The sequence below is a fragment of the Theropithecus gelada genome, chromosome 6 (assembly GCF_003255815.1).
Source record: "Theropithecus gelada isolate Dixy chromosome 6, Tgel_1.0, whole genome shotgun sequence".
Classification (NCBI taxonomy): Eukaryota; Metazoa; Chordata; class Mammalia; order Primates; family Cercopithecidae; genus Theropithecus; species Theropithecus gelada.
Window position 1 is genome coordinate 74578501 of NC_037673.1, and position 72089 is coordinate 74650589.

The following is a 72089-nucleotide window of genomic DNA, read 5'->3' on the forward strand; positions in this document are numbered from 1 at the left end:
TGTGGCATCATGGCATTCATTTGACAAATATTTATTGGGGGCCTACTTTGTGCCAAACACTATACTAGGCAGCAGCCTGCAATGATGAGCATTGGTGCTATAGGATTAATTTGAGGCATGGAAGCTTGACGTCCTCACTGAAGGGCCTGTAACCATCTAGGAAAAGAGAGTCTCTTCTTTAAAATGTGGTAGAAAAACCTATCAGCTGTCATTGTAAAGCAGTGAAAAGTTATTAAAGTAAACAAACAGCCTTTGGCTCTACAAAAAATATAAAAGTTAGCTGGGCATGGTGGTGTACACCTATAATCCCAGCTACTTAGAGAGCAGGGGCTGAGGTGGGAGAATTGCTTGAGCCCAGGAGTTTGAGGTTGTAGGAAGCCATGATTGCACCACTGCACTCCAGCCTGGGTGGCATAGCAAGACCCTATCTCAAAAATAAATAAATAAATATCCTTTGGAAACCATGGTCTGATTCTTAAAATATTTTATTTTATTTTAATTTTTTTAATTTTTTTTCCGAGATGGAGTTTTGCTCTTGTTGCTCAGGCTGGAGTGCAATGGCGTCATCTCAGCTCACAGCAACCTCCGCCTCCCGGGTTCAAGAGATTCTCCTGCCTCAGCCTCCCAAGTAGTAGAGATGAGGTTTCATCATGTTGGCCAAGCTGGTCTCAAACTCTTGACCTCAGGTGATCCACCCACCTCGGACTCCCAAAGTGCTCGGATTACAGGCGTGAGCCACCATGCCCAGCCTGATTCTTAAAACATTTTAAAGAGCAGAACAGAACATTTTAAGGAGGATATAATGGATAAAATAAATTCAATTAATTAACTAATTAATTAAGGTAACTAAAGCACCCAGTTGAGTCCCATCTCTGCATTTGCAGCACCACACTGGATGGTGGGCAAGGAGATGAAGAGGCAATAGCAGCAAGGGCCTGGGTCATCCAAAGGACAAGCTAAAATGTTAGTTGATACTTTACCTATATAATAGCAATTGCCATAGGTCAAACTACTTTTTATGTCGGTTGATATGACCAAATGTTAAGGAGGTAGGTCACATAGTAAAAAAGATTAGGTAAGGAGTAGGGAGACCCTTGTTCAAATTCAAGTGACCCCAATAAAGATATTTATGATCTTGACAAGTCACGCTCTAAGCTCCAACATCTAAAGAACAAACAAAAGAGTCAAAAGAACAGGGGAAAATATTTACAAATCATATATATGATTGGGGATTAATATTCAGAATATATGAAGAGCACCTACAACTCAACAACTAAACACCAACAACCAGATTCAAAAATGGGCAAAGGACTTGAATAAATATTTCTCCAAAGAAGATAAATGGCCAAAAAGTATATGAAAAGATGCTCAACATCACTAATCATTAGGGTAATGCAAATCAAAAGCACAATGAGCTATCCACTCACACCTGTTAGGATATACACTATTTTTTAAAAATCAGAAAATAACAAGTATTGGAAGGGATATGGAAAAATTGGAAACTTTGTGCACCATTGGTGGGAATATAAAATGGTGCAACTGCTTTGAAAAACAGTAAGAAGATTCCTTATAAAATTAAAAATAGCATTATCTTATGATCCTGCAATTCCACTTCTGGGTGTATACACAAAGGAATTGAAAGCAGGGAATCAGACAGATATCTGTACACCCATGTTCATAGCAGCATTATTCACAATAGATAAAAAATGAAAACAACCCAAGTGTCCATCAATAGGTGGACAAACAAAATGTGGTATATACATACAATGAAATATTATTCAGTCTTAAGAAGGAAGGAAATTCTGACATATGCTGTAACATGGATGAACTATGAAGACATTATGCTAAGTTAAATAAGTCAATCATAAAAAGAATAAATACTGATTTCACTTGTATGAAGTATCCAGATATCTTAGTCCATTTTTGTGCTGCTGTAACAAAATACCTGAGACTGGTAATATATAAAGAACAGAGATCTATTTCTCATGGTTCTGGAGGCTGGACTCATGCTTAATGACAGGAATATGTTTTGATAAAACATCATTTGACAATTTTGTTGTTGTGCAAATTTCATAGCATGTACCTACAGAAACCTAGATAGTGCAGCCTGTCACATACCCAGGCTATGTGGTCTAGCCTATTGCTCCTAGGCTACAAACCTGTACAGTGTATTACTGTACAGAATACTGGAGGCAATTGTAACACAATGGTAAGTATCTGTGTATCTAAACATAGAAAAGATACAATAAAAATATTGTTAAAAAGATAAAAAATGGGCCTAGTGCAGTGGTTCATGCCCGTAATCCCAACACTTTGGGAGGCCAAGGTGGGCGAATCATCTGAGGTCGGGAGTTTGAGACCAGCCTTCCCAACATGGAGAAACCCCGTCTCTACTAAAAAATATAAAAAATTAGCCGGGCATGGTGGCGCATGCCTGTAATCCCAGCTACTCCGGAGGCTGAGGCAGGAGAATCACTTGAACCTGGGAGGTGGAGATCATGCCATTGCACTCCAGCCTGGGCAAAAAGAGCGAAACTCTGTCTAAAAAAAAAAAAAAAAAAAAAAATTAAAAAATGGTACACCTGTGTAGGACACTTACCATGACTGGAGCTTGCAGGACTGGAAGCTGCTCTGGGTGACTCAGTGAGTGAATGATGAGTGAATGATGAGTGAATGTGAAGGCCTAGGACATTACTGTACACTCCCATAGACTTTATAAACACTGTACACTTAGGCTAAATTTATTTCAAAATTTTTTTCTTTGTAGTTTTTTAACTATAAACTTTAAAAAACTTTTTCTCATTTGTAATGACACAGCTTAACACACACATTGTGCAGCTGTACAAAATTATTTTCCTTATATCCTTATTCTATGAGCTTTTTTCTATTTTTAAATTTATTTTTTTATTTTAAACTTTTTAATAAAAGTTAAGAATCAAACACACAGTAGCCTAGGCCTACACATGGTCAGAATCATCAATATTACTATCTTCAACCTCCACATCTTGTCCCACGGGTAGGTCTTTAGGGGCAATAACACACATGGAGCTGTCTCCTCCCATGATAACAATGTAGTAGGAGAAGTACACATAAAATAGTGATTAAAAGTATAGTATCTTAAATACTCAAATCAGTAATGAAGTCCCTTATGATCATTATCAAGTATTATGTTTGGGAGGCTGAAGCGGGTGGATCACCTGAGGTCAGGAGTTCGAGACCAGCCTGGCCAACATGACAAAACCCCGTCTCTACTAAAAATACAAAAAAATTAGCCAGTCTTGGTGGTACACATCTATAATCCCAGCTACTAGGGAGGCTGAGGCACAAGAATCACTTGAACCCGGGCAGGAGAGGTTGCAGTGAGCCAAGACCACGCCACTGCACTTCGGCCTAGGTGACAGGGCTAGACTCCATCTCGATTAAAAAAAAAAAAAAAAAAAAAAAAGGCCGGGCGCAGTGGCTCACACCTGTAATCCCAACACTTTGGGAGGCTGAGGTGGGCGACTCACGAGGTCAGGAGATCGAGACCATCCTGGCTAACATGGTGAAACCCCGTCTCTACTAAAAACGCAAAAAATTATCTGGGCATGGTGGCGGACGCCTATAGTCCCAGCTACTCGGGAGGCTGAGGCAGGAGAATGGCGTGAGCCCGGGAGGCAGAGCTTGCAGTGAGCTGAGATCCGGCCACTGCACTCCAGCCTGGGTGACAGAGCAAGACTCCGTCTCAAAAAAAAAAAAAAAAAAAAAAAGAAAAAGAAAGTATGATGTACTGTACTTAATTGTTTGTGCTATACTTTTGTAAAACTGACATTGCAATAGGTTTATTTACACCAGCATCATCACAAACACTCGAGTAAGATGCTGCACTTTGGTGTTACAGACTCTAAGACATCACTAGGTAATAGGAATTTTTCAACTCCATTATAATCTTATGGGACTACTAAAACATCCTTAAGCAGCACATGACTGTCATTGACTTATTTATTTTGTATTGTCTGCTCTGCTCTCCTCTCCCTTCCTCCCCACACACACCAGAATGTAAACACCAGATAGCAGAAAATCTTATTGTTTCTGTTCACTACAGAGAACAGTATCCTACATAAAGTAGGGCTCAATAAATATTTGTTTTCTTTTTTTTAATTTTTGGTTCAGGGGTACATATGCAATTTTGTTATATTGGTAAATTTTGTGTCTCGGGGTTTTGGTGTACAGATTGTTTCATCACCCAGGTAATAAGAATGGTACCCGATAGGTAGTTTTTCTGATCCTCTTCCTCCTCCTACCCTCTACCCTCAAGTATGCCCCGGGTGTCTATTGTTCTCTTCTTTGTGTCCATTTGTACTCAAGGTTTAGCTCCCTTTTGTAAGTGAGAACATGAGGTGTTTGATTTTCTGTTCCTGTGTTATTTCACTTAGGGTAATGGCTTTCAGCTCCGTCCATGTTGCTGCAAAGGACATGATCTCATATGTACCACATTTTCTTTATCCACTCTACCATTGACGGGCATTTAGGTTGATTCTATGTCTTTGTATTGAGAATAGTGCTGCGATGAACATATGAATGCATCTTTATGGTAGAATGATGTATATTCCTTTGGATATACACCCAATAATGGGATTACTGGGTCAAATGGTAGTTGTGCTTTGAGTTGAGAAATCGCCAAGTGCTTTCCACAGTGGCTGAACTAATTTACATTCTCACCAGCAGTGTGTAAGCGTTCCCTTTTCTCTGTAATTCTATATTTGTTGAAGGAGTAAATGAATGAATGAATCAATCTCTTCCACCTGAAAAACTTATAACTTGTAACTCTAAAGCTCACATTTTCTTTCTTTTTCTTTTTCTTTTTTTTTTTTTTGAGATGGAATCTTGCTCTGTCCCCTAGGCTGGAGTGTAGTGGCACAATCTTGGCTCACTGCCACCTCCACCTCCCAGGTTCAAGTGATTCGCTTGCCTCAGCTTCCCAAGTAGCTGGGACTACAGGCTTGCACCACTATGCCCAGCTAATTTTTATATTTTTAGTAGAGATGAGGTTTCACTATACATTGGCCAGGCTGGTCTTAAACTCCTGACCTCAGGTGATCCACCTGCCTTGGCCTCCCAAAGTGCTGGGATTACAGGCGTGAGCCACTGCGCCCGGCCTAAAACTCAATTTTGATTGTCCTAAGTTCTAAACAAAAATAATGAAGTAGAGGAAGCAAATGAATGTCTGATAATAAAATGTTGTCTTCCAGATTTACTAGACAGACATTTATGCAAATATATGAAATAATGTATGTGAAAAGTTATTCATTCTGGCTTTTTTTGAAGTAGCAAAACATGAAAATAAAGTTACTGTCCATCAGTAAGAACAGGTCAAATAAATCCTGGTATATCTATACAATATATCAGTATAGATCTGTAATCCCAGCACTTTGGGAGGCCAAGGTAGGCAGATCGCTTGAGCCCAAAAGTTCAAGACCAGCCTGGGCAGGACATTGGGAGACCCCGTCTCTAAGAAAATACAAAAATTAGCTGGGCATGGTGGTGTGCACCTGTAGTCTTAGCTACTCATGAGGTTGAGGTGGGAGGATCACTTGAACCCAGGATGTCAAGGCTGCTGTGAGCTGAGATCACGTCACTGCACTCCAGCCTGGGTAACAGAGCCAAACTCTGACTCCAAAAAACAAAAAAAATATGGGACAAGGTGCAGTGGCTCACACTTGTAATCCCAGTACTTTGAGAGGCCAAGGCAGGAGGATTATATAAGGCCAGGAATTCCAGTCCACCCTGGGCAATGTAGGGAGACGCCGTCTCTACAGGAAAAAAAAAAAAAAAAAAAAAAAGCCAGATGCAGTGGTACACACCTATAATCATAGCTACTTGGAAGGCTGAGGCAGGAGGATTGTTTGAGCCCAGGAGTTTGAGGCTGCAGTGAGCTATGATTGCACCACTGCATTGCAACCTGAGTGAGAAATCTGAACACTGCCTCTTAAAAAAAAAAAAAAAAAAGGAGACAGTGTTTTTAATGTACTACCACTTGGTTCAATGGGGGCAGAGTGTTTATACATATTTCTTGTACATACATTTCTGACTGAACATGAAAGAACTGAAACTTGGTTGACTGGGAGAGCTGGATGCTTGAGGGACAGGACACCCTTTTTTAACTTTTAAATTTTGAGCCACATGACTGTCTTACTGATTTTACTTAGTTAATTAAAATTAATTAAAATGAGATCAACTTTTTAAACATGAATCTTGTATACATTATGCAATGCTCCTCTAACAGCCACTTAAAAATAAAATGAAACTGGCAATACAAAATAGTGTTTTAATTTTTCCTTTTTATTGTTTATTCTAGATCATGATTGTATAGTTCATCTCATTAACAATTAATGACCTTTTAAACATTGGGTTATATAGATATATCTGAATTAATTCATACATATCTGAATTTATTTTCCAAAATGGATTACCTTTATAATAAAGAAACTATTGGAATTAACACTGCCTACCTAAATAGTTGCTTACCACAAGTGAAATGACTGTATTCAAAATCTAGACTGGTTTGTGTTAGTTTTTTTGTTTTATTTAATTTAATTGGGCCTTTCCTGGAATTCAAAAAATGCCAAGAAGCTGTTTCATATCATTTTTATTTTTACTTTTAAATTTGTATTGGGGTATAACATACATACAAAAAAGTATACAAGTCGCAAATGTACAGCTTGATGAATGTTCATAAACTGAACACTGTCACATACACAGCAGTAAGATCAAGAAATAGAACATTACCAGTACCTCATTTCCTTCTTTTCACTCTCCACTTCCCTGGGATAATCAATATTAAGACTTCAGAGAGCATAGCTTTGTACTGCCTGCTTTTTACCTCATACAAATGTAACTTTACAGTATTGCCCTTTTGTGTCTGGCTTCTTTTAGTGAATACTACGTTTGTGAGATTCATCCATATTGTAGTTTTAAGTCATTCATTCTCATTGCATATAGCATTCCATTGTGTGAATATGCCACAACTTAGTTATCTATTCTATTACTGATGGCTATTTGCATAGGTCCCAGTCTTGGCCATCTATGAATGAGCCGCTTTGAACATTCTTATGCGTGTCTTTCAGGGGGAACATTTGCATACATTATCCCCCCAGGAGTGGAATCATTTGATACAGATATGTGAAACTCTCATAGATGCTGCCAAACATTTTTTTTCTAAACGATTGTACCAATTTACACTGCTATCAGCAGTAATGAGAGTTCAGTTTCTCCCCATTCTCCCCCCAAGTTTCATATATTTTTAGTTATTCTGGTAGGTGTGTAGGATATCACTGGAAGCTGGTTTTGGAAATTCTAACTTCTTTCAAAAATTCTTTAAGCTGGATAGGTTACAAATATCAAATAAGTTGAAACTGGGAAAATGCAAGTTAAAGAGAACCCTACTTTTATGTATATCCTTTTTTAATATTTGGGGATTCTTATTATATGCATGTATTAACTTGAAAAAATAAATATATGTTCCTCTATTCTTAAAGTTCAGAAGCTGTTGAGTGATGACCATTTTGCTAGTCAGAAATGTGTCACTACTTTTCTAAGTCAACAGGGGGCCATGAACTGATAATAATCTTAAAGTAGACTAAAGTCATGTACTAGTTTACCCCAAAAAAACGCTTTACATGGGCAAAGATTTCCAGCATCAGCACCAGCTAAAGCCCTCACTAAATCCTCTTCAGATGCAGCTGACTAGTACAGTTATGTGCAAACCATCAGGAAGTGGAAATGAGAAAACAGCATGTTTTGTGTGAGAAAAAAAGCGGTGGCGGGGGTTAGGGGGAGTCTTGGATTCCAGCCTGGCAGTGAATTTCCCATCATATTTAAGCTCCTCAGTGTGGTGCTGGTGTCTAAGTTCCCCTGGGTTAGAATCCACATCTCATCCCACTATAACCAGCTATCCCCTGAGTTGCTATTGATCTTTCTGTTGCCATCTCTCCCTTCGCACACCACACACCCACCAGGCTGCTGTGTATTTCTTTCTTCTGCAGGGTTGAGACCAAGTCACAGGGCTGTCCCTGGGGTATGACCCCCCAGATCAGGAGCTACCTACCTACTGGAGCTGATGGACCACTTAAACATCATGTACCAGACCCCCGGGAAAAAGGGGATCTATAGCATCCACTCCAACCCTTTCCTATTAAAACAGAGAAAGATGAACTAAGACTTCTATTAGCAGCTCACAAAGGTGACAGAAATGAAGATTTGAATGGCTATTCCAAGAACTTAGTGCTTCTGTTTTCCAATGCCTATCTAAAACAACAACGTTTCAGAATGACTAGGCAACCCAAGGGTTACACACAGTGCAAAAGTCATGGGGTATTCGGTGGGGCAGCCTGGACAGGACAGACTGTTTTCTGTCAGTCACTAACTGTATGTCCAGTGAATCGGAACTATTCTGACCAGGAGAAGGGACCTCTGGGTTGGGCCAGGTGACTGGGAATGGCCATGAGTCGGATGAGATTATAAAGAGTTTGGGGAGATTTTGAGAAAAACAATCTACTGAAAAGAAAGCATAGAGTAACTCTAACGAGTGTGATCTCTGGCTTCATTCGGCCCAGCTAATGTCCTCTCTCAGCTCTGTGCTTACTATTGACATGATCTTGGGAAAGTTCTCATTTGGCCTCTGTGGGCCTCAGCACTGTCATCAGTAAAATCGGGCTGGTGAAATCCCTACCTCACAGGGCTATTGTGAGGATTACATAATGCTTACAAAGCACTTAGCACAGCTAACTCCACAGAGGAAGTGCTCATAAAGTTATAGTTATCTGCTTTAAAAAAAAAAAAAAAAAAAAAAGCCACAAAAGGGCATGTGACAGGCTAATCATCCTGTTAGAAAGCATTCGAGAAAAAGCAGAAGAGAGGAAATTTCAGAGCTAGAAAGGGAACTCAGGATGCAATTACCATGCTGGGAGGCTAGTTCTGGGAAACTGGGGGTGTCCAGAATGAACGGGAATGTCGGCTGGAGGACTCCTCTGTGGAAAGCTAGGAGATGCTGGAGATGCTGGACACGCTGGCTAATCCGCAAGCCCTGAGGGAAGCATTTTCACCTGTGGTGGAAGGAAGCCCTGAGCCATCAAGCAAAAACAAAAAGCTCAGCTGTCTCTCTAAGAACTGGGAAATTAAAGGCAAAAACTCAAGCATGGGCAGAAGTTGGAGGCACCAGCAGGAGCCACAGGCACCATCAGAGCCGGGCTCAGGAAGGGCTTGCTGACTGCAAGGGAAAGGCAATGAAAGCACCCTGGGAAGAGGCTGTTTTGTGCTCTAAGTTTATGCCAAGCCAAATGCAAAGACAAATCTGAAAAGTCACCCAGCTTCAACTTCTAATTTTCCATATGAAGACACTAAGACCCTTTAAAGGGGTGTAATTGTGCAGTGTGGTTGACCATGCATGAGTGTGTTGGGACAAATGCATGTGTGTGGCCACTGCAATAGATAAGGTACTGGACAGGACAGGTAAACTGAGGAAAGCCTGTGCACCTGGAGAAGAGAGTTTTAGAAGGCAAATCCACCCCATCAACCTTTTAGTATCATCATTCTGACAACAAAAAATAACAGGGGTTAGTGGCAGTAGGAAAATGTAAGGCAAATGAAATCTTCGGTTTGGGGGCTACTTGGGGGAACATGTTTTTTATAACCCCAAATACACCTTCTATTTACAGCAGAAGTTGAAAGCCCAAATGCCTTTAAGGTAAGGTAAATATGTGAACCAGAAGAGTGCAGGGCAGCTGGGTGCGGTACAGCCAGCAAATGGGAAGGGTGGAAGCACCACATAAAGGAATTTACATTCAATTTTTTAAAAACACTGGCCTTGCCAAAGGAAACACAGAAGTTGGCTCCATTTCCACATCAGCAGTTTGCAAACACTGTTCTGTACAGTGTTAAAATGTAAAACCACCATTAAACACAGTGTTAAAACATCATTAAACATCATGTTAAAATATAAAACATCATTAAACACAGTGTTAAAATATCTGCAACGGTTTAAGGCTAAATGAAACATATTTAGTCTAAAAAGGCCTGTGAAAAGTCAGTTTCATTTAAAGGAGATCCCAATTTAGTGGGAAATGAAAAGTCCTGACATTTTTCCATTTACATATTGGTAAAAGAAACATTTTAGCACTTATTTGAGATGGTTTCTATCTCCTCCTTGGGAGAAAAAAAAAAAAGGGAGACGATATCCTTTACCTCCAGCACCAAGCATAGGGTTTAAAACATTGTATTAATGGTACCTAAATGTTTATTGAGTGAATAAATAGAATTTTAAATAGAACAAAGCACTGGTCGGAAACAGAACAATAACCAAGTCTCTTTTGAGGTTGTAAAATGAAGGGGGTGGATCTCCAACTCTAAGTCTCCTCTTCTTCTTTGAGATTTATTTTTAACCCCCAACATCTTTGTACACAGCCATGGACTTCAGTCTTATGACCTCCCTCATCTGGTTGACTCCAGTAGAGATCAGAGAACATAGGCAGCCTCCCAAGGACAGTTTATTACAGAACTCACTTCCTGCCGGGTGCGGTGGCTCACGCCTATAATCCCAGCACTTTGGGAGGCTGAGGTGGACGGATCACCTGAGGTCAGGAGTTCAAGACCAGCCTCTTCAACATGGTGAAATCCCGTCTCTACCAAAAAATACAAAAGTTAGCCAGGCGTGGTGGTGCCGGCCTGTAATCCCAGCTGCTCAGGATGCTGAGGCGGGAGAATCACTAGAACCCAGGAGGCAGAGGTTGCAGTGAGCCGAGATCGCACCACTACACTCCGGCCTGGGTGACAGAGCGAGACTCTGTCTCAAAAAACAAACAAACAAGCAAAAAACCTCACTTCCTAAGTGGTATCCAAACAGACTTAGTTATCTGGGAATGGGGCAAAGGAACTTCAGGGAGTGTGCTAATGTTCCTTCTAACTCCCTAACTTCGTGGTTCTTGAGAACAAAGAGTGGACACCCACCTCACAGAGCTGTGGGGGGTAAATAATGTGTGAGTAAAAGGCTCAGTGCCTTTTACATACATGGTGGATATTATCATCTAGTATGGAAAGAGGAGGTGAATAATTTTTTAAATGGATCTAATTGGGGGTGGGGGCATGGGATAGTTAGGACAACAAATTTGAGAGGCCCAGGAAAAACAAAAATATTTTGACAGCGCCTATAAATCATTCTGGAAAAGCTGGGAGTGGATAATTTTTTAAAAAAACGAAAATTCCCTATGTTCGAGTACAAATCCTTTTATATACATCTATACACTTAGGTACGCAAAAAATTCCTCTGCAAGAATGGTTAACAGGCAATAGTGGTTACCTCCAGGGAGGGGACTTGATCTGCAACAGCAGCTGGGGAAAGGCTTCTAAAACTTTTTTTTCCATGTTTTTTTCTTGGAGAAATAAAGAAAAAAAAAAGTAAAAATTTTGCCATGTGTCTACATTACCTATTAAAAATTCATAATTCATTTGTAAATTTAATGCTACTAGGTTAAAATTTCTCCCAAGTTGTGCCACATTTTGAGGAAACTGAAAATGGGAAACTCGGCTTTCAGCCTCAATAATATTGTTAGAGAGCTGATACCGCCCCCTGGTGCCGGGTACCCACCACTGTGGCTGCTCCCTGCAGCTACCGCCGGGCTCGCTCTAGACCTGTTTATCTCACCAGTGCTCACCAGGTGAATACCTTAACCAGTTAACGCATTAACTAACTAAACCGTTACCTATTCAGATACTCCAGCGCCTTCATAGTTTTTTTAAAAAAAATCTAGGTACTGTGAAGAATGACATTACCTCATGCCTCATTCTTGCTGACCCCAGATCACAGTTGGGGGTGGAGGAGCCGATGAAATAATAGATCATTTGAATGAAAGTATATCCTTTCACCTTTTCATTTCTTTTTTCCATTTTAAACTTGACATACTTAGAAGCAAAAGGGCATTTTTACTTCCTCAGTTGTATTTCAAACACATGTCATTTTAGCAGTTAAATTTGTATTAATTCATCAGGTGTTGCAGTAACTTTCTTCTCTGCATGTGTTGAGATGGAGGTTCTTTGTCCACATACAGAATTTTTCACATGCTTTTATTTGGGTAAAATTTTCTGAACTGTGTTTCAGGTATTTCGTTGTTCTGTAGGCTATTTACTATCATGCTGTGCATGTTTTCTTCTTTTGAGATAGAGTTTCACTCTTTTTGCCCAGGCTGGAGTGCAATGGTGCAGTCTCCGCTCACTGCAACTTCTGCCCCCAGGGTTAAAGCGATTCTCCTGCCTCAGCGTCCCGAGTAGCTGGGATTACAGGCGGCCACCACCACGCCCGGCTAATTTTTGTATTTTTAGCAGAGACGAGGTTTCACCATGTTGGCCAGACTGGTCTCGAGCTCCTGACCTCAGGTGATCCATCCTCCTCAGCCTCCCAAAGTGCTAGGATTACAGGCATGAGCCACCGTGCCGGCCGTGCTGTACATTTTTTAAAGTAATGTTTTTATTATTTTAAAATCAATGTATTCTCATTATAAAAATATTTTAGAAAATACAATGAAACATGAAGAATAAAATAAAACTAGACTTAATTCCGCCATCAATAGGTAACTACTGTTAACATCTCTATTCCCTCCAGTTTTTCTAATGTCTATGTTTTTATATCGTTTTCCTGCTGAATTTTGAAGTCTTCAAAGTACATTTCTGCTTCCATTTATAAATGTTAAAAGTCTGTCCTTGTTAAATATTACAAACATATTCTTATTAGAAACTGCAAGGCATGTTTGGGTATAGGTGTATAAGGTCATTTTGAACATACCCGCCAATTCAGGGTTAGTACTGGACTCCTCTATTAAAGCCGCATTTGTGTCCCGTTATACTGGATGTATATCACACAGGAGATCACACTCCAGGCTGAAGATCTTCCAGGACCATCCCCAAATTCCATAATCTTGACGCCTTGGCCTTTGACAAATATTTGAGCATCTAATGGACTTCTCAGAGGCCTCTCTGGCAGCCTAAGTGGGCCATAGTGCAGAAGAGCAAGAGGACGGTTAGGGTCGGGGCAAAAGTGCAAGAGGCAAAAGGGACGCTAGGCAGGTTTGAAATCTAAGCGAGTGGCAACATCGCTTTTTCTTATCTTACTTTTCGGTGGTTCCACCCATTCGGGTGAACAATCTGGATCACCTCCTTGGCAAGCTAGGTTCCCAACAGGAGGCGGGCCTGATAAAGGGCTGGTGGGCGTGTTCCCGCCCAAGGCCCGCGCTGGCCCGCGCTGTGGCTGGGAGGCCCTCCCCGCGCCCAACTGCGGGTATAAAGAGGCAGGCTGCGGACTCGAAGCAGGTTGGGGCTGCGCAGCGCGAAGGCTCGCCTAGTCGGTCCGCATCCGTGTCGACCACCTGTCTGGACACCACGAAGATGCCACCCGTTGGGGGCAAAAAGGCCAAGAAGGTGAGTCTCCAGGAGACCCGAGGACCCTCTCCTCCCCCTCCCACCTGCTCTGTACCCCGGCCTCTGGGAGCGCAGAGGGGCCCTCGGACCCTGCCTGCGACCCATCATCCTCCTGCTCGCTCCCCTCCCTTAGCCTCAGACCAGAATGAGCTTCCAGAACTTCTCCAGCGGGACCCCAAGGCGCCTCTGAGCCTCCCCACGCCTGCCCCACGTTCAGAGGGCGGCCTCAGAGCGCCTCTCTCTCCCCTCCAGCCCCAGCCCCGTTTGGACCAGAGTGCGCCCCAGATTTCTGTGATCCTTGCCCCTCAGACCCAAAGGCACCCTCTGAGCCATCCCCGACGGCTGGGTGTCCCCAGAACTCCAAGCCTCCCAATACCTTCTGAACCTGGCACCCCAAGACCAAAAAACTCCCCAGAGACACTGCTTTTAGCCCCACAGGCGCGATATCCTGTCAGCACTGAGCTGCGTAGCGCCCCTGGCGCGCTCCGCATCTGTGTCTGCGGGGGCGGCCGCGAGCGCCCTCTGCACCCGGCGCGCACATAACTGGGAGGAGTGGGTGGCGCTGGTTCCGACATTTTCCTGGACCCGCACCGCGGGTGTCGCCGCCTCCCCGCCGGGTTCTAGCTGTACCCAAGGTCTAGGCGCTGGTTGGGTGATTGCAGATTTTCACAGGCAATTTGATGTCCGAGATGACAGAAAAATGTCATCCGAAATGTCAGCCTCGAAAACATGGTTCAAGAAAAAATGGGCCGGGCGCGGTGGCTCAAGCCTGTAATCCCAGCACTTTGGGAGGCCGAGACGGGCGGATCACGAGGTCAGGAGATCGAGACCATCCTGGCTAACACGGTGAAACCCCGTCTCTACTAAAAAATACAAAAAACTAGCCGGGCGAGGTGGCGGGCGCCTGTAGTCCCAGCTACTCGGGAGGCTGAGGCAGGAGAATGGCATAAACCCGGGAGGCGGAGCTTGCAGTGAGCTGAGATCCGGCCACTGTACTCCAGCCTGGGCGACAGAGCGAGACTCCGTCTCAAAAAAAAAAAAAAAAGAAAAAATGGGTAGAGTGGCTGTAAGATACTGAGGAAGGGCTGTCGATGAAATTGTAAAACCCAATTCCAGCTCCAGATTAACAAATCCATCTGTTGGCTTTCCCAGTGGCTTGTTGGGAGAAGTGTTTTCAGTCCAGATGGTAGGCCTTCCTCTAATTTGGGGAACGAACGGATGGATAGATGGACTGACTGCCATGGAATGAGACTGGACGGGTGGGAAGAGAGAGAAGGATGGAGGGAGGAGGGAATAAACTAGACCTTTTTGGTATCAAAATGCCCAGTCCCAGGCCTGGCACGACAGAGGCCCCCGGAAAATGGTAGGGAGGCAGCAGAGGGGGCCAGGCCAACTGCATCCTCTGGGCTGTAAGAACAGTGAGAAAGGTCCAGCTGTCATCCCAGTGCCTGCCCTGCTGGAGAACCAGCTGAGGTGTGCCCAGTTTCTAAAGGGATGGCCTCCCAAATCAAAAGACCTCTACACAAGGAAGAAGGTCAATTCGGTTACAGATACTAAATGCATCATCATGTTGATGGCATGAGTGGGTGCTGAGATGGCAAAGGACTATGGACTGTCACCAGTCCAAGGAGGGTGAGAATCTCGCCAGTCCCTAAGTGTACTAAATTAATAGTCCGTAGAGACTGGGAAGGATGATTCCTATAGATATAGATATAGACATAGATATTTTTTGTTTGTCCCCATTCTCATAGCCATGTAATTCTAACTTATTCCCCAAACTCAAACTCAGAAAATCTAGCATTTTAAAGAATTATCTTTATAGAATTATCTAAGCAACAGATGAATGTAAGATGGAAAAAAACAGTTTCCTCAGTAACTTGTTTCCATGCATATGTCAGTGTTAAAACAATATATGAACAATAACATGTCTACACATTTGAGTTTAAAATTAAAATAAATGTTACAAAGCTTGCACATGTTCATTATAAACAACTAGGTAAAGCACAAAGAACAGTGCCTGTTAAATTCTGGTGTATATTCTGCTAGTTTGTTGTTGAGGCAAATATGTACTTTTTAAACAAAAATGGGCTGATATTACACATACTGTTTTGTAATACTTTTTCACAAAACAGTATATTTTTTTCATAGCACATTCCGTTTTTTAAAAAGTCTGTTTAGCTTGGGAACAGAAAATCCTGAAGTCTAGATAATTTTAAAATGCAATAGAATGTAAGAGATAGCATTTCCAGAGAATCACTCAACAAGTGCATGAACCACATAGTAGTTGAATCGCCACTACCCACCCTGCCACCCAACATCAGATCCTTAGCTATGCTGCACATTAAAATGTTGAGGTACTAAATATATATATATATTTTTTATTATTGTTGTTCTTGTTAATTAGGTCATAATCAAAGTTGTAGTTTTCAGATGTGACATTTAGACACGTTGCAATCATGACGAATGTTTGGATTTCAAAATGACATGTGAGCCATTTATATTTTTGTAGTGCTTTGTTATTTTATGGGCTCCCGGAAGATAACATGGCTTCAACATTATGGCTTGAAAATGTTTTGATCTGAAAGGTATATTAGGGAACACACAGCATAATCCTACCACTTTGCTTCTGTCTGGTGAAATGTCAATTATTTCCTCTCTCTGAGCACCAGCTGTCCAAATGGCATGGGAAGGGGCAGTGAAGGGGAAGAGAATGAAAATGAGGGAGGTTCTAAGAAGGCGGCAAAGAATTGGGATACAAAATCCTGTGACTGCCTCTCTCAGATTTCTGGAATGCTTGTTATTATGTCAGCTTTTGTTTTATCCACTGTTATTGGTAGTAAATGGAACACACTAGGTAAATACATCCCAAGTTATTCCTTTACACTATATAGTTTTTTTTCAGGGCTGTCCCGCCACCCCTAATCCCATTTAAAATCAAATATAGATATTATTTAAGCATAAAGGAATCAGGAAGCCCTATGCTCCCCATCTGGAAGACCATGTATAAATTACTCAGGGACTCTGGGTCTTGATTTTTCATTTGTGAAATGAGAGAGAGATCTCAGTTGAATTGAATACTATTTATTTTTAAAGTCTATGATTCTTTGAAATTACAAAAAAAAACTATTAAACTAGAGAATTACTTTGTAATTCACAAAACCCTTTCAAAATACTTAATTCCAAATTTATCTATAGAACAACAGGGTGATTACTGCACAGTATTGTAAATGGAATAAGTATGGTGATTGGGCTGAAAATCATTCAACAAATACTTTATTTAGTTGTTTCTTCCTTGTTCTCATCATAGAGTACAGAATGCGCACACTCATAACCTGGTCTGTATAGCACAGCTACTGTTGCGGAAACTCAATGTTAACACCAAAGATAGAAGTCTTTGAGTGATTTGGCCACCTTTTCAGTCTTAAAATAAAATGGCTTAATAGCATTGCTGGGCACTGTGGCACGAGCCTGTAGTTTCAGCTGCTGGGAAGGGTGAGACTGGAGGATCTTCTGAGCCCAGGAGTTCAAGTTCCTCTGGGCACATAGTGAGACCCTGTCTCTAAGAAATAAAAAAAAAAAAAAAAAAAAAAAAGCATTCTATGCCATTTCAACTTGTTTAACAATTTTAACCCTCTCTTTAGCTTGTTGATAGAGTAAGAAGACTAGTATTTACCATTTTAAGAATCTGTGCTTAAGTGCAGATTTGAGGCTTTACAACAAAATCTTTTCATTTAATCCCTCAGCAGATAGTTCTTGAAACACACCTCCCATGGTATTCTTCAAACACTCTTTAACATATTCTGAAAGACCCCCCCAACCCCAGCACATACAAAGGAATACACAAATGTTTATTTTATGAGCATTCTGGTTGTTTGTCTTATAGATAGCCATAAATGTATATATAAAATATAAATTTTTCTCTGAAAATTCTAAAATAAACCACACCTCTCCAAGAATATATTAGCAAAAATAATAAAAATAGAAAATTCTCTTAAACACTCAAGTAACTCCTTTTCCTCCCTCATCTGTAATTTTAGGGCATCCTAGAACGTTTAAATGCTGGAGAGATTGTGATTGGAGATGGAGGGTTTGTCTTTGCACTGGAGAAGAGGGGCTACGTAAAGGCAGGACCCTGGACTCCTGAAGCTGCTGTGGAGCACCCAGAAGCAGGTTGGTGCAGAGCTCTATTGTAAGTTCTCATAAAGGAGCCGGGTGTGGTGGTTCACGCCTGTAATCCCAGCAACTCAGGAGGCTGAGGTGGGAAGACCACTTGAGCCCAGGAATTCAAGACCAGCCTGGGCACACGGGGAGACCCAGTCTCTCAGAAGTTTTTTAAAAAATTAGCTGGGCATGGTGGTGCACGCCTGTAGTTGCAGCTACTTGGGAGGCTGAGGCAAGAGGATCGCTTGAGCTATTTTATGCAAATGATTGTGTGTATTTGCAGTGCTTTTGTAATTGAGACTGAGTGGTAGCTAGAATTGATGGAAACCCCGAAGAGTCTTCCTGCAAGCTGGACCTCACCTGCAACATTTTTATATATCCGGTGCCTGGGCCTGACTTTTTCATGTTCTAGGCAACAAGAAAGGAGTGGTTATGCTACAGGCCCACAATCCCCTGTCCAAACCACATTTTGGGGCCACATGTGTCTTGGAATCCAGGAATCTGGGGAGGTTAGAAAGTTAATACAGTAGCATATTATGTAACATTCCCAATGGACACTGAAGCAGCCCCCATTGAAACACATTAATACATTTTTGCATCACAATATATGACTACCTTTACTAACTGAAACATGTTTATCAATACCTTCATGTTGGTTCAGGTCATATTTTGCCCCCAAATGGTTTTGCTGCAAACTTACCCAACTGAAGAAATACTTCAGAATTTTATTCGACCTTTTAGAGTTTACTGTGGAATTTCAAAAACTTGCATTTCTCAAGCTAAATCTATAAGGCTAATCTCCAACTATGCTATGTACATATGTAATCATGTATCAATGTATACTTAGCTTCTATGATGTTAAAATAAGTAATATAATGAGGAGTTAAGGCCACAAAATGAAGGTAATCAATTAGTATAGGTGACATCATTGTGTAAAAGGGACTAGTCCTATCGTATTATGGGTTAGAGGATGAACCTAGGAACCTTGTGATCAGGAAAATGTAGGTGAAAGGATACTCAGAAATTACCAGCCTCATTCTCTTGCTAAAGTTCATGCCCAAAGTTATGGTTCTTGCACCCAGTGGAAGCAGTTTTAATTCAGCAATGAATTCAGGTTATTGGGGTCTGGAAGAGTTTGAGGAATTTGCCTTTCTGATAATTGCCCCCAGGTGACTCTAAGATGGATCATACTTAGAGAATTACTGCAGTTTTAGAAGTATGATGAATAATCAAGAGTGAGGAGTTGTCTTCAACTGTTTGAGATCACTGCCCTATGGAAAAATCTGATAAAAGTTTATAGACCTTCTGCATTGTAAAATGTATTTATACATAACAATTTGCACACATTTCCAGGGTTTTTTCATGAAATCTCTGGAAATCCACCCAAGGACCACGTGAGTGGACTTCATAGTTATAAACCATTTCTTCCTAGCATCCAGAAACCTAGTATATAGGCCTTTCAGTCCTCTCCAACCACAGCAGCTCTGGGTTTATCTGATTGATATATGGGACTCCCTATATTTTTAATTGGTTCTGTTATTATAAAACAAGTTTGAAGCCCACTAATTTAGGGATGCTTTTGAGGTCCCACTGAGAACTTTCTATGATTTAAAAAATCATGGAAAATGACTACAAGCTTACAAATCCATTTTCTAAAATTTAAAAGCTTTTTTCACTTATGTATTCATCTATTTACAAACAAAAACCAAGGTTTCTATGTTCCAGGCACTCTACTGTACTAGGCCTCTGGGATGCAAGAGATGAGTATAGACTCATCTCCTGTGTTAGTCCCAAGGGCTAAGAACTTCAGCGTCCTAGCAATTTCCTAGCCTCTCATATAGTTGCTCCTGGACTTTTGGATTTCATAAACCTCTGAAATTTCAAAATAATTTTCAGGAGCTGATATATTAATAGCATGCTGATTTCTTACTTTGCCCAGTTAATTCTCCTAACAAAAACAACCATCATCCAAGTTTCACTGTCATTTTATAAAAGGAGTTTTTTCCCACTATCTTACAATGGCAGTTTTTGACAAGGCTGAAAACAAAGATGGGTTGGGGAAGCTTTTAAAAGAAGATGCCTATGCCTCACTCCAAACCAATTAAATCAGAATATCTGTGGATTTGACATTCCAATCCATAATTTTAAAAAAAGTTTGCAGGGGATCTAATGGGCAACCATAGCTTAGGACAGCTATTTTAAAACAAATGATAATTTATTAAACTGAATACATTTAGCTATATGGGGAAAAAAATCCCACCATATTCCTCCAGCTGATAAAACTTTGCCATTTGGAGGCCTCACACCCATAATCCTAGTACTTTGGGAGGCTAAGGCGGGCAGATCACTTGAGGTCAGGAGTTCAAGATCAGCCTGGCCAACATGGCAAAACACTGCCTCTACTGAAAATACAAAAAATCACCAGGCGTGGTGGCAGGCGCCTGTAGTCCCAGCTACTCAGGAGGCTGAGGCAAGAGAATTGCTTGAACCCAGGAGGCAGAGGTTGCAGTGAGCCAAGATCACATCACTGCACACCAGCCTGGGTGACAGAATAAAACTATCTCAAAAAACAAAAACAAAAACAAAAACAAAAACAAAAAAAAAACCAAAAAAACAAAAAAAACCTTGCCATTTGGCATGCATCCATGGATCTGTGCTTGGAAATCCTGCTCCAATTCTTATTTCACCCCGCTACCAGAATTATCTTTTGAAAAGACTGTACTAATCACATCATCCAGTTGCTTAAAAACTAAATATTTCGGCCGGGCGCAGTGGCTCAAGCCTGTAATCCCAGCACTTTGGGAGGCCGAGGCGGGTGGATCACGAGGTCAGGAGATCGAGACTATCCTGGCTAACATGGTGAAACCCCGTCTCTACTAAAAATACAAAAAACTAGCTGGGCGTGGTGGCGGGCGCCTGTAGTCTCAGCTACTTGGGAGGCTGAGGCGGGAGAATGGCGTGAACCCGGGAGGCAGAGCTTGCAGTGAGCCGAGATCACGCCACTGCACTCCAGCCTGGGAGACACAGCGAGACTCCGTCTCAAAAAAAAAAAAAAAAAAAAAACTAAATATTTCCCTGATTCATCAACTCCAGCCATTCAAAGTACTTGTCATTCCCCCAAATGCTATGCCTGTTCCTGCCTTATTATCTTTGCTCAGGCTGTTCTCTCTGGAGGGAATTCCCTTCCCCACCTTCTCTGCCTGGCAATAGCACAGAATTCTTCCAAGTGCAGCTCAAATGATTCCTCATCTTCAGACCTCCTTCACCTCCTTGCTCCATGTCCTGGGTAGAAATGATCCCTTCTTCCTGCATAACCCAACCATGCAGTGCTGTAGTTAGTTATTTCTAGACAGACTGTAAAGTTGTCCAAAGACAGGATACTGGATTGTTCACCCTTGTGTCCATGGGTGCCATCCACAAATACAGTCAATGAATGATAAACAAAGTAAACAATGAACAAGATGAGCAAATGCAGGAATACGAGCATCCCCTGGCCACTCATTCATCTAGTCACAGCAGGTTTGCAGGAGTTGCCAAGAGACTTCAGATCTACCTCTCATCTACCCCTAAGATGTGCAAATGTCAAGCAACCAGAAATTAAAGCAGTTATTTTCCTGTTTGTTTATCTGAGAGCCATTTGAAAACACTGTGGGTTACGAAACAGAAATTATACCTTTCCTCTTTCGCTCTCCCAGTTCGCCAGCTTCATCGAGAGTTCCTCAGAGCTGGCTCAAACGTCATGCAGACCTTCACCTTCTATGCGAGTGAAGACAAGCTGGAGAACAGGGGAAACTATGTCTTAGAGAAGATATCTGTGAGTAAAACCAGCTGTGGAACTTTTAGAAGGATATTGTTGACCCATTGCATCAACAAAGCTCCCATAGAGAAAAGGGTTCAGCCTCTTCCGAGTTTTGTTTTATTTCTAATAATACAAAAATGAGAGGCGTGAATAACAGCCTTAGGTTTTATTTAGCTGTAATCCCCAAAATTAACAAAGAGGCATTTAGCAAAGCAGATGAAAGAAGAGGTATTTAATGATTAATGATTCTCCTAGTCTCCTAAGTTGCTGAGTAAATTGGGCATCCTTACAAATTCTTTCGTCCTTAATGTTTTTAAATGTAGCATGGCTAGAGGAAAGATCGTAGGCATAATAAATCAGTAAACCTGGAATAGTGCCTGACTCAACCACATCTACTTTGTGATGTTGGACCAACCCCCTTACCCCATCAAGGCTGAGGTTTCCAAAATTCCATGAGTATACAGTGCTAGGTTTGGGGAGCTTTTTGTTTGTTGAGCATAACAAACAACTTTTAAAGTCTAAATAATTAGAAAAGACCTACGGTGAAACCCCGTCTCTACTAAAAAATACAAAAAACTAGCCGGGCAAGGTGGCGGGCGCCTGTAGTCCCAGCTACTCAGGAGGCTGAGGCAGGAGAATGGCGGGAACCCGGGAGGCGGAGCTTGCAGTGAGCCGAGATCCGGCCACTGCACTCCAGCCTGGGCAACAGAGCGAGACTCCGTCCCAAAAAAAAAAAAAAGACCTTATTAGTTATGCACTTATCTGTTAATTGAGAATATACATACAAAAATGTCCTGAATTCTATAGTTATTTAAATTTAATTTCATTAAAGCAAATCATCACCACCACTACTATTTGTTAGATACTCTTCTAAGTGCATCTTAGGCACTGGAAGATACCAGATAACATCCTTCGATGTAAACACTTTTACAATCTCACACATCTTTGGTATAATGTAATGTCATATATAATATATATTTATTGTTACTATCACTATTATTAGTGTTATTGCAAACTGTTCAACTTGGTATAAAGCTTTGAACTATTCCATAACAGTCATTTTCTGGAATAAGATACTATTGTAAATATACAACTAAGATGTGAATGTTTGAATAATAATTTTATCTCCATTTCACATGAAAATTTAGAAGTCTCATATACTCACCCATTTTAGGGGCAGAAAGTCAATGAAGCTGCTTGCGACATTGCCCGACAAGTGGCTGATGAAGGAGATGCTTTGGTAGCAGGAGGAGTGAGTCAGACACCTTCATACCTTAGCTGCAAGAGTGAAACTGAAGTCAAAAAAGTATTTCTGCAACAGTTAGAGGTCTTTATGAAGAAGAACGTGGACTTCTTGATTGCAGAGGTAAAGAATAATGTGAAAGATAAGACAAATACACCTAGTACATTTTCTCTACCTTTGGCTTTCAAGAGTACTGTGTGGGGTTAGGTGACGATCATAACTAGTAATAGTAATATTTAGTTTTTGAAATCGTTTCCCAATTCAGGGCTTCTGATAAATTTGATTCAGTTAATCTGATATGGTGTTTTTCCAACTTTTTGACTGCAATTTATAGTAAGAAATCATTCTATTTCATTTAAAAAATGCTAATGGGTCACAATTCAAAGTTTGAAAACAGTAATAATGAAGTTTTTAAGCAATAGAATACGTTTTCAAATTGTTTTGGGAGAGGCTGGGCGTGGTGGCTCACGCCTGTAATCCCAGCACTTTGGGAGGCAGGTGGATCACAAGGTCAGGAGTTTGAGACCAGCCTGGCCAACATGGTGAAACCCCGTCTCTACTAAAAATACAAAAATTAGCTGGGCATGGTGGCGTGCACCTGTAACCCCAGCTACTTGGGAGGTTGAGGCAGGAGAATTGCTTGAAAATGGGAGGCGGAGGTTGCAGTGAGCTGTACTCCAGTCTGGGTGAAAGAGCAAAACTCTGTCCCAAAAAAAAAAAAAAAAATTGTTTTGGGAGAAACGATATTAAAAGTACTCTAACCTTAACTGATTCCAGTATTTTGAACATGTTGAAGAAGCTGTGTGGGCAGTTGAAACCTTGATAGCATCTGGTAAACCTGTGGCAGCAACCATGTGCATTGGCCCGGAAGGAGATTTGCATGGCGTGCCCCCCGGCGAGTGTGCAGTGCGCCTGGTGAAAGCAGGTGATGACAGATTTCAATCAGTTTGTGATTAGTAAGTCTTAAAAGAACACACGAGTGCACATCTGTCTACGAATCAGTGTATACTACTTTCGTTAACATAAAAACCATTAATTTACTTTTGTAAGAATATTGATATTATTGAATCCCAGAGGGAAAAAAGTTTTAAAAATACACACACATGCATACACACATGCACACACACACACCAGGCTTCTGAAAGGAGCAACTAGCCCTAGCTGGAGGTTTAACATCTACAAGTAAGGTCTTTAAACATTAATAACTTTTAAGTTAGTTGCCCTGTTTGCCAAAGTTTTTCAGTCTCATAAATTACTAGTATATTTTGCTTTTTATAATTGGTATAATAAATCAGAAAATCCTTTGATATAAAACACTGACAACCCAGTATATCTTTTGTATAATTGTAAATCCATTCCAAATATTGGGTTTCATTTCATTTAGAAGAAACCCACAGACTGTTTTCAAAACTGCCCCATTTTAAACCCAGAAAATAATTGTCAGGGAAAAAGCCTGACTCACTTTGTATAATAGAGAAATTTTGACTAGCATTTTGTTTAATCTCTGATTTTTACCCAATTCCTGATTTTTCATGAAAATAACTTTCATACTTGTCATTAATAATAACAAAGATTTAGATTTAGGGACAAAATTGTATAATCATAATTTTTCATGGGGAAATACAACAACTAGGGGAGAGGCAAGTTAACTTTTTGTAGAAAGATCAGAAGAGGCCTTCATTATCCCCATTGTTAATTGGAATGAATGCATGGCCTGCATCTAATTCTTCCCTCATTCTGTACAGAGTAGATGGCTACAATTTTTTATATCGCTGTATCCTGTTTATATTCTTCATAGCACTTCTCACTTATCTCATTTGTTTAACTGTTTAATGGCTGACTCCCTCACTAGATTATAAGATCCATAAATGCAGAGACTGTCTGTTTAGTTCAGTACTGAGTATCCTGTGTCTAGCATAGCATGTAGCACATAATAGGTCCTTAACAAATAATCTGTCTAGTAAATCTAGTCCATCTTCCAATGTTTAGTTCAAATTATACTTCCATGTATCCTTACATAATTTTTCCTACCCCAAGTGATCACTTTTTCCTCTCAGCAATTGTAACATCTGCTGTTTATACCACTCATTAAGAATAGCCTCAGTCTAGTTTCCAGTCAGCGAGAATGTTAACAGGGTTCTGGGGTTAACTACATTTAGAAAAGGCTGCGCTGAACCGAATTAAGCAGATATCTTGTTTTGTTTTGTTTTTTGAGACAGAGTTTTGTCACACTGTCGCCCAGGCTGGAGTGCAAAGGCGTGATCTCTGCTCACTGCCACCTCCGCCTCCCAGGTTCAAGCGATTCTCCTGTCTCAGCCTCCCGAGTAGCTGGGATTACGGGCACCCGCCACCATGCCCAGCTAATTTTTTGTATTTTTCAGTAGAGACGGGGTTTCACTATGTTGGCCAGGCTGGTCTCGAACTCCTGACCTCATGATCCATCCGCCTCAGACTCCCAAAGTGCTGGGATTACAGGTGTGAGCCACCGCACCCAGCCTTAAGCAGGTATCTTTACTGTGGAACTTATCAAAATCTTTGGTATGTTCACATATATTCCTAGTCTTCAAGAAGGTGATGTAGTGAACAGCTACTTCCTAACTTAATTGATCATGGAACATTATTTTCATGGACCAAACCTCGGAAAACCCTGTGCTAAATTATAAAATCGTTGATGTCAGGAACAATGTCCTCTATTTCTACTTCTCTATAATCTCTTGCAAGGAGGCTTATACCTAAAAGACATCCAATAAATAGCCAACATATTATTAATTTATTAATAGAATGAAGTTCAGCAAGGAGAGAGAAACTCTGGCAGCACAACATCCAAAAAAAAAGGTAGCCAAAGGTTTTCAACAGTTTATAGCTTAGTTGGTATCAGTGACCTTCCTACTGGGTTCCAGACTTGGATTTTGTGGATATATATACTTGTGAGTATATGTATACACAATTTGATGAATATATATATATATATATATGAAGCATACAAGTATATCTATACATACAAGTATATATATATACACACACACATATTCTGGATACATATGTATACACACACACACATACAAGTATATTTACTTCTGGAAACTTGTATATATCCACAATATTCAGGTCTGGAGCCCAATGGGAAGGTCAGGGTAAGAGAGAGAGATCTGGGTATAGATGGTATTGAAAGTCTAGAACAGAAAAGGAAGTTTAAAAGTGCTAGGATTACAGGCATGAGCCACCACACCTGGCCCAAAAAAGTCCTTTAGAAACAACCTCAGAGTTCATCAACAGGTGAATGGATAAAACAAAATGTGGTGTATCCATACAATGAAATATCATGCAGCAATAAGAAGAAATGAAGTTCTCAAACATGCCACAACAGGGATGAGCCTTGGAAACATCATGCTAAGTAAACTAAGCCACTCACAAAATGACAAATATCATATGATTCTGTTTATATGACATATCTAGAATAGGCAAATCCACAGAGACAGAAAGTAGATTCGAGGTTACCAGGGGCTAGCAGAAGCGGAAAATAAGGAGTTAGTCCTTAATGGGTGCAGTTTCTCTTTGGGGTATCGAAAAAAATGTGGAAATAGTGATAATAGTTGTAGAACATTGTGAACCTAATTAATGCCACTTAAAAATGGCTAAAATGGGCCAGATGCAGGGGCTCATGCCTATAATCCTAGCACCTTGGAAGGTAAAGGTGTGAGGATCGTTTGACGCCAGGAGTTCACAACCAGCCTGGGCAACATAATGAGGCCCTGTTTCTACAAAAATAAAAATTTTTTAAAAGGTTAAAATGCCTAGTTTTACATGATATATATTTTACCACAATTTTTAAAATTCAAAAAAAAAAAAAAGGAAAGAAAGAAAAGTCCTATTTGGGAATTCCTCCCACTTTGAGAGGATAGAGTAAAGAATTATTATGTCATGATGCCCTCTCAAATCTTCTGGAGGAGGAAACTTCCAAAATCATGTCTAGTGATTGCCATGGTAAATCATCTTTGGTCCAAATATAGTTTAAGAACATAATGACTATAAAGAAAGTTTTTGAAGAAAATGGAATATCTAAAACATATTTTGTTCTCACTAAATCAAACTTCACAACACCAAATTTTACAAGAATACTACAGGAAGACAATCCCATATAGTTGTGAGTCTGGGGAGGCTGAAATGTAAATTAAAAGCCTGTCAAAATGACTAATAGGTTAGTAAACACATTGAGTAGCTGAAGTCAAAGGATTTTTGAGATTCTTTTTCCCCAAACTATTAATCCTAGACACAAAATTCCTTCTAGAAAACACATGTCTAAAAAACTTTTTTCTAAATTACATTCTGCTGCTGTGCCCAAGAAGGCTAATGAACTTATTAAGCTGGCCTGGTGAAAAGGAACATTTATTTACACCTCAAGTTAAGCAGTATGATAAACACAGGTGTAATCTAGCAGCTGGGAGTGTTGAAAAATTATTGTGCTTGCAACATAATGTCAAACATTGAAAGTTTGACTACTAAAATTTGAAGTTTAAAAAAACTAATAATTTTTGTTTTGAAAAAAGATGGACAGGGCTGGGCGTGGTGGTTCACACCTGTAATTCCAGCACTTTGTGAGGCTGAGGTGGGCAGATCATGAGGTCAGGAGATGGAGACCATCCTGACCAAGATGGTGAAACCCTGTCTCTACTAAAAATACAAAAATTAGCCCGGTGTGGTGGCACGTGCCTGTAGTCCCAGCTACTCAGAAGGCTGAGGCAGGAGAATTGCTTGAACCCGGGAGGCGGAAGCTGCAGTGAGCTGAGATCGCGCCACTGCACTCCAGCCTGGGCAACAGAGCAAGACTCTGTCTCAAACAAACAAACAAACAAAAAAAGATGACACTTCAATTATACCAGACTCTTCAAAGCACTTTTCACAGAAAGCGCTTCCTGCCTGCTAGTAATCATTCTCACTCAAAGGTAAGAGAGGTTTGTGGGGAATGAGGACCCAGTGCTATGCTTCCAGTTCATCGTTCCAATTAAAATCTTCCTGCTGGGCATGGTGGCTAACGCCTGTAATCCCAACAGTCTAGGAGGCCATTGGATCACTTGAGCTCAGGAGCTCGAAATCAGCCTGGGCAACATGGTGAAACCCCGTATCTATTTAAAAAAAAAAAAAAATTAGCCAGACATGGTGGCATACACCTGTAGTCACAGCAACTTAGGAGGCTGAGGTGGGAGGATTGCTTGATCGCTTGAGGTGGAGGCTGCAGTGAGCTGAGATCACACCACTGTACTCCAGCCTGGGCGATAGAGTAAGACTTTGCCTTAAAAATATAAAAAAAGCTTCCTGATTCCTGATGAAGAGAGGAGAGCTGGTCCTGCTGGTTTGTGGTGCATCCCTAAGGCTATCATGTTCTTCCCACTCACAGGAGCATCCATCATTGGTGTGAACTGCCACTTTGACCCCACCATTAGTTTACAAACAGTGAAGCTCATGAAAGAGGGCTTGGAGGCTGCCCGACTGAAAGCTCACCTGATGAGCCAGCCCTTGGCTTACCACACTCCCGACTGCAACAAGCAAGGATTCATCGATCTCCCAGAATTCCCGTTTGGTAAGACCAACATTTGATAAATCATCTCAATATCTTCATTTGATATTCATGTAAACTCAAGTAAATCTATGCCCAGAGATCTTTTGTCATGGTGAAGAGATGGCTTGGTGTCTCCTCATGTCTTGTCCCTGGTTTCTGTCCCTGCAGCCAAAAGCCCCTTGGGTATTAGAGAAGAGCAGAAGGAAAGGATGGTCCTGGCTAGCAAAAAAGACCTCTGAACTTAAATATAAAACCTGAGGTGAATCAGTATCTAAATAGGCAACCAATGAGTCATACTTTGGGGTTGGTGAGGATGCCCTCCCATGGGGGAATCAGCAGATATTTAGCTCTAGTTCTAGCTCTGTTGCTAAGTCCTGTCACCTTAGGAAAATCTCTGAATTCCTCTAGCTCTCAAATTCCCTATTGGGAAAATAAGGTTAGACCAGTTATCTCTAAGGTCCTTTTCTCCAATTTTTAATATGGCTCAGCTACTCCAGAGTTTTGGGATTGCAGGCAAGATACCATCATCGAGTGACTATATAACAAGTTTTAATGAAGAGACCAAGCAGATGAAGTGAGGGGATACTTGCAGTCCAGGGAGAAGGAAAAAGTTTCCCAGCAGGTTTGGGAAGAGGGGGTGGGTTGATGTCAAAAATTAAGCCAGAGTGGTTAGCAGGGACAGGGCATGCCCAGCCTACTTCCTTCTAAGGTCTTTACACCCTATCCTATATTTTATAGGGACCCTTAGGCAAGTAAGATATTTTAAAATACAATCACTTTGGAGGAACCATGAAGGAAGAAAGGCAAGGCATTTGTCTCCCTTAGGCAAGTAAGATACTATAAAATACAATCACTTTGGAGGAACCACGAAGGAAGAAAGTTAAGGCATCTGTGTTACTTACTGCTGTATAACACATTAAATTAATGCAAAATGTAGTAGCTTGAAAAACCACTTCTTATCTCACAGTTTCTCCAGGTCAAGAATTCAGGGATAGCATAACTAGCTGGTTTTGGTTCAGGGTCTCCTAAGAGGTTGGAGTCTGGATATTGGCCAGGGCTATTATCATCTGAAGGCTTGATGGGAGCTGGGGGATCTACTTCCAAGCTCACTTAATTGGCTTTTGGGAGTTAGTGTCAGTTTCTTGCTGTCTGTTGACTGGGGGCCTCAGTTCCTCCGCTCATGGGCCTTTTCACTGTGATGCTGGAAAACATGGTTGCAACATGTGATGCTTGCAACATGGCAGCTGGCTTTCCCCAGGGTGAGTGCTCCAAGAAAGTACAAGGCAGAAACCATAATGTTTTGTATAGTCTAGCCTCTGAAGTCACATGCCTGTTCTGCCATATTCTATGGATCTCACAGACCAGCCCTGTTATAATGCAAGAGGGGACTGCACAAAGGGAAAAACATCAAAAGGCAGAGGTCATTTGGGACTCTCCTGAAGACTGGATACCACAGCATGTAAAAGTGAACATATAACACAAAGTAGCAAAGTTTTTCTTAAAAGCAAGAATTGAATATTGAAAACAATTCATTTATTGAAAATTACATACTTGTAACTACTTATCTTGAATTTTTATGAAAAGAATGTATAATGCCTAATGGCATAATGCCACTTATTACAGGACTGGAACCCAGAGTTGCCACCAGATGGGATATTCAAAAATACGCCAGAGAAGCCTACAACCTGGGGGTCCGGTACATTGGCGGGTGCTGTGGATTTGAGCCCTACCACATCAGGGCAATTGCAGAGGAGCTGGCCCCAGAAAGGGGCTTTTTGCCACCAGCTTCAGAAAAACATGGCAGCTGGGGAAGTGGTTTGGACATGCACACCAAACCCTGGGTTAGAGCAAGGTAAGCGTCTTTTACTATCCCAAACTAATTTAGATTATGAATATGTTCAAGTGGGGTCATTTAGAAGAGCGCAGCGAATTTGTTGTGTGATGATGAAGAATCAGTCATCCCCAAATTCTCTCCCAGAGATGTTTATAAAGCATCCTTATTAGGTGTTTTCTGGAGATTGTTTTAAGAATATAGAATGTATTTGGCCTGATTTTGGATTTTGAAAAGAAAAATAACTAAAAAAAAAAAAAAGTAAAAATATAGGCTGGGTGCAGTGGCTCACATCTGTAATCCCAGCACTTTGGGAGGCCAAGGTAGGCAGATCACTTGATCTCGGGAGTTTGAGACTAGCATGGGCAACATGGCAAAACTCCATCTCTACTAAAAATACAAAAAAAAAAAAAAAAAAAAAAAGCTGGGCATAGTGGTGCACGTCTGTAATCCCAGCTACTTGGGAGGCTGAGGCATAAGAATTGCTTGAACCTGGGAGGCAGAGGTTACAGTGAGCCAAGATCACGCCACTGCACTCCAGTTTGGGCAACAGAATGAGACTCTGTCTCAAAAAAAAAAAAAAAAAGAATATAGAATGTAAATAAATGTAAGTGGCAATGAAATGTGATTTCGTGCTCTAGTAAATTACCATTAATGTGGTGCACAATAATCTTAAATTGCATTGATTTTTAAGAGTTAAGGATCACTTAAGTAAAGCTAATACTATATCAAGCGTGATTTTCAGAGCTGGGAATACAGTGGCAAATAAGACAGGCAAGGTCCTTGCCCTCAGATTTTACATTCCAATGGGGAAGATGAATAATATACTAGTAAAAAAATTTATGTCAGGCACTGGGCAGGGCAGTAGGAATACAGAAATGAAAAGCTGTGGCTTAGAGACTCACAGTCTACTGGGTAAACAAATACAAAAGCCAATGTATTATACTGTGGTAGCTGCTTTAGTAGATATATGGATAGAAAAGTAACAAAAGAAGAGAATGACTATCTTTGCCTACCAGAAAGATATTTTAAAAGAAGGGTTTTGGGGCTGGCTTTTGAAGGCTCAATAGGCTTCTACCATATAGAGAACTAGGAAGCAGGTAGAGGACGGGTGCTCCAAGCAAAGGTAGCAGTTTCACTCTGTTCAGCAGCTATTAACAGAGCACAACTATCTGTCAGATGCTGTTGTGGATGCTGAGGTAGCAAGCTAAACAAGGAGCTAACAATCTAGCAGGCAGAATGATAAACAGGTAATGTCCAATACAGTAAGTCCAAGGATGAAGATGTGCATAGGTGCGCAGGGCCTGAGCTAATGTCCCATGGGGCAAAAGGCAGAGGGAGGGTGCATGAAGGATTTATAAGAAAGCTGATGCCTGAGTTGAATTCTGATACAGGAATTACATTGCTAGAGGAACAACCCTCAGGAAAGCACTGAGAAGTGGAAAGAGAACGACACATTGAGAAACTAGAAATTTGAGAATAGCAGAGACAGAATTTGTTGGAAGAAGGAGGAGGAGGCAGCCTCTTTATTTGTGCTCATGAGTTACGTCAGACCCCATCCCAAAGGCAAAGAGGAGCCTGGGGTGGGGTCTCAGGTAGTCCAGGGCAAGGTTAGATTAGAAAGTCAGCAAGTTGTAATTGCCATGTGAAGAAGACTTGCTAGGAGGGACAGCAGACAGGTTGAGGCCTGAGCCAGAAGGAAGCAAAGGAAATCGAAGGGCAGAAGTGGAACCTGAAGAGTGAGAGGTGCAGAAGTTTTCCAGGGTTTGGGGAAGAACCACCAAGGTGAACTCAGCTGGCTCATGAGGATGTGAGGAAGGAGAGGTAGTGTAAGTGGAATAGACAGTACTCCTATCCCAAATTTTTCCTGTGCATATATTAAAAGAAGAAATTCAAAGTGGACATAGTGACTCACACCTGTAATTCCAGCACTTTGGGAAGCCAAGGTGGGCGAATCGCTTGAGCTCAGGAGTTTGAGACCAGCCTGGGCAACATGATGAAACTCTGTCTCTATAAAAAATACAAAAATTAGCTGGATATGGTGGTGTAGACCTACAATCCCAGCTACTCAAAAGGCTGAGGCAGGAGAATCACTTGAACCTGGGAGGCGGGGGTTGCAGTGAGCCAAGATCGTACCACTGCACTCCAGCCAGGGTGACAGAGTGAGACCCTGTCTCAAAAAAGAAATTCAAAGTAATTTTAGACTTACAGATTGAGGGGCGGGGGTGGATTTTTTAGTCCTGATTAATGTGTGTTTTAATGGATGCACTCTTAGAATCCAAAGACGGCTCCCTCAATATGCATTTATAACAGAACAAGAAATCATATCAGTTTTTACATCAAAGGGCGCCTTCTAGGACAAAAACCGTTTTTGTTTTTTTTGTTTTTTTTGAGACGGAGTCTCGCTCTGTCGCCCAGGCTGGAGTGCCCTGGATGGATCTTGGCTCACTGCAAGCTCCGCCTCCTGGGTTCACGCCATTCTCCTGCCTCAGCCTCCCGAGTAGCTGGGACTACAGGCACCCGCCACCTCGCCCGGCTAGTTTTTTTTGTATTTTTTAGTAGAGACAGGATTTCACTGTGTTAGCCAGGATGATCTCGATCTCCTGACCTTGTGATCTGCCCGTCTCGGCCTCCTGACAAAAACCATTGTTTTTTTTTGTTTTGTTTTTGTTTTTGTTCTTATTTTTTGAGACGGAGTCTTGCTCTGTTGCCCAGGCTGGAGTGCAGTGGCCGGATCTCAGCTCACTGCAAGCTCCGCCTCCCAGGTTCACGCCATTCTCCTGCCTCAGCCTCTAGAGTAGCTGGGACTACAGGCGCCGCCACCTCGCCGGGCTAGTTTTTTGTATTTTTTAGTAGAGACGGGGTTTCACCGTGTTAGCCAGGATGGTCTCGATCTCCTGACCTCGTGATCCGCCCGTCTCGGCCTCCCAAAGTGCTGGGATTACAGGCTTGAGCCACTGCGCCCGGCCAAAAACCGTTGTTAATGAGGCAGATGCCTCTAGAGGAAACACTGTAAAAAGCCATCCAGCAGAATGGACCGCTTCCCAGTCCCTCCACTGCTTCTGATGTTTCTTCTCATCTATAGAAGTAAAATACAATGTACAGTAACCTTTTAATGAAAACACGGCATCACGGATGGAGAGAAAGCCTGCCGCTGTTGGTTGTTGCTGTTCAGCAGCTGCCACGGGTATTCTAGTGATGCTACTGTGCTGCTTAGTTACCCTGAGCACATAATGTTTTCACTGTGTTAATGGTATGTCATACTTTTCCTGTTAAGTATTAATGTGTGGATAAGTGTAAGCAAATGATTGTTTATCAGTAGCATATAAATTTGGAGTCAGGAATCATGATGAAGCCAAACAACCACAGACTGTCCACACAGGTGGCTGAGATTGACACCTTTGCTTTTTAATGTCTGATAGGCAACTTTGTGTGCTGCATGGAATTATTTAAAATATTATATAATTTTTAAATGGTTCCATGACATAAAGACCAAAGCTAGGGGAGGAGTCTGATGTCATGTATTTTGTTCACACAGGGCCAGGAAGGAATACTGGGAGAATCTTCGGATAGCCTCTGGCCGGCCATACAACCCCTCAATGTCAAAGCCAGATGGCTGGGGAGTGACCAAAGGAACAGCCGAGCTGATGCAGCAGAAAGAAGCCACAACTGAGCAGCAGCTGAAAGAGCTCTTTGAAAAACAAAAATTCAAATCACAGTAACCTCAATGGAGGCTATTTTTGATGAATTTCTAGGTGTTTGAGCCACAGTTCCTACAAATAAGGAAAAGAGGGTTAAAAAGCAGTGCTTTCATGAATGCCATCCTACACATATTATTGCTATTACCTGAACAAAATAGAATTACAAATAGCACTTGACAATTTTAAAGTATGTTTTAGAAGTTTTCTTAGGAGCAAAATAAGTACAAAGTAAATCTTGAACAGGTTCACTAAGCACCCACTCTGTGTAAGGTATTATGGAAATCACTGGAGCACAGGAAAAGTAATTCAGATGTTAATCCCACTTAAAGAAGTTGGTAGGCTAGCAAAGAGGATGAGACATGAACTGTCATAAAGAACTCAGCAACCAGCCAGGGACAGAAAGTGCTATGGAAAAGGGCTTCTAAACTCTTTTGAACATGACTCTTAGTAAGAAACACAATTTATATAATGACCCAGAAAACACATCACATCTTACTGTCAAAATTAAATGTGTGATCCATCCTAGCATTTTCTGTTCCATTCCTTTTCATTCTATTTCATTTACAAAACACACTAGTTGAGACCTTTCAAATGGATTTTTATGACCCACTACTGGGTTTGGATTCACAGTTTGAAAAACATTGCTGTAGGACACTTCAGATAAGGAGACCATCCTGTTTAAGTTTATTCTTATAAGCAGGTCAGTCATATGAGACTTGATCAATAAATATCCAATACCCAGAGTCCTGCTCTCAGAGTTCCAGAGTTCTTCTGTTTCCTGACCCACTTTTCTACCAGTAAAAGACATAGACCAATGGGGAGGAGGGAGGAGAGATGGATATTTCAGCCCTCTCCAACCTGGTCAACACTAGATGCATCTGGGCCATAAGGCTAAGCAGAGTGAGCTTGTGTTAGTTGGTAGCTTTTTAAAAATACAATAAGAAAAAAGTAGAGATTCTCTAAACTCTAGCCTGGTTTCCTAGATTGAGAACTACGATATTTTTCTCTGATAATTAATATCTACTCTCCTCCAAGAGCTCAAGCCTGAAGATACAAGACTATTAGAAGAAACATGGCTACCCTCAGTGTATTAGAAAAGAGGTCATGCTGCTTTCTAAACATTCTTGAATTGTTTGAACTGTTTTGAAATTGTAATTCTTTTCAGCTATTAAAAAGAAGAGCAATGAGACTCTATTGCTTGTATTTTATTCTTATCCTGGTTCTACAATTTGCTAAGTCTTACGTGAAACCTCTATACCTCAATTTCTTCACCTATTTAAAAGAAAAACCTACTTCACAAGTATGCTGGAATTTTAAAGGAGCAGGTGGCAGTATTTTAAAGGAAAAGAGGCCCTACTGGCTCTTTCTGGAGACCCAGACAGGGAATTCTAGAAAACAAAAATAGGCCAGGTGTGGTGGCTCACGCCTGTAATCCCAGCACTTTGGGAGGTGGGCGGATTACTTGAGGTTAGGAGTTCAAGACCAGCTTGGCCAACATGGTGAAACCCCGTGTCTACTAAAAATACAAAAATTAGCTGGGTGTGGTGGCATGCACCTGTCGTCCCAGCTACTCAGGAGGCTGAGGCATGAGAATCACTTGAACCTGGGAGGTGGAGGCTGCAGTGAGCCAAGACTGCACCACTGCACTCCAGCCTGGGGGACAGAGCGAGACTCTGTCAAATAAATAAATAAATGGAAAGGCAAAGAAATTGCCAGAATTTTCTTACTAAGAGTTAATAATCCATCCCTAATCCCCCAATGCATAGAAACAGAGCCAAAGCAGCACAACTTTCAGAGGCTGCATATGACCGAGATGAAACAAGAGTGAACTCCCCTTTTTATTTTTGTTTTCTTTTTCTTTTGGCAAAGTTGTTATCTATCATTTCTCTTATATTCTCAAACCAAGCTCAGTATTTAAAGCTTTCACTCACAGATGATATGTTATTGGACTTGCTGTTCTATTACTGTGTAAAATGCATGTCCCTTTAATATTCTTTTCAGAATTTTATTGCCACCAAAATATTATAACCTTTAATCATTTTTATATCCATTGATTTTTAAAAATATTTCCCTGAAAAGGAGCTATGGTGAGGATATTCTTGAATTAAATTATATGTCAACACTGCCTCCTAGTGGTATAGTACATATTTTGAAATGGTTTTTAAAATTTCAGTCCCTCCTCCAAGCACGTGCATTTTATTTCCAGAAATCTTGTTCATTAAGAGAGAACTTTCATTTAATACCTAAGAGTTGATTTATGTTAAATAGAGACATTTCTCACTGGTAAATATTTTTTATGGACTCCGAGCCAGAGGGACCTTAGAGATCAAAAGTCCAAACTATCCTTTCAAGGATAAGATTACTAAGGCAGGATGCAAAGTCAGGAAGCACTTCTTGCTAGTCCAGGGCTGTCAAGAAAGACGGCTTTAGCTTAGCCTCTTGTAGGAAGGGTTGGGGGAGCTGGGGGGCAGTACCAGAACAGATGGTCCACAAAACTAAGGAGTCATCCTCCAGCCAGGAATAAAATAAAGTTCTCTGGCATTACTCAGAGTAAACATAAACTCACTAAATAAACTGTTTGCAGTTTATACCCTGACACTTCTACACACTGTAGCAAAGCACCTTTGATAAGGTAGCCAAGCCAATGCAGACCCCTAACGGAAACAAGAACTGCGCAGGAATGGATCAAAAACATCTGTTCCCAACTTCTCCAGATGGGGGCAGCAGGTTGTCAGCAGGAAATACATGAGTAGCCTTATTTTGTTTGAACTTAAGTTATTTCATCAGGCTAAGCTGTAACAGTAAATGACAGAAATGTCTGAAGCCCTCTTTTTGTTTTTGGTCAGTTTTTTCTTAAGACATGTGGATCTTTGAATCACATCCAGGACAAAGCACCCATCAAGAAAAGCCTTTAACAAGTTTGAGTCAGGAATAAAAAAAAAAAAAAAAAAAGAGGAAGGAAGGGAGGAAGGGAGGAAGAGAGGGAGGAAAAAAGGGAGGGAGGGAAGGAAAGAAAGGAGGGAGGGAGGGAGGAAGGAGGGCAGGGAGGGACTGCAGGAGAGCAGGCAGGCAGGCAGGCTTTATGCATCTTCAACTAGATCCCCATTTTCCCCAGAAACCTTTTTTTTCCAGTCTTGAGCACACTGAAGGGCTTGAGGGCATTACAGAGTGTTCTCCCAAATAGCCTCCCTGTTAGTCAATAACATCCACTCAGTCAGTCTGGAACCTCCCACGTGTTACCTGCCAGGTCAAGGACCCTGGCTCTTAGATACAAAGGAGGAAGAAGTCAATTTCAAGAGAGAAAAATAGGCCTTAGGAACGACTTCAGAAATAGTATGCCTGGTGGGATATTAAAAGACAGAATTAGAGATAACAAGGTATAGTATTTCTGAACATCTTCAGGAAGGAATATTTAGTGTTTAAACAGAAAATGACGAAAGGCGGGCAAATGCAAATAATTCTCAAAAATGGTAACAGGAAGGGTAGGATCCTTTGGTAAAATTGGTGGGAGTATGGTGAGAGAAACGAATGGCCAGAAAATGCTTGCAGTTTTCAAGTAGCTGGAGACATTCTGCTGGCATTGGATTGGATAGATGAAAAATTAAGATGATGGAAAGTGAGAGAGACAGATGTCATCATTTATGCTGCTGTGAGTTACAGGAATAATACCAAACAAGTCATATACAGCAAAACAGTAAAAACAGGTTAATTTTTATGTCATGAAATCAAACGCATGATCATTTTAACTTGTGGTTAGATGGTTAGATGTTTACATTTAAATTTATTAAAGTTTCCAGGCTGGGCACGGTGACTCATGCCTATAATCCCAGCACTTTGGGAGGCCGAGGCGGGCAGATCACTTGAGGTCAGGAGTTCAAGACTAGCCTGGCCAACATGGTGAAACCCCGTCTCTACTAAAAATACAAAAATTAGCTGGGCATAGTGGCAGGCGCCTGTAATCCCAGCTACTCGGGAGGCTGAGGCAGGAGAATCACTTGAATTTGGGAGGTGGAGGTTGCAGTGAGCCGAGATTGCACCATTGCACTCCAGCTTCAGCAACAAGAGTGAAACTCCATCTCAAAAAAATAAATAAAAATAAATATAAATAAATTTATGAAAGTTTCCTATGTAAATACTTACGTGAAATGTATTAAGGGAAACATTTCCTTATTTTTAATAAAAAGGTATTTCTCTAAATGGCTGAACTATCTTTAGCAGTCATTACTTGCATGCAAACTGTTAATGTACCATTCAGAAATTATTCCAGTTTGTTCCTTTGGGTAGGTTCAGTAAGACCTCTGCTTGGCCCCATTCTGTGGTTATTTGCTCCAATTTACTACATGGCCTTGAAAGGAAAAAGCTGAATATCTTTTTAAATAGTTCAGACTTTTTCTCAAGTCAGCCTGGTCATTCTTCCAATTATTCTGACTTAATGAGATTTTACTGTTCTTTGCAAAGGTTAACGTACTAAGCACCTGAGGTAACTTAGCGGAATTCACCTACGGCTCAAAAACACTAGTGCCACATAGCAGAAAAATCAAGGAAGACATTTAGAATCAAGACTTTGGGGTGCAAGTCCTAGCTTTGCCCCCATCTCCCTGTAAAACATTCGGTAAATCACTCCACTTCTCTGGCCTTCAATTTTCTCAACTGTAGCATGACAAGTTTCCAATGCCTTGCTGGAAAACTCCACAATTGTTTCTGATTTGGTGATATAAATAAATAATAGCCTCATCATTGTCAATAAATATTTACTGAGTGCCACTTGGTGGTATGTTTCCAGTGGACTTAACTGTTAATTAATTATTCCCCTGGCTAAATAGACAGCTGACTAAAACAAGTAACACTGTTCAGAGGGCAGGGAAAATGTTATTACCCTAGACACAGCCTGGTGCTGAAAAATGAAAATGTCATTCATCCCCACAGGTACTGTTTTCTAAGGAGATTTGGGTCTGTGGTTTTTCATATTATGAACTGTTTCTATTTTCAGGGTTCAGAATTCTTTGTAGATTTGCATAAGCTAAATATTCTAAAAACCATCAAGTGAGTAATTTTTGGTTTAGAGTCCTTCATCTACCTAGGAAGGCAGAGAGCTGGCTTCTCACATTTTGAGAATAAGAGAGTGGAATTTGGGAGCTAGACACCTCAGGATTTTTTTTCCTTCCATCAAGCCATTCTCAGCAGCTTGATGACTCCCAGATTTCTCTCTCCAGCCTGGACTACTCCCTAGCATTCAGGCACGTGATATCAGCCTGGCCTATAGACCCAAGCCAGCGGTCCCTGGCCTGGACCCTGTACCTCAGGCCCTGAGCTCCTTCCCATGACCATTCAGGCAGGTGCCCCAGGTCTGCAGCCGGTCCCACATGGGTCCTGGTTGTCAGAGGCACCTTCCTCAAAATTGTTTACATCCTCCTCCAGTGGCTGAGATCAGCTAGGGCCAGCGTGCTATCTGGAAAGGGAACCCCAGGCCTGGACCAGTCAGCATGGGACCCAGTCCTCATTTGTCTCCTTCTGGGTGTTCAGTGACCCTCCACATCCCCTTACCATGTCCCTCACACCCACCCCACTACTGGAGTGACCAAGTGCCCTAAGAAGCCTAAGGCTTTATGTTGGCCCTGGTTCCAGGAGGGGGCCCTGGTAACAGGATGGCTCCTGCTGGCAGGAACTGTATTTTATCCCAAGATTTGGTGAGATTGGGCTACCCAGTATGGTGCTGACACTCTGATTTTGGATGACTCACATCAGTCACAGACAAGTTCAGGACCCTTGGCCCTTGCCTTGAGCAGTGAACGTAGGCCTTCACTGGCTCTCACCTGTGGGGGTTCTGACTGCAGCAATACCTATGGTCTGCAGCACTTAAGGGAAATCAGGACTCTAACATAAAAGGAATTATTGATACTTCATATATATATAATGTATGTATATACATATATATGTGTATATATGTATATTTGCGTATATATACATATATATGCGTGTGTCTGTGTGTGTGTGTATTTGTTTGAGACAGAGTCATTCTGTCACCCAGGCTGGAGTGCAGTAGTATGAGTTCAAGAGATCCTCCCACCTCAGCTTCCTAAGTAGCTGGGACTACAAGTGCACACAACCAAGCCGGGCTGATTTTTGTATTTTTGTAGTGATGGGGATTCACCATGTTGCCCAAACTGGTCTCAAACTCTGGGCTCAAGTGATCAGCCCACCTCTATCTCCCAAAGTGCTGGGATTACAGGCATGAGCCACTGTGCCTGGCCTGTTCCCATGTATTCTTGGTAAGACTTGCACTTGTGGTCATCATCAACAAAGCACCGTAACCACCTCACAGAGAGTCATTTAATGGATGCCAGTATTCAGAAGCATCCAGTGATGCTTAATGTAGCATCAGGAGTAATGATGTAACCAGCATTAAACAAATGGTGTTGGGGAGCTGCAGAAACAAGATCCATATTGTCTCAATACAGTTTCCAAAGAAGCATGGCATTGTGAGTAATAATGGCATTGCTATGTTTTTCTCACAATGGGAGATATGAAAGTACCACACGTGACAATAAAGAACAAGAGATTGTCCCTGTTCCTCAATAGGGACAGATGGTATCTGGATACTATGAAGAATCTCTATGTGCACTAATTGGACAACAAGCAGTTACCTCTTCTCAACCCATTATTCTAAATCCTCATGAACACATCACTCACTATACCTCACACAGGCCCATGAATGTTTAGATATATTTTTAAATCAAATACATTTAAAAATACATTATAAAATCTAATTATAGATAGATAGGTGCCCCATAAAAATATTTTCCCAGAGCTCTCCACACCCAAGGAGCAGGCCAGCTGGACTCTGAAAACAAGGTCCTGATCTTCCCTTGACCACTTAAGCTTGCCCCTCCCACAGGATCTTTCATATTTGAAAAATGGAAGTTCCACTCTTCTAGTTGCTCAAGCCAAAATCTTGAAGTCATCCTTGACTCTTCTCTTCCTCTTATACTCACATTCAATACATCAACAAAGCCTGTCAGATCTACCTATAAAATATATCCAAATTTGACCACGTTCCACTTCCTCCTCCTTATTACGTAGGGAGTAATGACTAAGCTGCCATCATCTCTCACCTAGAATATTGCACAATAAATGTCTCTACAAGTCCCCTTAATTCCTCCCTAGTCTCTCTCAGATCTACTCTCCATAGAGTGTCCTGAATGATTCTTTGAAGAACTAAGTCATGTCATGTCACTCATCAGTTCTAAACTCTCTAGTTGTTTGTGTCACAGGTCTTGGCTCATGCACTCAGATGTCCCTTCAAGGAAGGACAGGCTGCCCATCTGTGGATTATGTGACTCCAGCCCCCAGCTGCCAGCCCCTTCAAGGTCAAAGCTGCAGACTCTTTGTTCAAAGTCACGTCCTTCCCAGGCCAGCCTGCATCTGATGCCTGAGCAAAGCAAGGGCATAAAACCCTGGCATTCTGGCCTGACTAGTGGCAACTGTGACAGGAGATATTCTCTCCAGAACTCACCACCAGGTTGGCCAAGGCATTTTTTGACCTGCATTGCAGTTCAGCTTCTACTTCTGTGCAGTCCTATCTCCTCTTCCTCTCTTTTCACAGGTGTCAGACTGCACTGCAGCCTGAAGGGTGTCTCTGCCTACTCCTGTGCCTTCTCCCTTTAATTTTCACTAGTATTTCCACTGCCCCTCCAGCAAAATCTTGCATTTCTATGTCCTTCTCAGCATGTGATTCCCAGAGGACCAAAAATGGCTCATTTTCCCTGACTGCCCTGTGTGAAATATCAACACACCCCTCTTCTATATTCTCTATCTTCATTGGTGTGCTTATTCTTCTCCATAGTGATTGTTACCACCTGCTGTGCATTTTTGGTCATATTTTATTCATTCACTCATTCATTCATTGTTTCCCCAAACATTAGAATATAAGCTCCTCAAAGGCAGGAACTTGACTTTGCTCACTTCCATACACGAGTGCCTAGAATAATGCCTTGGGTATAGTAAGAGCTCAATAAATATTTGATGAATGAAAAAACATGAATGCATACTTGGGAGACCCTTGCTAGAAAGAAGAAAACTTGAAAGTTACAGAAACATTTCATTACCTTTTCTCAGACATCAGAGTATTAGGAGCTGAAAATGTTTGTGATTGACTTACTTCCAAATTTGAACCCAGACTCCCATCCTCTTCATTCCTACATGCACATATTTATGCTCCATATATCTGAGCACCTTCGATGAAGCCTGACACTGGACTTAAGGGCTGAGAGGTACAAAGATGCCTTCTGTCAGTCCCTGGATCAGTGAGGAAGACAAGCCCTCACTAAAGGAGTTAAGTGCTCTAATTGACACTATGATTTGGATGTGGTTTGCTCCCACCAAAACCCATGCTGAAGTTTAATTGCCAGTGCTGCAGTCGTGAGAGGTAGGGTCTGGTGATGATATTTGGTCATGGAGGCCGATCTGTCATAAATAGATTAACGCCTTCTGGGTGGGAGTGAGTGAGTTCTTGGTTTCATGGGAATGGATTAGTTCTCAAGAAAGCAAGTTGTTATAAGTGAGCCTAACTTCTCCTATGTGTCTCTTTGCTTCTTCTGCACTTCCTTCTTCTGCTTTCTGCCAGTATTTGAAGCAGCAGGAGACTCTCACCTGATGAGCTACCTGATCTTGGACTTCCAGCCACCAGAATCATAAGCCAAATAAACCTCTTTTATTTATAAATTACCCAGTCTCAGGTATTCCATTATAGCAACCTAAACAGACTAAGACCATAAATGCCACAAATGATGCTGTGAAGGCACAGAGAAAAGTATAGGAAAACTATAAGAAAAGCTTACACCAGTATAGGGAGGGCTGGGGTGCCTGAGGAAGCCCAGAGAAACACCTCCATTCTGCTCATCTCTTTCTGTTCTTCAAACCCCCGAAGCTCATTCCTACCTCAAAGCCTTGGCACTGGTTGTTCCCTCTGCCTCCTGATCTTCATGTGGTGGTACCTTCCTGTTATTCATGTCTCAGATCAAGTGTCACCCTTTCAGGGAGGCCCTCTTGAATACCTAAAGTGCTCCATCCACCCCAGTCCCCTCAACCCCTAAACCTTGATTGGTTACTCTGTCAAGTAGCCTTGCTTTAGTGTTGTTGTTGTTGTTCCATTTTTGAGACAGGGTCTCACTGTCACTCAGGCTGGAGTGCAGTGGCACAATCTTGGCTCACTGCAACCTCTGGCTCCTGGGTTCAAATGATTATCGTGCCTCAGTCACCCAAGTAGGTGGGATTACAGGCACGCACCACCATGCTCAGCTAAAATATTTTTTGTATTTTTAGTAGAGACAGGGTTTTGCCATGTTAGCCAGGCTAGCTCAAACTACTGGCCTTATGTGATCTGCCCACCCTGGCCTCCCAAAGTGCCTGGATTACAGGCATGAGCCACTGCACCCAGGTACCTTTGTTCTTCATAGCACTTCACAACATCTATTTGGTTATTTAATTATTGTATACTGTCTGTCTCTTCCTCCCTGTGCTATAAGTCCTAAGAGGACAGGGACCTTGTTTTTCTTACTTATTGTCCCAACTCCAATGCCTACAAGAGAGGGCTTGACACACACAAGGGACTTAACAATATTTATTGAATGATTATGTGGAAAAATGAATAAAAAGATAATGCTCCTATAGAGGCATAGAGAAAGATTAGCAGCCAGGCTTGGTGACTCATGCCTGTAATCCCAGAACTTTGGGAGGCTGAGGCAGGTGGATCACTGGAGGTCAGGAGTTCGAGACCAGCCTGGCAAACATGGTGAAATCCCATGTCTACTAAAAATACAAAAATTAGTTGGGTGTGGTGGTGGGTGCCTGTAATCCCAGCTGCTTGGGAGGCTGAGACAAGAGAATCGCTTGAACCTGGGAGGCAGAGGATGCGGTGAGCCGAAATCATGCCATTGCACTCTAGCCTAGGCAACAAGAGCAAAACTCCGTCTCAAAAAGAAGGAAACGTGACTAGGTAGTCAGGGTGGGTGTGAGAGCAAAGCATTCCACATTCCACATTAGGGGAAAAGCTTCTGCAAAGAAATGGTTTGCACTGCCTTTTTTTTTTTTTTTTTTGGACAGAGTTTCGCTCTTTTTGCCCAGGCTAGAGTGCGGTGGCGTGATCTTGGCTCACTGCAATCTCTGCCTCCTGGGTTCAAGTGATTCTCCTGCCTCAGCCTCCCGCGTAGTTGGGGTTACAGACACCTACCACCACGCCCAGCTAATTTTTTTGTGTTTTTAGTAGAGACGGGGTTTCACTATGTTGACCAGGCTGGTCTCGAACTCCTGACCTCAGATGATCCACCCACCTCAGCCTCCCAAAGTGCTGGGATTACAGGTGTGAACCATCGTGCCCGGCCTGCACTGCTCTTTTTTCTTTCTTTCCTTTTTAAAATACCTTGCCCTTTCTGTGAAGATTCCAGAATGCACTACTGTTTTTTATCTCCCCAGGAGTCCCAATATCAGAAGTCTTCAGGTCTGGGTAATGGGATACGGGGATTCATTATTCTCTCAACTTTTGTATCTTGAAATTTTTCATAATAAAAAATTAAGGAAACAAAAGTCTTGGGGGTAAGTAACAATGTATGAAATAGCTCAGTTTTCAGCCCAAAGGTGGAGCCGCATAAACCAGAAACTGCAGGCTCTGCATAAAAAATACTTAACTTTATTTTTTCCCCAAACTCTGGTGTGAGCTAAACACACCAGAGCCTGAATTCAGCCAGTTTGTGACCCCTGAACCCCATAGGCTAAGACATGGATCCCAAATAATCTATTCACTCTATTCTGAAAAATGTTTACACAGAAATCCTCAACCGTCTGGAGACCAAACCTCAGTAATATTGAAGAAACAATTTATTACATATTTTCACATAGCTAAAAGGGCAGATTTTGAATGTTCCCAACGCAAAGAAATAATAAATGTTTGAAGTAATGGGTATATTAATCATTTGATTTGATCTTTATGCATTGCATATATGTATCAAAATTTCACACTGTACCCCATAAATATGTACAATTATGACTCAATTTAAAATAATAGCCAGGCGCAGTAGCTCATGCCTGTAATCCCAGCATTCTGGGAGGCCAAGATGGGTGGATCACTTGAGTCCAGCAGTTCAAGACCAGCCTGGGAAACATGGTGAAACAGTCTTTACCAAAAAATAAAAACAAAAATTTGAAATTAGCTGGGTGTGGTGGTATGTGCCTGTAGTCCCAGCTACTCAGGAGGCTGAGGTGGGAGGACTGCTTAAGCCTGGGAGGCAGAAGTCACAGTGAGCCAAGATTGCGCCACTGCACTCCAGCCTGGGTGACTGAGCAAGCCCTTGTCTCAAAATATAATAATAATAACAATAAAAGCAAATAATAATAATAGTAAAGAGTACCTCTAATCTCCAGAACCTCACTTCTGTTACGGTTCTGTTTTATGGCAAACTGCTCATTTTCTTACCTTCTGCAAAATTCCCCACAGGCAAAGGAGTTGGTTGCAACTCCTCCACGCTCCCACTGCAACTTCCAACCATTCCTCTTCCACCCCCTGCACCACCCCATCAAAAGCCTCTTCTCCTCTGAGGATCATCTCTTCCAATAGCCCACCTTCTTCCCATCCTTTTTCTTTCAACCTTCTGCCTCCATGTCTCTCCACCACAGTCAGCAAGAGCTTGAACACCTCCTTACGAACTCCATCAGCCCCAGCCATCATCCCAGAGAACTCCAAACACCCATGAAGGTGACCCAGCCTGAAGCTATCTTAGCAGCCACTTTGTCTCCCTCCCAGCTCACCTCAACTGTCCCCACTCCCTGCTAAGCCACACCTGAAATTCATAATGACTTTCCACCCTGACATCCCACTCTCAGAGGCAGCCTCCCTCCTGAATCCGGGCCTCAATGAGTCCTACTACATCTGGGACCCCAATCCCTTGACCTTTCATTCTTTTTTCAATCTATTAGCCCCAATCTAACTTCTCTTCTTTTCCTGATGTACCGCGTTGGTTTGCAACCTTAGCTAAATATTAGAATCACCTGGGGAGCTTTCATGACTCAGGATGACTAAGCCAGCTTAATCAATTACATCAGACACTCTGGGGGAAGGGCTCAATCAGCAGGGCTTTTAAGGCTCCCCCCATTGATTCCAACATGCAGCCATGGTGGAGAACCACTCAGTGCCCTGCTAACTGGATTCCATGGTTCATCACTTTAACCAATTTCCAATGCACCTTCACTTCCTCATTCTTTTCTTCTCTGCCACATACTTCCCAAAAGCCCCTCAGCCTTGGAGCAATCCTGCTGCATACTTTCTCCATTCCTATAAGGAAGCTGCTGAATTCTGATGGAGGAAAATCACCAAACCATTAGCTTTCTCATGAGAATGAGTCTTACATAAGGTGCTAACACAGTGGCATTTGAAGAATACCACCAATTCAAGATCATTCCTTTGGGACACATTGACATCTAGCTCCTGATTGAGAGCTAGTCCTACCCTATTGTTACCAGAATAGTGCAGTTAGTTCTGCATTGAGAAAAAATTATGAAATTCTCAGAGCTAAAATAAAGAGGGCCCAGTCGCTAACTAGAGACTCCTGTACTTCCAGGAGAGACTAGACTGGTTTGCCAGGTAACATTATGAAAATGTCTAAAAGGAGAACTTTCCCCTTTGGGGGCAAAGATAAGGTTTGATAAGAGACCCCAGTCCCTGGATTGGCCTCCTCTTCAAAACTAAGGGAGAGGAACTCGACGGAACCAATCCAAGGTTACAGGTTTCAGGGAAGAGGGAAGCCTTTCCCCTGGTCCCTGCTTGCACGACCTGTGAACACTGTTCTTGCTGATCTACCTCGAGCTACCAGCAGGAGAAGGAACATTGAGGCCAAAAGTGGACTGGTATGATCAGAAAAAGAGGGGCCAGATAACATCCCCTCAAATTCCCAGTTTCTTGAAAGTAGAGAACATGAGGCTGCTTCCTCCCCGGAAGCCCCATTGTTGGAGTCCTGGAAAGTATGTGAGATTGGAGGCCATGGCCTTGTCAAAGCCATCACAGCATGAGGCAAAGAGGCTCTCGCCTTAGAAGAAGGTGGTTCCACCAGGTGGAAGCCCTAAAGGTAGTCTCTCAAAGGTCTACCTCCGGTACTCTTTGGGCTTCATTCCCTTTAGGGCTTCCATCCTTGTCTCTCAGAGACAATGAGCCCCACAGCAATGCTGACTGCAACTTCACCTCAGGAGGTGTCTTTTCCTTTTCCCTCCTCCCTCTCCCCATGCTAGAAGTGTACCTGATGGAAAAGGGTGGGCTCTTGTGAAATAACAGCACACACCCTAACCCTCTCTCACTCACACACACACACACACACACAAAATCACACACAGTCACCGAGGCTACAAGCCTGGTATGTACTGAGGGAAAGGGGAGAACTTTGAATCAAACATGAACTTGAAGTTTAAAATGGAATCAGGATTTGTGGAGAAAGAATCTGAGAATCACTTTGGGTCAGATGTTCACTCCTAGTACAATCCACCATGACCAGGGCTGGGTTATCTAGTGTCAAAATAGCTACCAGGTAGCCACCCCATGAAGGAGGGAGTCAGGCTTACAAGACAGGCAGAGAGATGGTGAGTATGGCAGCCACCTTAGAGGTGGTTCTCCAGGAGTTTCTTTTCTTCCTGATCGGAAATTGGGACAAATTGGGAATGCTGAGCTTCTGATAAGCTAAGTATTGCTGCAGGTAGAAAGGAATAAAGAAGCAAGACAAAGAAAGGGAAGCTGAAAGATACTCTTCACTTATCTAAATTTAGCCAGCTCAAGCTTATTCCTTCTTGGTTAACAGATTTCCTCCTGTAACTTCCACATTTTTATCTGCAGGTTTCTCCGTTTATTATATACTTTATATGGCCCCACAGAAATCATCTTTGACTAACATATTACTAGAGCAACATATGACTGTATTACAAGCTAAAAGAAAAAATAACACAGGGTCAATAAACTATCTGGAAGAACATTGCAAAGGTTGGAAAAACTAAAAATGATTGCCAAGGCACACATAAGAAACAGGGGAAAAAAGCACAAATATCCTAAGGGTATAGGACAAGAATTGGGAATTCTGTCACATCTATGCCTGCAAAATAAGGGTGGTACACAGCACAACATGAAACATGTATGATTACAGAAAAGTGTCTCCAGGTGACTGCCCAGAGGTATTCACCTGTCGGAAACATATGACTGTCAAGATGAATCAGAGCTGTGTAAATTAACCAGTGGGTAAACTGTAGGCAGAAATATGTCTTAGAGAGAAAGGCTGTAGCCTTGGATTTGTGGGCAGGAGTAGGCGTGCAAAGAATGAAAAACAGAACTAGGAAAGAGAACAAAACAAATTCCTAATTCTTTTCTTCAACCGCTTGTGCAATTCAGTAGCTGGGCTTAAGTTTCCAAACAGGATAAGAGATGAAAAGTAACAACATCACCTAAAGTACTAACATAACCTAAAGAATGGCTTAAATATTTTTGCATGTGAAAGGAAGTATAATCAGGAATAATGACTTTTTTTTCCCCCCCATGACACAGAGTTTTGCTCTGTCGCCCAGGTTGGAGGCCAGTAGCACGATCTCGGCTCACTGCAAACTTCGCCCCTTGAGTTCATGCAATTCTCCTGCCTCAGCCTCCCAAGTAGCTGGGGATTACAGACATGCGCCACCACACCCAGTTAATTTTTGTATTCTTAGTAGAGATGGGGTTTCACCATGTTGGTCAGGCTGGTCTCGAACTCCTTACCTCAAGTGATCCACCTGCCTTGACCTCCCAAAGTGCTGGGATTACAGGCGTGAGCCACCGTGCCCAGCCCTAATGACATTTATTTTGAGCAAAGCTCAAATAAATTTAAACTGTTTCCTTAAGCACACTCAGGACTGGATTCATAAAACCGGGTAGAGTGATTAACAAACGTGCTCTCCAGCTCCTCAGCTTTATTTATGTTTCCAAATTTTAATAACCCAGTACCCTACTTAATGATTAAGAGCAAAAAATAGAATCCAAGTCAATGTAAAGTACATATTAAAATATTTTTCTTGCTAGATCATTATGTTTCTAGGAAACTTTTGGATTTCCTGGAACTATTTTGTATAATTTTTTTTAAAACTACAATAAATTTTACATGACAGATTCTACTAATGAAAGAGATGGGAAAATGTTTGAATACATAGAAAGCTTTCTGGAAGTAAGAACTATGACTCCATTGAATAGTAAAAGGAAGGAAGAAATATTTTTAAAGATATTTAGCATTAGAGTGCCCTAAATGTTGTAAATAAAACCGTACTTTTGAGAATAACTTGTTTTGGCAAAAATGTAATTTCTTTTTTTTTTTTTTTTGAGAAAGGATATTGCTGAGATGTTGCCCAGATTGGTCTCAAACTCCCAAGTTCAAACAATCCTCCTGCCTCAGCCTTCCAAGTAACTGAGATTACAGGCATGTGTCATGGTGCCCAATTTATCAACACAATTTGTCTACAAATGGAGTGGCACATTCAAATATTTGTTGTTGTTGTCATCTGTCCATTCGTTGACTCAGTAGCATTAATTGAATGTCTACTCCAATGTGCAGACACTATGCCAGATGCTGGGGTGGAAGAAGGAATAAAAATAATGGTAATAATAACTACCATTTCCTGAATGCTTATTACATGACTATCTCCTCAAACCTCACAACAAGAGAAAGAGCTACATATTATTATTTACATTTTCCAGAAGAGGAAACTGAGACCTGCCTGCACCCACCTAAACCAGAAGAATGGAGCAAAAGTGAAGCCAGAGGTGGGCCCAGCATCTGCTGTTCCTTTTTGATTTTTTGAGATGGAGTTTCACTCTTGTCGCCCAGGCTGGAGTGCAATGGTGAGGTCCCGGCTCACTGCAATCTCCACCTCCTAGGTTCAAGCAATTATCCTGCCTCGGCCTCCCAAGTTGCTGGGATTACAGGCACCCGCCACCACACCTGGCTAATTTTTGTATTTTTAGTAGAGATAGGGTTTTATCATATTGGCCAGGTTGGTCACAAACTCCTGATTTCAAGTGATCTGCCTGCCTTGGCCTCCTAAAGTGCTGGGATTACAGGCATGAGCCACCGCACCTGATCTGCTGCTCTTAAGCACCACATGCACACCTTCCTGCAAGAAGCTAATTAGTGTAGAATTTATTTCAAAATCTCTAGGAGCCAATATATTCTCAGCACATAGCAGATTCAATAAATATTTGCTAAATGAATGGAAATTGAGTCACCAAATTTGTATTTTAATTTTGGCTTGTGTAAAACCATGTGTTACCTACTTACTCTGGTGGATGTGATTGTAAATAATTATAATCTTGCCAACTGCTTGCAAATATTGTGTTGGTCACATGTAAAAGTCTTGCTACAGAAGCCAGGCCTGAAGTTCCTGATTAAATAGTTCTAAAGAGTAAGTTGCAGAATTTAGAAGTGTGTGTAGTATGATTCCAGAGCTTAGCACTCCTCTCCTTCACAGACTATTCATATTTTAGTTTGGCTGAAGTTACTGGAGCTATACAAGCTGATTGAAATTAAGCATTTCATTTATTTATATATTTTAAAGTAAAACACTAATTTCTATCAGAGTGAAGGGCTAGGAAAGGTTTGTGGCCTAGGGACGCTTACGTCCCTTTCCAGGTCTGTGATGGGCTAGTGGTGTGTGCCTGTCTGCACCTGATTCTGAAATAGGTTCAGAATGAACAGTCTTCCAGCTGCCTGTGTGACTCTAAGACTCTCCTCTGGGGTACACAGACAGAGGTTACTGAAAGGGAATCTATTTCCATTTGGAAGGACTGTTTCCTACAATTAATCTGCCTGAAAACACACTTACGGTCCAGGTGTTGTGTGGGTTCTCCCGCCCACCTTTTCTTTGAGAACCACTGCCCACCACTTAAAACACACACACACACACACACACAAATAACACACCTTCCACTCACCCCAGATCTTTCTGTGGCACCTCAATGTAAAACCTGGGGTTGCCTTGAGAGGTAAAAACCCTGAGGTAACACACACGGGCAGAATCCTAAATACTGATACTGAGAAAGTGAATGACTTTAAGGATTGATGACATCTTTTTTTTTTTTTAGATGTGGTCTCGTTCTGTTGCAGTGGCACAATCATAGCTCACTATAACCTCGAACTCTAGGGCTCAAGCGATCCTCTCACCCAGGCTCCCCAGCTGCTAGGACTACAGGTATGCATAACCATGCCACACTAATTTTTAAATTTTCTTTGTAGAGACAGGATCTCACTAGGATGCCCAGGCTGGTTAAATAATTTTTTTGCAAGTCAGGTTTTTCCCAATTATTTGCTCTCAATATAATTGAAGCAGGACATGTTGGCTGATGGAGCATTAGTTATAATTCTTGGTGATATATCATTGAATTATTTCTGATGTAAACTTTGGCATGAGTTCAGAGAATTGAGCGATGTTATGATAACAAAATACTTTTTTCCCATCTGCTTATTTATGTGAACAAGGTTTCTCAGAACTTACATCTATACTAAGCAAGCACAGAATCAATGCTAAACTGTTTCATTCTAACAACAAATAATATTCAAACATGGATACATAAGTTAATTGAAAAAATAGTTCCACCCATCTAATTAAGAAATGTATTTCTGACCGGATATGGTGGCTCATGCCTGTAAGCCCAGCACTTTGGGAGGCCGAGGCAGGCGAATTACCTGAGGTCGGGAGTTCGAGACCACCCTGACCAACATGGAGAAATCCCATCTCTACTAAAAATACAAAATTAGCAGGGTGTGGTCTCTACTAAAAATACAAAATTAGCAGGGTGTAGTAGCGCATGCTTGTAATCCCAGCTACTCGAGAGGCTGGGGCAGCAGAATCACTTGAACCTGGGAGGCGGAAGTTGCAGTGAGCCAAGATCATGCCATTGCACTCCAGCCTGGCAACAAGAGTGAAACTCTCTCTCAAGAAAAAAAGGTATTTCTAATAAAATTTTACTGTCCATTTTATAATTACATACAAACATGTTTCATGTATTTGTATTTTTGATCATCCATATACTAATAATTATAATAACTCAATCCAGAGGAAATTTTCAACACTTAGAGACTTGCGATCACCAAAAAATTTTCATTTACTTATTTATTTAAGATGGCATCTTGCTCTGTTGCCCAGGCTGGAGTGCAGTGGCACGATCTCAGCTCACTGCAACCTCCGCCAGCTGGGTTCAAACGATTCTCTTGCCTCAGCCTCTCAAGTAGCTGGGACTACAGGTGCCTGCCATCACTGTGGCTAATTTTTGTATTTTTAGTAGAGATGGGGTTTCACCATGTTGGCCAAGCTGGTCTCAAACTCCTGACCTCAAGTGATCCTCCCGCCTCAGTCTCCCAAAGTGCTGGGATTACCGGTGTGAGCCACCACACCCAGCATCAAAAACTTCAAACATTTAAATTTAAATGTATACACATATTTTAGTTGTAGAAAAGTTTGATAGGTCTACCCATAGAAAACACTTGGACATAAAAATATATGACATTGGGAGGGGGAGGAGAAGTGGAATGAAAACACAGGTTTAGCCAGAAGCGGTTACTCATGCCTGTAGTCCCAGTTACTCACACAGCCTGGGTTACACAGTGAGGCCCCATCTCAAAACACAACAACAACACAAAATATGATTAAGGCAGAAAAAATGGACACTATAATATTTTCCATTGTTAAAGATAAGCTCATTCGTATATTTTTTAAAGGAATGAAAGCAGAAATCAAATTGATTTGATATTTAATACAATTTTTTTAGGTATCTATTTATACTGTTAGAAATTCTGTCTTTGTAGTTGGGTGTGGTGGCTCATGCCTGCAATCCCAGCACTTTGGGAGGCCGACGCACGCAGATCATGAGGTCAAGAGCTTGAGACCATCCTGGCCAACATGGTGAAACCCCATCTCTACTAAAAACACAAAAATTAGCTGGGCATGGTGGCACGCGCCTGTAGTTCCAGCTACTTGGGAGGCTGAGGCAGAAGAATCACTTGAATCCTGGAGGCGGAGGTTGCAGTGAGCCGAGATCGCGCCACTCCACTCTAGCCTGGCGACAGAGTGAGACTCCATCTCAAAAATAAATAAATAAATAAATAAATAAATAAATAAATAAATAAATAAATAAATAAAATTCTGTCTTTGCAAATATTTAAACTTATGACTTTAAAAAAATGAGTAACTTGAAAATATGTGAGGGTTTCAGTTTTTTTTTTTTTGTTTTAAAATTATGTGGAGGACAAAGGGAGCAAAAACATTTAAAAGTTGCTGTTATCAAAGATCTGAGGTTCATACGAACTTTAAAGAATCTGTGGCTTTACTATTTCAAGACTTCTAGTTAAAGAAATGAACACACTGTGGTATCAGGTAAAAACTACTGTTTCAGAAAATTACCCCATTAGTCCAATTAATGCTCATAGCACTTGAGATGCAATCAAGTTTAATTAAAATGGCACTTACAAAAAAATCAACATTCATAAATTTCAAGAACAAATTCTAGAGTTTGACATTAAATCCCTCTAAAATTCATTCACTCACTCACTCAACAAATTTTTGAGCCTCTCTCCTAGGCGGAGCACAGTGGGAGGCCCCAGGAATGCAGCCTGAACCACAGAGACCAGGGCCTTGCTCCTTGCCAGCAGTTCAGGGAAGGCAGTCTGTAAACAGACAAGCACATCACTAAAACAACGTCAGATTATGTTAAGTGCGGAAGAAAATGAAAACCAGGCAGAGTGCTAACAAGTAATTGTGGAGTACAGACAGAGTGGGATCTCCTGTGAAGCTAATGAAGTTGCAGTTTCAGAGCTCTTCATCTGCACAGGCCCCTTCTGAGTCCCCGGAGGGACATTTGCACCCCAGGATGAAGGCACACGTGTACATGCCTCCACACATACCACATGCACACACACACACCCACCCAATCACACACCACAGACGCCACACACACACCACACAGACACACCCACCATAGAGACACCACACAGACACACCCACCATAGAGACACACCTACACACACCACACACACCACACAACCAAAGCCAACACACTTGAAACACTCTAAAGTCTTACAGCTCATATATGAAAAAAGCATAATAGATCTCTCAGATTTTTACAACAATCCTAAAAATATACATGACATTACCAACAATGAGTAATGAAACCGAAGAAACTTTTCTAAACTATCAATCACAAAAGCACTTTTTAGTCCAGGTGCAGTGTCTCACACCTGTAATACCAACACTTTGGGAGGCCAAGACAGGAGGATTGCTTGAAGCCAGGAGTTCAAGACCAGACTGGGCAACTATGAGACCCCATCACTAAAAAATAAAGTAAAATAAAACGTAAAAAACAAAACAAAAACAAAAACCACACCCTTCAGCCAGACACAGTAGCACAGCCCGTAGTCCCAGCTACTGGGGAGGCTAAGGCAGGAAGATTGCTTGAGCCCAGGAGTTCAAGGCTTTAGTGAGCTATGACTGTGCCTGTGCATAGCCACTGTGCTCCAGCCTGGTTGACATAGTGAAATTCTGTCTCTCAAAAACAAACACTTTCCAATCAATGATAATATGCTGAAGACTGAATTATCTCTTTACTTGCTGTATAGAAAATATCACACAATCATTTTCAAATGAAGAGGTAATCAAAGAGAATGAAGCCAAAACTGTAGGTAAAAAAGTATTCTGTCAGGCAGTTAATTAATAAAAATATATGTTGTTTTAACAGTCTTTCAGGTACTTGGGGTATTTGTCAGCTTTTTTATTTTGTTCTTTGTTGAGATTTATTATTTTAAATAAGTGCTCACTTTTGTATAAATTTTTATATTCATAATTTTGTATTCATATTGTATATTCAAATTATATTTGTATTCATATTATATATTCATAATTTTATATTCATAATTTATATAAGCTTCAGCTTCTACAAAACCTGTCTGGTCCCTGGGTAGAGCTACTTTAGAAGGAAGGATCTGGAAAGCCCTTCCTGAGTTGCTGACCCAAATGAACAGAACATTCCAGGAAGAGATAACAAGGGACAGGGTCTGGAGGGACAAGAAGCTGTCGCCCCTGGCTGGAGAAGCCAACATGGCTGGAGTGGAGAGGGACAGCAGCCAGCTCACTCAGGGCCTTGGAACTGGGCGAGAAGCTTGAATCTCACATCAAACACAACCTGTGACCTTCTGATTCATATTTAAACATAGCAGCATTGATGTAAAAATTGCAGAATATTAAAAACAGCCCAAAGTCCTAACAGGTACATACATGTATATCTTCCCACTCCTAAGAAATAAATATCATTGTTTTCTTTGTGAAAAGTTACTGTCTCTCAGTGGCTTAAAAAAACAGAATAACATGATTTCTCAACTAAAATAAAACAAAAATTCATTGGGCTTAACGAATTTTTTCACCAAACAACAAGCCCAAAATACTCAGTTTCTGTAAAGTATAAATTCTAAGGTTACAGACTTAACAAAGTAATTGCATTTTTTTGAGGCAGAGTCTCATTCTGTCACCCAGACTGGAGTGTAGTGGCACAATCACAGTTCACTGCAGCCTTGACCTTCCTGGGTTCAAGCAATTCTCCCACTTCAGCCTCCCAAGTAGTTGGGACCGCAGATGCATGCCACCATGCTCAGCTAATTTTTGTATTACTAGTAGAGACAGAGTTTTGTCATGTTGCCTAAGCTGGTCTCAAGCTCCTGGACTCTAAACAATCTGCCCACCTCTGCCTTCCAAAGTGCTAAGATTGCAGGCATGAGCCACCTCACCTGGCCAACAATGTAATTTTCAAGTAAATCTGAGAACACTAATCCACAAACTAATTACTAATGAAGAACAACACACACAGAGCTATCTCTGTACAATGGGCTCTAAGGTCCTGGTAGTTATTTCCTTCCCTCCCTTCTCCCTTACCAGCTAGAAACCTTCCCTACTTCCTTCCTTCCACCATCATTCTTTCCACCCTTCCTTTCTTCTCTTCCTCTCTCACTCCCACAAATGTTTATTGAGTGCCTGCTTTGCGCTAGGTACAGGCACACAGGCAACCAAGACAGATATCAGCTTGCAGCCTAGCTAGGGAAACAGACATCAAGCAAATAATTTATTGACTGCAACGGTGGTGTTTGCTACTGGAAAAGGAGTTTGGGATACCTTAGGAGCATCTATCAGGGAACTAGCCTACTCTGGGCAATTAGGAAAAGTCACTTTCAGGAAGTGGCCTCAAAGTTGCTGTCTCAAGGACCACTAATTCCAGGTAGAGGAACAGCATCTGCAAAGGCCATGAGATGGGAAAAAGAATGGCCTTTGAGGAACTAAAAAAGATTAAGGCAAAAGAGAGAGGGACTGAAGATAAGGCAGCAGAGGTAGGCAAGGGTTCTCTCACAAAGCACCTTGCAAGACCATAAGGATTTTGCACTTCGTCCTAAGAGCAATGGGAAAATGGTAAATAGTTTAAAAAGTGGGTCAAATAGGACTTTTTGTTTTGTGAGTGACCAAAACCATAGCTCCCTGTTACCTATCTGCCTAGTTGCAGAGGCAGCTAATATCACTAGGGTTTTATAAATCTGTTCAGAGATAGCTATGTATACACATGCAAGTATGTTATCTTTTCATCTTGTAATAATACATGGCAGCATATTGTATACACTATCTTGAATCTTGTTTTTTTAACTTAATATATTCTAGCAATCATCCCACATCCGTGCATATAGATCTGCCTCGTTCCTCTTCCTCTGGACTAGATTGTCTATTGTATGGAAATATTATTATTTATTTAACTAGTATTTAATAGACTTTAGGTCATTTCCAGGCTTTTGGTACTACAAAAAATACCATAGTGAATGTTCTTACACATATCGTTGGCACATGTGGGAGAATATCTATCAAATTACGGGAAATGGGATTGCTAGGTCAAATGGTATGCTCATTTGGAAACCTGATAGATATTGTGAAAATGCCCTCCCTAGAAGTGGTATTAATTTACATAACCACCAGCAAGGATGCGACAGATTTAAAAAATTGGTATCTCAGTAGAGTTTTAATTTGCACTTCTTTTAGTAAAAGTGAGCCTGAGCAGATTTGATCTGATTAAGAATTAGTGCTTGTTAGGAATTAAAAATAATTAGGCTGAAAGCCAAGCAACAGCTGGGAGCTGAAAATGACATTTCATTCGTTCAACAAATTTTGAGAAACAACTCTGCACTAGGCACTGTCACAGGCACTGACAAATCCAGATAGTTAAGACCCAGTCTGCCCCAGAGGAGCTCACGTCTAATGCAGGAGATGGAGGTACAATTAAATGCAATACGCTATTTTTTAAAAAATAAGATGGGCCAGGTGTGGTGGCTCACGCCTGTAATCCTAGCACTTTGGGAGGCTGAGGTGGGCAAATCACTTGCAGTCAGGAGTTCGAAACCAGCCTGGTCAACATAGTGAAACCCCATCTCTACTAAAAATACAAAAATTAGCTGGGTGTGGTGGCAGGGGCCTGTAATCCCAGCATCCCCAGAGGCTGAGGCAGGAGAATCGCTTGAACCCCGGAGATGGAGGCTGCAGTGAGCCGAGATCACACCACTGCACTCCAGCCTGGGCGACAGAGCAAGACTCCATCTCAAAATAAATGAATACATACATACATACATACATACATACATACATACAAACAAGAGGAAGAACAAGAAGGAACACAGAAATATGGGAGCACAGAGAAGAGCAACTAATGTGCCAAACACATACATTTTCTTAGAATACCTAATTTTTAAAAGACAGGGAGTTGGGGGAAGCAGATGATTAATGCTTTTTAATTTTTTTAAGGCCTACTTTTAAGGTTTCTTTCAAAACTTGTCTCTGTACATTAGCAAAAATATTCACAGTTGCTTTAATAGAGCTAAGATCTTTTTAAGTGTTTTAACTAAAAATATGTCTGAAATTACAGCAAGATTTCCATCAAAAAAGATAGTAGAGGCTGGATGTGGTGGCTCACGCCTGTAAACTCAGCACTTTAGGAGGCCAAGGTGGTGAGACTGCTTGAGTCAAAGGAGTTGGAACTTCAGACTACAACGGCAGCTAAACATACAAAGGAGACTCAACCAACTGCTGGTAATAACACTGGAGCAGGGAGACAGGAAGAGACACCTTGGCTTCTCCTTTTTCTACCTCCTTTTTGGCTGTTCCCAACCAGAAGCCAGTTGACAAGTGAGCTAGGAAATATAGTTTGCAAGGCTCTGCTCCCCAAGATGCAGAGCAGGGAAAGGGCAGGGAATGGGCCTGCAACAAATCTGAGAGCTAAATAATTGGCACGCTAGCCAGCCAGTTGACCTTTCAGAATTTTGGAAACCATCATTCAGTCACTATAACCTGTCGATTCATCCTCCCACTGTGTCTCTTCTCTAGCCCACAGCTACTAACTCCATTCAAGCCCTTATCCTCTCTCACACAGACAATGGAAACAGATTTATAACTTGTTTCCCCATCTCTACTCTCTCCCACTCCAAAATGCCCTCCATGCAGTGTGGACCTCCAGAATTAGTTTTTAAACAGAGCTATGTCCCAATCTCTACAAAATCCAGTTCCTCTGGGCCTTTTGCAGTCTGGCTCCAGCATCACTTTCCCCAAAATCTTTCTATAAACATGCTGTGTTTTAGCCACAAAAGGAGAACTCAAGACTTCCCAAACATGGCATGTTATTTCATGCCCACATCCTTTGATTACACGATTTGAAATTCTCTTTTTGAAATTTCCTCCTCCTGAAATTGTTTAAATCCTAAAACTTACCTACTAAAGGAAAATTGATTCAGCTCCCCCAGGCAAAATGAATTATTCCTTATGCAGCATTCACTCATAGCAAGTAATTCATACTGCTAATATAGTTTACTTATCACATCACATCTGTACTGCTAGTGCAGAGCACTCCTTTTTTTCGTTTTTTTGTTTTTGTTTTTGTTTTGAGACAGAGTCTTGCTCTATCACCCAGGCTGGAGTGCAGTGGCATGATCGGCTCCAGTGCTGCCTTGACTTCTTAAGCTCAGATGCTTCTCCCACATCAGCCTCCTGAGTAGCTGGGACCCACATACACCACCACACTCACATAGACCACTCTTTATGTTACATTCTAGTTTGTTCAGGGACCCAAGGCCTGCTTTTGTTAATAAAATGTTATTGGAACACAGCCACACCCATTTGTTTTCATATTGTCCATGGCTGCTTTCACAGACAACAGCAGAGTGGAATAGTTGGGACAGAAATGGCATAGCTCCCAAAGCTTAAAATACTTGGTTCAGTAAGTTTGCCAACTCCTCTCTTTGATGGTTCATTGAAAGGATTCCCAGATCTTAGCCCAACATCTGGCAGATAGGTGTTTTGTAAATGTTGATTGAATTATCTAGAAAGATGCAAGCATATACGTTCAAGAATAAGAGAAAAGGCCAGAAACACAAAGGAACATTTAAAGATACTGGCAAGGGGAGGCCAGAGCAATTAGTCCAGAGAAAAAAATAAAGGACATCCAGATTAGAAAGCAAGAAGTTAAATTAAACTTGTTGGCCGTGCACAGTGGCTCACGCCTGTAATCCCAGCACTTTGGGAGGCTGAGGCGGGCAGATCACGACGTCAGGAGATCGAGACCATCCTGGCTAACATGGTGAAACCCCGTCTCTACTAAAAATACAAAAAATTAACCGGGCATAGTGGTGGATGCCTGTGGTCCCAGCTGCTCAGGAGACTGAGGCAGGAGAATGGCATGAACCCGGGAGGCGGAGGTTGTGGTGAGCCGAGATTGCACCACTGCACTCCAGCCTGGGCGACAGAGGGAGATTCCGTCTTGGAAAAAAACAAAACAAAACAAAAAAACAAACAAATTAGACTTGTTCACAAATAACATGATCGCACACTTAGAAAAGCCTCCTGAAGTGGAAATGAAAAAAAAAATGTTTTTAAAGAAAAGCCTAAAGACTCCACCAAAAAAGCCTTTTAGAACTAATAAACAAATTCAGTAGAGTTACAGGATACAAAAAGTCAATAGCAACTGATTGTAAACACAGACAGCAAACAATGTGGAAAAGAAAACAAGAAAGCAATTCCATTTACAACAGCTACAAAGAATATAAAATACCTAGGAATCATTTTAACCAAAGAAGTGAAAGATCTATACAAGGGGCCAGGCATAGTGATGCACGCCTATAATCCCAGCTACTTGGGAGTCTGAGGCAGGAGAACTGCCTGAACCTGGGAGGTGGAGGTTGCAGTGAGGCGAGATTGCGCCACTGCACTCCAACCTGGGTGACAGAGTGAGACTCCATCTCAAAAAAAAAAAAAAAAAAAAAATCTATACAAGGAAAACTAGTGAAAGGAACACACACACAAATGAAAGGGTATTCCATTCTCATGGACTGGAAAAATTAACATTGTTAAAATGGTAATAGTACCCAAAGCAATTTAAAGATTCGATGCGATCCCTATCAAACTACCAATGACATTATTCGAAGAAATAGAAAAAAATTCCTAAAATTAATATGAAACCGTCAAACACCCTGAAGCAATCCTGAGTAAAAAGAACAAAGCTGGAGGCATCACACCACCTGACTTCAAAATATATGACAAGGCTATAGACTGGACATGGTGGCTCAGGCCTATAATCCCAGCACTTTGGGAGGCCAAGGCAGAAGGATTGCTTGAGCCCAGGAGTTCAAGACCAGCTTGGCCAAGATGGCAAGACAGCTCTACTAAAAATACAAAATTAGCCCAGTGTGGTGGTGGTGCACACCTGTAATCCCAGCTACTCAGGAGGCTGAGGCACGAGAATCACTTGAACCCAGGAGGTGGAGGTTGCAGTGAGCTGAGATTGTGCCACTGCACTCCAGCCTGGGCAACAGAGTGAGACCCTATCTCTCTCTCTCTCTATATATATATATATATATAACATACATACATATATATGTATGTATGTGTTATATGTATACATACAACAAGGCTATATTAACCAAAACAGCATGGTATTTGTATAAAAATAGACACACAGACCAATAGAATAAAATAGAGAACCCAGAAACAAATTCACATATTTATAGTCAAGCAAACGAAGGCACTAAGAATATACACTGGGGAAAAGACACCCTCTTCAATAAATGGTACTGGGTCCACCAGCCTCTGGACAAGTCTTTCCACCAAAGGCTCATTCTCTTCTGGGAGGTTCTCTGTATCCCCTTGTCCCCTGACCCCCAGGCAGCGACAGAATAAGTGTTTGTATGGATTTTTCAAAAATAAATAAATATACTGGGGAAATTGGATATCCATGTGCAGAAGAATGAAACTTGGACCCCTATCTCTCACCATATACAAAAATCAACTCAAAATGGATTAAAGACTTAAATGTAAGAAACAAACTATAAAACTGCTAGAAGACATAGGCAAAATAGGACATTGGTCTGGGCAAAGACTTTTTTGTGTAAGATTTCAAAAGCATCCAGGCGCGGTGGCTCATGCCTGTAATCCCAGCACTTTGGGAGGCCGAGGCAGGCGAATCACTTGAGGTCGGGAGTTCAAGACCAGCCTGACCCAACATGGAGAAACCCCATCTCTACTAAAAATACAAAATTAGCCAGGCATGGTGACGCATGCCTGTAATCCCAGTTACTCAGGAGGCGAGGCTAAGGCAGGAAAATCGCTTGAACCCAGGAGGCGGAGGTTGCGGTGAGCAGAGATCATGCCATTGCACTTCAGCCTGGGCAAGAGCGAAATTCCGTCTCAAATTAAAAAAAAAAAAAAAAAAAAAAAAGATTTCAAAAGCACAGGCAACCCAAGCAAAAATAGACAAATGGTTACATCAAGCTAAAAAGTGTCTGCATAGAAATGGAAACAATCAACAAAGTGAAGAGACATTCTACAGAATGAGAGAAAATATTTGCAAACTACCCATCCAACAAAGGATTAATAACTAGAATATATGAGAAACTCAAACAACTCAATAGCAAAAAAAGAAAAATTTCACTTTAAAAATGGACAAAAGATCTGAATAGATATTTCTCATAAGAAGACATACAAATGGCCAACAGGAATATGGAAAACTGCTCAACATCACTAAGCATCAGAGAAATGCAAATCAAAACCACAAGAAGATATCATCTCACCCCAGTTAAAATGGCTTTTATCAAAAAGACAGGAAATAATTAATGCTGGCAAGGATATGGAGAAAGGCAACCCTTGTATGCTGTTGGTGGGAATGTAAATTAGTACAACCATTATGGAAAACTGTATGTAGGTTCCTCAAAAACCAAAAATAGAACCATGGTATGATCCAGCAATACCACTACTGGATATATGTATATTGAAGAGATATCTGCACTCCCATATTTTATTGCAGCATTATTCACAGTAGCCAAAATATGAAATGAATCTAAGTACCCGTCAATGATGATTGCATAAAGAAAATGTGGTAGAAATACATAATGGAATAGTTTTCTGCCATAAAAAAGAATAGGGCTGGGTACTGTGGCTCATGCCTGTAATCCCAGCACTTTGGGAGGCAGAGGCTGGTGGATGGCTTGAGCCCAGGAGTTCAAGACCAGCCTGGGCAACATAGTGAAACCCCATTTCTAAAAAAAAAAAACAAAACGAAAATTAGCCAGGTGTGGTGGGTTACCACTGTAGTCCCAGCTACTTGGGAGGCTGAGGTGGGAGGATCACTTGAACCTAGAAGCCTTGATCAAGCCACTACATTCCAGCCTGGGCAACAGAGTGAGACCCTGTCTCAAAAACACACACAAAAAAGAACTGGAGGTCATTATGTTAAGTGAAATATGCCAAGCGCAGAAAGGTAGAAAGGTATGTATCACACGTTCTTACTTATATGTAGGAGCTTAAAAAAAAAAAAAAAAAGGTGGATCTCATGAGGATGGAGAGTAGACTGATGCTTACCAGAGGCTAAGAAGAGTAGGTGGAAGCAGGGGATGAAGAGAAGTTGATTAATGGGTACAAATAAACAGTTTGATTGAAGAAATAAGACCTAGCACTTGATAGATCAGTAGGATAGCTACAGTTTATAATTATCTATTGTATATTTCTTTTCTTTTTTTTTTTGAGACAGAGTTTCACTCTGTCACCCAGACTGGAGTAAAGTGGCACGATCTCAGCTCACTGCAACCTCCACCCCTGGGTTCAAGTGATTCTCCTGCCTCAGCCTCCAGAGTAGCTGGGATTATAGGCTCCTGCCACCATACCTGGCTAATTGTTGTGGTTTTAGTAGTGACGGGGTTTGGCCATGTTGGCCAGGCTCCTGACCTCAGGTGAGCCACCCACCTCGGCCTACCAAAGTGCTAGGATTACAGGCATGAGCCACCGCTCCCAGCCTCTGTTGTATATTTCAAGATAGCTTAGAAGAGATTAATTGTATTGTTTCTAGCCTAAAGAAAAGACGAATGTTCTAGATGATAGATGTCCCAATTACACTGATTCAATCTTTACAAATTACATGAAAGTATTAAATTATCATATGTACCCTGAAAATATGTACCTTATGTATCAATAAAAATTTAAATATTTTTAAAGTGAGGGGAAAAGGGGAACCTGTTTTCATGAATGTAAAGAATTATTTTTAGAGAAATGCTCATGGGTGTTTTTAAAACAGAACACAAAGGTAATTTTCTAACTCACATAAAGAAGTTTGTTTTGACCTAAAAAAGAATATATTCAAAAAGAAAAAATTGGGAACTTTTCTGCTTCAGTAAGCCTAGAATATCTGGAATTCTAGAAGGTATGGGCAATTCTAGAAGGTATCTGCTGGACATGGCTTAAATTGGGTCAAGGTGATGGTTGAACTAAAAAGCATCTATGGCTGGGTGTGGTGGCTCATGTTTGTTATCCCAGCACTTTGGGAGGCCGAGGCAGGTGGATCACCTGAGGGCAGGAGTTCGAGACCAGCCTGACCAACGTGGTGAAACTCCATCTCTACTAAAAATACAAAATTAGCTAGGTGTGGTAGTGCATACCTGTAATCCCAGCTACTCAGGAGGCGAAGGCAGGAGAATTGCTTGAACCCGGAAGGTGGAGGCTGCAGTGAGCCGAGATGGCGCCATTGCACTCCAGCCTGGGCAACAAGAGCGAAACTCCATCTCAAAAAAGAAAAAAAAAAAAGAGTCCCTCTAACTCCTAGGTCAAAGGCGGCACAGGTGAGCCCTGCACTGACAATGTTAAAGGCCTCATTGTCTCTTTTGAATGTTTAGATAGGTAATCTGAAAATTACATTAACAAAATATTTTGCATGAACTTAAAAATAACTCTGCAGAACACACTCTAAGTCTTTGTAGTTTTTTACACACCCAAGTGAATTATTCTTGCATGCAAAATTGACTGGTGAGAGATCTTACTATTGCGTAACAAACACAGAAAAATCTGAATTGTGTTCTATTTTATGTTGTCAGGTGCAGCAAATTTATTAAAACTTAGAAAATAAGGCTGGACTCAAACTCCTGGGTTCAAGTGATCCTCCTGCCTCAACCTCCTAGGACAACAGGCACATGTCACCAGGCCCAGCTCAGAAAAGAATTCTATTCTTTTGGAAGGGGGAGGGGTTCTCATGCTGTGGCCCAGCCCAGAGTGCAGTGGCATGATCATAGCTCATTGCAGTCTCAAACTCCTGGCCTCAAGCAATCCTCCCTTCTCAGCCTCACAGCTAGCTAAGACTACAGGGGTGCACCACCACACCTGGATTTTTTTTTTTTTTAAATTTTTTTTAGAGACAGGGTCTCACTATGTTGTCCAGGCTGGTCTCTAACTCCTGGGCTCAAGTGATCCTCCCATCTCAGCCTCTCAAAGTGCTGGAATAACAGGCTCAAGCCACTGTGCCCAGCTATTTCTTCCACTATTTTTTTTTTTTTTTGAGACAGAGTCTCAATCTGTCACCCAGGTTGGAGTGGAATGGCGCAATCTCAGCTCACTCCAACCTCTGCCTCCCGGGTTCAAGCAGTTCTCCCACCTCAGCCTCCAGAGTAGCTGGGACTACAGGCAGGTGCCACGATGCCCAGCTTTTTTGTATTTTTAGTAGAGATGGGGTTTCACCATGTTGGCCAAGCCAGTCTCAAACTCCTGACTTCAAGTGATCCGCTTGCCTCAGCCTCCCAAACTGCTGGGATTACAGGCATGGGCCACCACACCTGGCCCACTAACATTTATTTCCCTTTTTTTGTGTTTCAATTTTTTTTTGTTGTTGTTCTTTTTCTTCCATTAACTTTGAAAAGGTATTTTAAAGTATTTTAAATACAAAGAGATCTATACCATTATGCACTGTTAGTGGAAATGAAAAATTATGACAGCATTTCTGGCAAGCAATTTGGCAAGAACCTCAAACGTGTTTATTTCATTTGACCCCAATAGTTTTTATCTGTTTGTTTGTTTGAGACACGGTCTCACTATGTTGCTCAGGCTGGTCTCAAACTCCTGGTCTCAAGTGATCCTCCTGTCACAGCCTCCTGAGTAGCTGGGATTACAGGCATGCACCATGGTGCCTGCCTAATTCAATAGTTCTATTCTAGGAATCTATACTTTAAAAGTTTGTGTGTGTGTAATTGTAATGAAAAATAATGAAAAATTAGAACAACAAATGAATGGTTAAATTGTTGCATATGATATTATGTAACAATAAAATTTTGAGGAATATTTAGTAATGTGTCCAACTCACGATTTTTAAATGTGAATATTCTTATTGATTTTTTCTAATTTTTTCTTCTTTTTTTTGAGACAAGAGTCTGGCTCTGTTGCCCCAGGCTGGAGTGCAGTAGCAACATCTCAGCTCACTGCAACCTCCTCTCCCAGGTTTAAGTGATTCTTGTGCCTCAGCCTCCAGAGTTGCTGGGACTACAGGCATGTACCACCAGGCCTGGCTAATTTTTGTATTTTTAGTAGAGATGGGGTTTTGCCATGTTGGCCAGGCTGGTCTCAAACTCCTGACCTCAGGTGATCAGCCTGGCAGCCTCACAAAGTGCTAAAATTACAGGCATAAGCCACCGAGCCCAGCCTGATATGCTCCTTAAAAATTAAAATAATGGCCAGGCAGAGTAGCTCACGCCTGTAATCCCAACACTTTGGGAGGCCAAGACGGGCGGATCACCTGAAGTTAGGAGTTCGAGACCAGCCTGGCCAACATGGCAAAACCCCATCTCTACTAAAAACACAAAAAATCAGCCAGGTAGCTGGACGCGGTGGATCACGTCTGTAATCCCAGAACTTTGGGAGACCGAGGCAGGTGGTTTACGAAGTCAAGAGATTGAGACTATCCTGGCCAGCAAGGTGACCCCATACCGACTAAAAATACAAAAATTAACTGGGCTTGGTGGCACCTGCCTGTCAGTTCCAGCTACTCCAGAGGCTGAGGCAGGAGAATCGCTTGAACCTGGGAGGCGGAGGTTGCAGTGAGTAGAGATTGTGCCCCTGCACTCCAGCCTGGCCACAGAGCTAGATTCCGTCTCAAAAAAAAAAAAAAAATTAGCCAGGCGTGGTGGCGGGCGCCTGTAATCTCACGTACTTGGGAGGCTGAGGCAGGTGGATCACCTGACATCAGGAGTTAGAGACCAGGCTGGCCAACATGGGGAAACCCCTGTATCTACTAAAAATTACAAAAATTAGCCAGGCGTGGTGGGAGGCACCTATAATCCCAGCTATTCCAGAGGCTTAGGCAGGAGAATCGCTTGAACCCAAGAGGCGGAAAGTGCAGTAAGCCAAGATTGTGCCACTATACTCCAGTCTGGGTGACAGAGCGAGACTCTATCTCAAAAAAAAAAAAAAAAAAAAAAAAGTTACAAACACTATTGAGGTATAATTTATTTGTTGGCATTATTTTTATTTATTTATTTAAATTTTGAGACAAAGTCTCGTTCTGTTGCCCAGGATGGAGTGCAGTGGAGCGATCTCAGCTCACTGCAAGCTCCGCCTCCCGGGTTCAGGAGATTCTCCTGCCTCAGCCTCCTAAGTAGCTGGGATTACAGGCATGTGCCACCACACCCGGCTAATTTTTGCAATTTTAGTAGAGACGGGGGTTCGCCATGTTGGCCAGGCTGGTCTTGAACTCCTGACCTCAAGCGATCCACCCGCCTCAGTCTCCCAAAGTGTTGGGATTACAGGCGTGAGCCACCTTGCCCGGACTTTTTTTTTTTTACCTAATATATGATGGAATCCTTACATGAAAGTATACATACAAATAATCTACCTCTGCCTTTCATCTTTAAAAAAAAAGTTTCATGATATTTCATGATGTGAAGTACTTTGGACTTCATAAATAAATGATTTTATTATTTGTAGAATTCTAATTGAATGATGTAACAATATAGTACCTTAGGAAACAATATTTGCAGCCAGGCGGGGTGGCTCACGCCTATAATCCCAGCACTTTGGGAAGCCGAGGCAGGCGGATCATGAGGTCAAGAGATTGAGACCCTCCTGGCCAACATGGTGAAACCCTGTCTCTACTAAAAAATACAAAAATTAGTTGAGTGTGGTGGCGTGCGCCTGTAGTTCCAGCTACTCCAGAGGCTGAGGCAGGAGAATCACTTGAACCTGGGAGGCGGAGGTTGCAGTGAGCTAAGATCGCTTGAACCCGGGAGGCGGAGGTTGCAGTGAGCCGAGATCGTGCCACTGCACTCTAGCCTGGTGGCAGAGCAAGACTCCATCTCAAAAAAAGAAAGAAAGAAAGAAAAGAAGGAAGGAAAGAAGGAAGGAAGGAAAGAAGGAAGGAAGGAAGGAAGGAAGGAAGGAAGGAAGGAAGGAAGGGAGGAAGGGAGGAAGGGAGGAAGGGAGGAAGGGAGGAAGGNGAAGGAAGGAAGGAAGGGAGGAAGGGAGGAAGGGAGGAAGGGAGGAAGGGAGGAAGGGAGGAAGGGAGGAAGGGAGGAAACAATATCTGCAGTGGGTTGTTGACTAATTTTGTGTGTCGGTCTGTCCATCTGGATGCATACAAGAGTTTTCAGAAGGATATACACCAAAATAGTAATAGTGATGATGTCTAAGTAGTGGGATTATAGGTGATTTTCTTCACTATTCTCAGCTGTACTTATTCAAGTATTCTGTAAAACTACTATATTACTTTTACATTAAAGAAAATTATTAGTAAGTTTCTCCATTGATATAGTTTGGATCTGTGTCCCCAGCCAAATCTCATGCTGAAATGTAATCCTCAGTGTTGGAGGTAGGGCCTGGTGGGAGTTGATTGGCTCGTGGGGTTGGATTTCTAATGAATGGTTTTGCACTATTTCTTGGTGCTGTCCTCTCAATAATGAATGAGTTCTCTGGCGGCGATCTGGCTGTTTATAAGTATGGCACCTTGCCCTCTCTCTTGCTTGGTTTTCACCATGTGGTGTGCCTGCTCCTGATTCGCCTTCCACCATGAGTAAAATCTCCTTGAGGCCTCCCCAGAAACCGATGCCACTATGCTTCCTGTGCAGTTTGCAGAACCGTGAGCCAATTAAACCTTTTTTCTCTACAAATTACCAGTCTAGCCGGACGTGGTGGCTCATGCCTGTAACCCCAGCACTTTGGGAGGTCGAGGTAGGAGGATCACCTTAGGTCAGGAGTTCAAGACCAACATGAAGAAACCCCATCTCTACTAAAAATACAAAATTAGCCAGGCATGGTGGTGCATGCCTGTAATCCCAGCTACTCGGGAGGCTGAGGCAGGAGAATCACTTGAACCTGGGAGGTGGAAGTTGCGGTGAGCCAAGATTGCGCCATTGTACTCCAGCCTGGGCAACAAGAGCAAAACTCCATCTCAAAAAAATAAAAAATAAAAAATAAATAAATAAATTACCCAGTCTCGGCTATTTCTTTATAGCAATGCAAGAACAGACTAAAAAATCCATTCAGTTGAGTAAAAGGGTTCCAGGCACTAAATATGAGCTTTAGCATCAACATCATTAAGGAAGATGCTCTACTGGGGTAGCTTCAGCAGGCAGCTGAGCCCATCTCATTCCCAGGCTTAACCAGGCCCGGCCTCTGCTCATAGTATGTGTCCACTTGGGATGTCCCCCATTCTGCCCCTCCAAACCCCCTCCTTCCTTCAAAGCCCAACCCAACTCCCATCTCCTCCAGGCAGCCTATTGGGATTATTCCAGCCTATCTTACACTTAGGTGTATCCTCATTGTTTTCTGGTTTCTTGTCTCTTCATTCCAATCAGATCATAGGCATCCTGAGGGTAAAACTCTTGATTATACTTACTCATATTCTTCACAATGCCTAGTACTGCAGTGAACATGTAGCAGACACCTAACAAATATTTGTTTGTTCTTAAAAGAGCTAATAAATGAGTATAACACAAGGAGCATTTAAAAAACAAACAAAAAAGAGATAATAAAGGTGAAAATAATGTTTGCCACATTGTAGGTAATCAATGCATGCTTATTGTACCTGAATGGATAATTTATCTACTCAAAATTAACAAATCATAAAAGAAATAACCACTCACTGGCAGAGAAGGTAAGAGCAAAAGCCCCAGGATACTGGGAACCAGATATGGAGTAAGGAAGAGCCACACCTCTCCTAGCTGTGCTGGCTGGTAAAGATTACACTTTGGGCTAGGCAGAAGTGGTGGCTCACGTCTGTAATTTCTGCACTTTGGGAGGCTGAAGTGGGAGGACTGCTTGAGCTCTGGAGTTTGAGACCAGCCTGGCCAGCATAGTGAGACCCTCATCTCTACAAAAAACATTAAAATTAGCCAGATGTGGTGGTGTGAACCTGTAGTTCCAGCTACTCAGGAGACTGAGATGGGAAGATCACTTGAGCCTAGGAGTTCGAGGCTGCAATGAGCTATGATTGCACCACTGCACTCCAACCTGGGCAACAGAGTGAGATCTTGTCTCAAAAAAATTAATTAATTAAAGTAAATTTGAGGCAGGCTGTGGTGGCTCACGCCTGTAATCACAGCACTTTGGGAGGCCAAGGCAGGCAGATCACCTGAGGTCAGGAGTTTGAGACCAGCCAGACCAATATGGTGAAACCCCATCTCTACTAAGAATATAAAAATGAGGTATGGTGGCATGCACCTGTAGTCTCTCATACTCAAGAGGCTGAGGCAGGAGAATAGCTTGAACCTGGGAGGTGGAGGTTGCAGTGAGCCAACACGGCACCACTGCACTCCAGCCGGGATGACCAAGCAAGACTCCATCTCAAAAAATAAAATAAGATAAAAAATGAAGTAAATTTGGCCGGGCGCGGTGGCTCATGCCCGTAATCCCAGCACTTTGGGAGGCCGCGGCGGGCGGATTACCTGAGGTCGGGAGTTCGAGACCAGCCTGACCAACATGGAGAAACCCCGTCTGTACTAAAAATACAAAATTGGCCGGGTGTGGTGGCACATGCCTATAATCCCAGCTACTAGGGAGGCTGAGGCAGGAGAATCGCTTGAACCTGGGAGGCGGAGGTTGCGGTGAGCCGTGATCGTGCCATTGCACTCTAGCCTGGGCAACAAGAGTAAAACTCCATCAAAAAAAAAAAAAAAAATGAAGTAAATTTGAAAGATTACATTTCAAAGGAATGTGAACACCTAGACGTAGAATACTTTTAACTTACTAAAAGACAACAGGGGTGATTAATTAGATTGCTTAATCAGATTAATTCAGTCTTCATGCAGGAAACATCTTCAAACTGCTTTAGATTGAAAGGACATTTTCCATCATCTTAACCAGTTTGTTTGCCAACATAGGATTTAATTTTCTATATAGACCTCTGCATTTTACCTGTCCTTCTCTCCATGCATACTATCTGCCTCCCAAGCAGACAGCTAAATTTGATTTTTCCTAAAGATTCAAAAAAAAAATCTTTCAGGCTGGACAGAGTGGCTCATGCCTGTAATCCCAGCACTTTGGGAGGCCAGAGTGAGTGAATTGCTTGAGGCCAGGAGTTCGAGACCAGCCTAGGCAACACAGCAAGACCCCGTCTCTACGAAAAAATAAAAAAAGAATTAGCTGGGTGTGGTGATGTGCACCTGTGGTCCCAACTACACAGGAGGCTGAGGCAGAGGATTTCTTGAGCCGAGGAGGTCAAGGTCGCAGTGAGCCATGTTCTCATCACTGCACTCCAGCCTGGGTGACAAAGTGAAACCCTGTTTCCCCTGCACCGCCCGCCACCAGCCAAACACACACACACACACACACACACACACACACCAAAAACTTCCATGTCTTTTCAGTTAACTTTTAAACAAGCCCAGCAGGACTGAATTATGCGGCATAATTTTGGGATATTTCTGCCCAGGTTCATGAGTCTATCCACCTGCTCTAAAACCTGAAAGACCTTGATCAGGAATCAAAGTGATATATGCTGTACTTGGAGACAAAGCTTAAAAAGACACATCTCCAAAGGACAGCAAAAATATTTATTTAAATTCATTCTAAAATATTATCTTCCCAGGTGCTCTCTCTATTCAATTTCTTCATCACCATCCATACAGAGATGGTTCACAAATTTATATCTCCAGTGCAAGGCTCTGTGTCCTCAGGTTTCAAACTCGATTATACAACTGACAACTTGCCTTGTCCTCCTGGGATTCTCAAAGGCATCCAAACTTAACATGAATTCATGCTTTCCCCACTCCCCACACTCACCGATACTCCTAACTTGGTTTCTATGGTCCCCTATCCCATTGAGCTAGTCAACTGGTTGAACAAGCCTGAAAGGCAGAAGTCATCCATGACAGCTCTCTCTCTCTCGCCTCCATGCCCACACCATCCCTCAATTCTGTCAAAACTCTCCAGTGTCCTCCATCTTCTCCACATTATTCAGGCAAACTTTGTCTAATTTAATAACCTCCTAACCAGTCTATCTAGAGCCCTTCTAACCCCAGCCAAACCTATATACCATTTACAGCAAAAGCACATATTTTTAAAAGGTCAAGTGAAGCAGTGGAAGTGGAGAAGGAACAAAGAAATCTGTAACTGGTTGTGATCAATTAGTTGTAAACACCACTGCACTCAGACCAGCTGCAAAATTTTTTGTTGTTGTTGTTTGGAGATAGAATTTCACTCTTGTTGCCCACGCTGGAGTGCAATGGCGCAGCCTTGGCTCACTGCAACTTCCACTTCCTGGGTTCAAGCAATCCTCCTGCCTCAGCCTCCCAAGTAGCTGGGACTGTGAGCGCCCACCACCACGCCTGGCTAAGTTTTGTATTTTTAGTAGAGACAGGGTTTCACCATGTTGGCCAGGCTGGTCTCAAACTCCTGACCTCAGGTGATCCATCTGCCTTGGCCTCCCAGAGTGCTGGGATTACAGGCATGAGCCACCGCGCCCGGCCTGCAAAATTTTTAATACATATTATACCCCTTGACCTCCACGATCACAGAAA

The 72089-nt window shown here is 41.9% G+C and overlaps 1 protein-coding gene across 1 annotated transcript; it reads left to right on the forward strand.

Annotated features, from left to right (window-relative positions):
* Positions 1–13309: 13309 nt before the first annotated feature.
* Positions 13310–34926, forward strand: BHMT (betaine--homocysteine S-methyltransferase). Its single transcript, XM_025388198.1, has 8 exons — positions 13310–13443; positions 17481–17613; positions 21300–21418; positions 22578–22769; positions 23424–23571; positions 28042–28224; positions 29827–30055; positions 33573–34926. The coding sequence occupies exons 1-8, from the start codon at positions 13411–13413 to the stop codon at positions 33754–33756; spliced, it is 1221 nt and encodes a 406-aa protein (XP_025243983.1). The 5' UTR covers positions 13310–13410; the 3' UTR covers positions 33757–34926.
* The last annotated feature ends 37163 nt before the right edge of the window (positions 34927–72089 follow it).

Excerpts from the sequence above, each read along its gene's own strand:
- BHMT (XM_025388198.1), top strand. The coding sequence starts at position 13,411 with ATGCCACCCGTTGGGGGCAAAAAGGCCAAGAAG. Across the intron at positions 17,614-21,299 it reads TGTGGAGCACCCAGAAGCAG|TTCGCCAGCTTCATCGAGAG; the intron begins GTTGGTGCAGAG and ends TCGCTCTCCCAG. Across the intron at positions 21,419-22,577 it reads ATGTCTTAGAGAAGATATCT|GGGCAGAAAGTCAATGAAGC; the intron begins GTGAGTAAAACC and ends CACCCATTTTAG.